Raw genomic sequence first — 71,331 nt, forward strand, 5'->3', positions numbered from 1 at the left:
GACCCGAAAACAATCTGTACCCTAACTAGTACCAAACCCAATTAGAACCTGAAAGCGGTTATAACCCAACACTACCTATTATTGACCCGAGTCATGGAAGGTTTAATAAAATTTTATATACCTTTTGTTCAGCTTATATATTGGTAGAATTCTGTAAACCCTCAATCCGATTCAACTTATATACCTTTTGTTCTCTAGCTAATACTCGTATATAGGTTTAATAAAATCTTGATAATGCTTGATCAAATTGTGGAAGACATAATTATATAAATTCAAATTGACAGCATCGATTATTTTCGAATTGAACATGAATCAAACCCGACTCAACACTAACCCGAACCCAAATGTATCATCTATTAACCTTCTTAAACCCGACTCAACACAACCCAAACCTGAAATTGAACTCGATTTGAATTTGACTCGAATCGAAATCGACCTATACCCAAAAGGGTGAACGACTTGGAATAACCTGAACTGAAATTGACCTAACCCGAACCTGATCTGAGGCTAGATTGACCCGACTTAACCTGATCCTTATTTAACCCGAAACCTGATTTGACCTGACCCGAACTCGACTTGAATACCCGAATTGATAGCTCTAGTAAAAAATCAATTTTTAAAACATTTAATGGTGTTAAAGTAAAAGTTTGTTTGTTTGTTTTTTTTATTTATTTATTTATTATTTTTTTTAATTTTGTAGTGATAAGAATCATTTTTGTGTGTTTTTTTATGGTGTTAAAATTTAAAATTTCTATTTTTATTCAATAAAATAATTTCATTTCAAAAAAAATTTTAATTGGTAAAAATAAGTTTTAATCCGTATAAATTACTCAGGAAATATTAAATTAAACTAAAAAATGCCGGGATGAAATACAGTTGATGAAGAAGATCGTTGCCATCAGCAACTTCCACAGTTCCACCGATGCCGGCGACCACCACCGCCACCACCACCACCACCTTACACCCACTTCCTTAATCTCTCTCTTCTCTTACGCCATGAGAGCAATACTCTTCAAATATCTTCGAAAAAACCCAATTTATTCACACCAATTACCTGAATCACCAATCCAATTTGGCCCATTTAATCACTTCATTCAAAGAAGATGGAAAAAACCCGCGAATACTGCTCAAACCCGGTTACAAAATCGAACCCGGGACCTTCAACTTGATTTACTAACATCCCAAATCAGGAAACTCAATATTGCACTCTACCTGTTCGACTTAATGTCTCAGAGAAGACGCCATTATGTTTCTGTTCAAATTATGTCTCGTTGGAGTAATGTAGTTGGTCTTAATGTTAGTATGGGTGATTTTCTTGGAAATTACCCGCATGTTTTCGATGTTTTTACGCACCCTGTTAGGAAGAATGTGTGTTGTAGTGTTACAAGAAAGATGATGGCTTTGATTGAGGAAGAGAGGGTTGTGATGGAGGAGTGTGAATTGGATAATGTTAAGCGGGTTAAGAAGATTTTGATGATGTCGAAAGAGGGTATGATTCATTTACATGCCTTACGATTGGTGAGGCGAGAGTTGGGGTTGCCAATGGATTTTAGGGAGTCGATACTAGGAAAGTATACCGATGATTTTAAGTTGGTTGATCTTGAGGTTGTGGCTTTAGTTGAGAGGGATGAAAGTTTGGGAATTGGGGATGTCGAAAAGTGGAGGGAAAAGGAGTACAAGGAGAAATGGTTGAGTGAATTTGAGACTAAGTATGCATTCCCTATAAATTTTCCTACAGGTTATGTTATAGAGAAAGGTTTTAAAGACAAGCTAAAGAATTGGCAAAGATTGTCCTATGTGAAACCTTATGAAAAAGAGGTTAAACGGAGTCGTACTAAAGCTGGGATTGAGCGTTTTGAGAAAAGAGTTGTGGGAGTTTTACATGAGCTTCTGAGCTTGACTGTTGAGAAAAAGATGGATGTTGAAAGATTTGTACATTTCCGGAAGGATTTGGGGATTGAGGTTAATTTTCGCGAACTTTTGTTAAAGCACCCTGGGATATTTTATATCTCTACTAAAGGTGACACTCAGACAGTTTATCTTAGAGAGGCATATAGCAAAGGTGAATTGATTGAATCTAATCCGTTCTATAATGTCCGAAGAAAAATGCTGGACCTCATGTTGCTTGGTAGGCGCAATACTAATGAGTTAAAGGCTGAAAAAGTAACTTATGAGGAGAAAAGATGTGCAGAAACTGATAAGATTGTGGAAGGAACAAAAGATGGAGACTGGGTTATTCCGCTGTTAGAGAGAACTGATGATTGAAGTTGCTTTGAATTCTGGTGAGGATACGTGTGCATTTAGTGCATTTATATCATCTTATTGCCTAAGGTTACAACTTGAGATTAATTTATTCAAGAGTCATATTGTCAAGTTTCTGAGCAAAATCTTCATACTATCCTTTTGTGCGGAACTATTGAAAAGTTTAATTTAAAGCACAGATTGTTATGTAGTTGAATATTACACATAATTCAATGAAAATGTTGCTAGAACTCAAGTGAAGAGTCATTATTTCTAAAGAATGAAGATCCCATTGATGTTTGTTGGTAAGCTCGAGTGTGATCTTTACATTTCAGCTGTAGGTTTGAAGTTCTGATTTTTGCTGGTCGTCCTTTCATCATATTACTATTCATATCAGAATGGTTTTGGAGTTATCTGGAGCAATAAAGCAGACGAGCTTTATTTAAGTCTATTGGTCAGTATATATCTATGGCTTGTGCAGAAAGAATATGTCAACTAAGTAGAACTATCTGAATGGTGGGTATATTGCAGGAGCTCAAGCAGAGTTTGATCTTATCTTCAATAATGCATGTTAAAAGAAATACTACTATGGTAGTACTAATCTAAAATAATGTATGACTCTTAAAGTTTTAATACCTCTTGGTGAGGAATTTCTGTTATAATGCAGTAAGTAGAGCTTCTTTGTGTTACTGTAGGCCCTATATGGGAGGCTGTAGTCCAGATAAGGCAACTATTGATGTTATCCTTTGCTTGGAAATCATTTTTGATCTTAATGTAAGAGAAACACATTGTTGCTTGTGGTTTCTAGATGACAAACACTTCTTTGATGACCTGAATTTTTTTGTTATGTGCATGCAGGAAGATGCAAAGGTTCATGGATGGATTTCTAACTTTGGTATTGGTACAATCCCTGAAGATTTTAGCAGCCTGCTTGGCTAGGTAACCTAACTGGCACAACAACATTCATATTTAGAATGTAATTAATTTCCGTATTGTCTGTTTCCATGTTCTCTGATGCTGCCTGCTTTAATACTTTGTATTAGTTTAATGGGTGCTCAAGTACCAATAGTTAGCATGTAACTTTGTGGAATCTTCAAATGATCATATATCTTATTACAAATATTTATCGATGAAAATTTGGCTTCAAGTTTGGGAATATGATGACAAGTATGAATATAAATGCTCCATGGTAGATATTTGATAAGAACAAACATGCAAGATAATGCTACAAAGTCTAGGATCATGATAGCAAAAGTATCCCGGGATTTAAAAAGATTTTATTTCTCATGATGACACATTTGGTAGTCCATGATGGTAAATAGTTTGTGTAGTTTTGCAAGGAAAGTCTCATGCCAAAGTTCATGTTAAGGTAACTCCATTTCAAATTAGTTTTGGAGATTTATTATGAATATTATGTATTTTTAGGTGGAGTTGCATGTTGATGTTGGTATGGAATCTTCCTCATAAAATTTTATACAAATCCATTAGCTAATTTACTATTTGTCACTGCCCACGAAATCTGTTGAAAAAAGTTCCTATTATTCCTAAATCATGCCCAAAGTAAAATCAAGGCGGTGCCTAGAATATCTATAACAAATCAAGGCGGTGCCTAGAATATCTATAACACTTTGATTAAGAGAATATTTTACTACTGTTGGCTGCAAGTTTTTATTTCCGTGTGTAATAGAGGAGTTAATTTCAAATAGATTTTCATCTTCAATCAGTTATTGTTAAGTGATGAATTTTATATTTATGTCAAAATATTCAAGAACATTATCCAGCTGGTGTGAAAACTCTTCAACCTTGTAACTCAGTTTATATCAAATTTAATTCTGATTAATTGATTATAGCAATGTTTGGAAGGTATTACAGCCTGAAGGTGAGTGGAAGTGGTATGCTATGAAGTCTATCCCAAATTATTAAAATAAATTTTCCGATATATTGATTAGCCTGTTGAGATCTCTTAAGAGTGGAGAATAGCTAGAGATTCTTTTACTTACTTTAAAAACCTACCAAATACTTGCTGATCTAACTGTCAATTTACGACAAGGTTGGTAGGAATAACTTAAACCAAGGCAATCCTATATAAGGATCATGCATTTAATTGGTGTTGATATAGTGCATAAGAGATTTGGGACGGAAATACCTCTTGTGCGAGGTTGTGTTTTAGTTTCTCACGTTTCATTAATTATTCTACTCTTTATTAATGACATTTGTTGCATTTTAGAGTAGTTGTGATTAAACTTCCTTTATGCTCTAGAGCACTCCACTTATGGAATTAAGGTTTTGTTTGATTGATTGGTTGATATGCTCTAGAGCACCCCACTCCTTCAAGCTATGAATATGCTAGTTTTAAGACTTTTTTTGGAATAATCTGTGTACTTATCAATTTATCAAGGGGGGTGAGCTACTCACTTGTTTGTTTAAATGATAGGTGATTGTTTTCTATATTTTTATTTGTCTAGTTATGTAAAAGGATTTTTTGACTTTTACCACTAAAAAAAAAATCAAGAAATTGTTTTATACCACCAAATTTTTTAAAATTTTTATTTTACCACCAAATAAAAAATTAACAATTGTTTTTTACCACCTGTCGTAAAAATCTAACGGAATTTTTTGAATTCATCGATTTTCGTGCGCAAAACATGTTCTTCATAGGTTTAGGGGAGCATGTTGGCCCTACTGATCCAATTTCAGAATTGATAAAAAATGATCAAAAATGCCTCGTTTGGTGTGTTTAAGAGTATCTTGAATTGCGTGATACACGCAAAACGAGACATTTTCGATCATTTTTTGTCAATTTTGACCTCAAATTAGTACCGTAGGCCTTAATGCCCCTCCTAAACTAAACCTTTAAAAAACATGTTTTATGCACGAAAATCGAAGAATTTTGTTTAACACTGTTAGATTTAACGGTTTTCTTAACGGTAGGTGGTCAAAAGCAATTTTTAGAATTTTATTTGGCGGTAAAATAAAACTTTTAAAAATTTTGGTGGTAAAAAACAATTTCTTGATTTTTTTTGGTGGTAAAAGTAAAAAAATCCTTATGTAAATCTATCATATCTGGTTTTGGCACTATGGTTCTTATTCTGTGGAAATATAGGATCAGGTTGATGAAGTAGCCTTTGGTGTTTCTTCCATAGACTTCAATTTTCTTTGTGATAGTCATTTTAGCCACCCTACTTCTACCACAACTCACCACCCTGCGAATTTTTCTTTCTTTTCCCTTTTTTGGCTTTGGGATGGGAGTAGCCGAAAAGAAAATTAGATACAAAATAAAAGATGTACAGATTTTTCTAACAGAAATATGAAGATAAAAGAGTATTTCATATCCCAATTTGTAGTTGAAGTATATCTCTGATGTCTACATTTATTTAGTGTCTTAAGTATACAACATATATGCTTGATCCCGAAGTCGGGAAACATCCAATTCTTGAATATTTGTTAAAATTAATAAATTAATTACAATAGCATTGAGGTAGTTTTATTCAGAAAGGCAATGCCTTTTGACTTTGGTAAGTTGAGAAATGAGTCCAACACATTAGAAAGAGGAGCAGGAGGACAATAATCAAGAGCAACTTCGAAACGACTTTGTATATTGCTGCATACGTGTTTCTTGGGGAAGTTTCAAACTGGGTCATGCGCTGAGTTAAGCTCCGAACCACCTGAAAGTCATAAATGACACTGCATTATGTTGAGTACTTAAATTGAAAAAACAGTGTTTCAAGTCATTGATTTCTATGCCCCCGTTTACCTCTGTATCCGAGTCGTCGGTCGCCTGGTGCAGGGAAAGAGAGATTGTGTTAGTCAATGGTAATTGTATGGGAACATAGAATGAGAAGAATTAGGAATTTAGGACACACATTCCTGCTATCCTGTTTTACTCTGAAAATAATCTTATTTGGCAAGCCAAACACCTTAAGTCTGGTTTTATCTGATTATTGGGAGGTTCTATGACTATGTCCACAAGTTTCAAATTTGGAATGATTTCAAGTTAGATTTATGGTAGCTTTTGTTAAGATGGGAAACAAAGGAAAAAGCAACATAATTATAGTAAAGACACGAGGTTTGTAAAAACTGATATTCCTTGTGTAATTTAAAGAGAGATTTACTTTATTTCTAAAATTAGGCTTTCCATTATTATGATGTAGGAATAATAAAGTTTATTGCATGAAGGAAAGACTATGTATGGAGAGAATAACAGCATGCCTTTTGGGTGGCTGCGGCCTTACTATTGGCTTTGGTGCTGGCTTTGGAACTTCATAACTTGGAATAGGCACAGTTTTCACCTGCAACAGGTATTTATTAGTGAAATAACCTTAATGAAGTGTATCTTGTATTCTTGTATGGAGCTGATATATGACCTAATTTTCATGTAAATGAAACGTACCAGATTCCTGTATTCAAGATGGTAGAACATTTGGATGTATCTTTGCTTTGCTTGCTTCTCTTGACTGTTCAGCATTTTCCAGAAGGTATACATGCATCCCATGTTTAGCAGTTTGTTCGCGTATATCTTCCATGTGTAGCTGCACAAGAGGACAAGAAAAAGAAACAACAATAAATACCCTGTCTCAAAGGATTATGGTGACCCAGCGATACACAAGTATGATTCTCTTTACTTATAGCCCTGTTGTTTAGATCAAATTTTCTTTAAGATATTTATAATGCTATTACCATTCATATATTCTTTGTAAACTGGCTGCTGAGACCTTATTCCAGTATTCATCATCATTGATGCATTTCTGGAAAAAGTCAGCAATTTTGTTGCTTGCCACATCTCCATTGTGGGGATCAATATGAAAGCCAGAGACACCATCAACAATAATCTCTGCTGGCCCCCCTTGATTTGTAGCAAAAGTGGGCAATCCACAGTTCATTGCTTCAATGACTGTGAGACCGAAGGCTTCATATAAAGCAGGTTGCACAAAAGCACCTCGTGTATCAGCAATGAAACGATACAGCTCCCCGTTTCTGTACTTATCAGTCTGGGCAGCAATCCATCTAAATTGGCCATTCAATTTGTAATTCTCTATCAATGAGTGCATCTTCTTAATTTCAGCCATTTCTTCTCTATCTTTGGATTTTGAGGGATCAAAGAAACCTGCCACAACAACAAGGTTGACCAGACTCCTGAGTCGGTCATTCCTTGCATACCACTCAACCAGTCCAGTAATATTTTTCACTGTATCCAGCCTTGCCATGGAGAAAATGATGGGTTTCTTCTTGTCTTCTAGAAATCCCCTGTTAGAAAAAATATACTTAGTTGCTGATAATTGGAAGAACGTTATCGTACTAGTATGATACTTAGATGCAGGTTTTGAATCCTTTTGTACTTACATATGTTCATCATTATCCTTATTATTGTACAGTAATTCTTGAATCGCTGGATGGAAGTGTGTGAATCGTCTCTGTGCTTCTGTGGAGGGAAAGTATACAGATTGGTCTGCTCCAGGTGCAGCAATATTGAATTTGGGGTCAAAGACATTGATGCCCGAAGCCACCCTGTATAGTCCTGGGAGAGTGTATGCTGCATGGCTTTCATACTGGCCAGGTCTTTCTTTGCTGCAAAATATCAACTCCATATAGTATTTCTTGGTCAGACATTTTTTCAAATTTATTGTCCTAGGGCTAACAGCCAGAAATTGTGATTAAATCTTATAAACATAGCTTTTACTAGGATTTAAGTTAGACTACTATCTATGTATAGATCTGATAAACTTGCTTTATGCTCCGGAAAATGCTGATAAATTCATATTTTGGGAATTTCAGATCTGAAAGTAAAAAGTATCACGTCTCAGTGTCTGACCTTCCTGCAATTTCTTGAAATGTGCTCGTGATGATGAAATCTGCTGAATTCATTGCTATTATATCTGCTGTGAATTGACATGAAAAGTGGTACTTGGAATCCTTTTTCCTCCAGCCAACATCTGAATCTTCATACTTCGTCTTTTCTAAGGCGTGTGCTATGGTGGCCTATTTTCAAGATAAATGATGAATAACAAAACAGAGATATATGATTCTTACTATGTATTATTTGATGCTATTTTACCAGTGTTACTCCAAGCTTGTTTGCCATGAGAGACGCAACCAGGTTTCCATCAGTGTAATTTCCAATTATAAGGTCAGGCTTTCCTTCCATAAGCTCAAGGATTTTGGTTGTGGCATCCTGGGGGTCATATGAAAAAGTAGTACTTAACAATCAGAGTGATTTACAATGATCTCAAAACCTGGTAAGTCAATATACTTCGTATAATTTAATGGCTACATGCCTGTGTAAACTTCTCAAGGTATGGATATATGTCAAAACGAGAAACCCATTGGCGGAGGATTCCATTCTCTGTCCTAAATGGGACCCGAAGAATGTTAGAGTACTTGGTGCCCTCAATTGATTCGAGTTCCTGATTGCACTTGGTTCCTTGAGAATCTGGTATTAGCCTGGTGACCTGTATTACATATCACCAATCAGCTGTACTTTCAGTTTTCATAATTTTTAATGAAATAATGATTTCATTTGAGATTCTACTCACCACTAGAATTTGAGGCTTCACAGTAAGCCCCTGATTCTTGATCCTGATGAGTAATTCCTCTTCTAATGCTCTGACTTGATCCAAAATATAAACCACCTGCAAAAGCATTAACAATAATCTTATACATGTACTTTGTGCTTCTTTTGCAGGCTGTTTTAGCTACCAGACACATACCTGGCCCCCAGTATCCGGCAAGCCAAGAACATTTGCTTGACCAAAGTAACCATGTACTGAGAATATCACAACATTGAAAGTTGTTGGAAGCCTTCCAAAGAAATTCTCCACGTTCACTGGGTCTGGCGCCTGGAGCACCTCGGAGAGAAAACGCATAGTCTCTTTGACTCTTGCTGCAGTATCACCCCATCCTTTCTCAAAACCCCACTCCTTCAATCTGTTAAAAATGTTGGTATTAAGTCATTTCTATTTAATTTTTGAAAAAAGAAATAATTCCTTTCTGATGTGTTAGTCATAATGGTGTACCTCAACTCGAAGGTCTGAAATGGTGTATCAGGAGGGAATGATGAAAGAAACACCTCAGCCACAACCAGTGCGGCCTGGAGCTTTGCTGGTGTGTTCAGTGTCTCATTGATCATTAGTTTCTGCCCAAGGTAAAATTCAATACATGAGCAATAGTGTGAAAATAATCGCATGCAGTTAAGTTAGTTTGTGTTCTTACATCATCGTGGTGCTTCATAGACAGCAGGTGTTCCACAAGAGGCTTTGCAGCCTCCTTCTCTCCCCAGAGCTTTGAACTCAAGAACTTTGATATAAAATTCATTCCTTTTCCTATGGAAGAAGACAAAGCAAGGCGTGGGGTAGAATAGTCGAGTGCCCCAAAGTCCACCTCTAGTGCATTATCATCCTTGGCCCTGTAATGTTCACACAAAACATTCTGTTGTAAGCACCATTTTTGGAGATATGGAATTATGTTAATAAATCAATATAACAAACTACCATTTCTCATCATATATGGTCTCTTTGAATTTCAGATACTCAGTTGCATTGATGCCTTCGACTGTAAGATCGTTGGCATTTACTTTAACGTATTCCCAATAGCCAGGATTTGGTCTAACTGCAAAGGCAACATGGGGAGGAACAACAGCCGCCTCCTGTGGATTTTCATACAGAGAAGCTTTTAGATATCAGAAAGTTACCTTTCACCCTCTTAAAAGGGATAGAAAAATGAAGGGAAGAAAAAGATGCATTTGGTTATCTTATCATGTGTTTTTTCTAGTATAATATACCTGAGTCGAGCACAAAATGTAGCCTAGTGTGCCTTCTAAGACTTGAGTTCTGTCAGCAGGGTCATCAATGGATTTCTCAAGCTCGTCCAAAAGGTGATGAAGCTTCATCAACCGTTTCCCCTGCTGTAAATACCGAGAAAAACACTTTTTCATTAGGTATCTTCTCTCCCTCAATGCTTCTGGCATGTTATCAGCTATTGAGTCGGATTTCATCAATGCCGGTGAAGCAGCCATGACGTCTAACTTCTGTAAACTTTATTACTCGATTTTTTTCGAGTGTCTTAGGGGAGGGGGGAAATGATTTTTCTTATCTTTGGCTATGATTTATGAAGTTGATGCCCGATGCCCGGGTATATATAGTTTTAGAAGGTGGTCTAAGACGAGTACACGGCTGGACGAGAAACACAAGTCCTAACAAATACGTCAAAGGTATTGGATAGGGCAAGAACATTATTCCTTAGTAAGAATCTCCTGAAAAGAATGCATTGGAGAAGGGAGATACCTTGTTTATGCTATGTTTAGAATAACATTTTTTGCTTTACTTTTTCTACTTTCTTTTCTTCTTTTAGTCGTATTCTTTGCCTGTCCAAGCTATGCAAGTAATTTAATACTTTTGTAAGCAATTTATGAAGTTTTGACGAGTACTAAAGTACTATGATTTGAATGGGAGAATGTCAAGCGTATGAAGTTATTATTGTCATTTTGACAAAAGAGTTGTTTTTGGTGTTTAGAGAGCCACAAGGGCGGAGGTGAGAATCGATCCCAGATCTCTTAGAATCGGGAGGGAAGCTCTAGGCCTCTAACCACTTGAGTTATCCCTCACTCTCTCTTTTTGACAAAAGATGGGAGATGTTATGCATTTTTATTGGGTTATTCCATTAATTGCTACAAAAATATTTGTAGCCAATATAATATATTGGAAAATTTGTCAACTGTCACTTTTTAACCTTTTTTTAAAAACAATAATTTTCTTTTGTTTTTGTGTCTGGGAAACTACCTATTTATAATTTGTTTTATGTGAAATAGCACCTTATATGAGGCCAAGCTTTCACTGAGGTAGTATTAAATCTATACAATGTACGAAAATAATCACCAAATAAGACACCTGACACAATTCTTTGAAAATTTATTCCTCACAAATGCATTTTTTTATTAAAAAAAAATACGTGTAGTAATTAAAAATTTGAAAATGGTTTAACATAAAAAAAAAGAGAGTAAAAATCAAGAACTTTAAGGATATAAATATATAATTTTTTTTTTTAAAAAAGTAAAATAAGTCGTCGTTAATAAATTTTACCTTTATTAATTTATGTATTTGCACGGGCCAAAACTAGTTATACTTATATTTTCTAGTTTTAATATTTCATGGTGAAGAAAAATTTCACAATTTATTTATTAAGTCAATTATATGAATGGTTGATAGAACAATAGTATAGTCTTATCAAAAGACGATAGAAGCTACAATAACATTGTATAACTATCCTTTACCTGTTCCTGATATATTATAGGCCCGGGATAAAATTATGTATAAGGACCCCATATGTTAAACAAAAATCTCTAAAATATTAGGTTAAGCTGAATCAATCTACTACCTCCTTAAGTATTAGTTGCTACTTTGAAATCATACCTCAACAAAGAATGTAAAAATTAGCAAAAGCAAAAGAAAAATAAAGTATGTTCATGTTTAAAGTAATACATGTTCTTATTAATTAATGTATGTTTTTAGTAGCTCTAACTAGTAGTTGCACAAGGGAGCAACTAAGAATTTGTGGGATCTATACTAACGTAACGTTAGAGGTGTTGTATTTGGTTCCTTCTAGGGTTTTTTGGTCCCATCTAGCTTAGGAATTCTCCCTTGGGAGGTCGGGTTTGGTTTTCTTAGCCTTCATTGTTAGATTCTTTTTTAAAGGTTTTCGTTCAGTTTTCTTCCTTTTCTCTCCTTCTCCTTCAACACTTTTTTTTTTCTTGGTCTCAATTGTGAATCTTTGTAGGAACTTCAACTTGTGTTCTTACTAGTAATAATTCCCAAAAACTTTTTAATTGCTTTCAGATTTATATATAGAAGATAACATCTTGAGATGGTGGTTAAAGTTTATTTTCTTTGTTAGTTTGTTCGTATAGCAAGAAATGAAATTCTAGGGTTATATTTTCTCCATAAGTGTCTAGATAACCACTTGAGTATTTTCACCAAAACGAATATGTATCGTACTCCATCGGTTGTAACAATTTCGTTAGCCTATATTAGTGGAAAGTTTGAGTCAAAATCCCTTGGGTTCGAGAATTTTTGCTTCCTATTAAACCTAGGAAGTTTATCTCCGTAAGAATTCTATTTCTTGCACAATTTCACCACTTGCATTAAGTTCTTTACAATTCCGCAAAATAAGTGACTCGCAAGTTCCATACTGGAATTCACCCCCCTCTTATAGTATTTCATCTAAATAACACTATTACAGGTCGCTAGTCAACCTTATTATCTTTCTCTCTAGAAAAATCACCTGCTCTTTATCTTATCATACATAATAACATACTATCGTATAAATATGCAATGTTTTTAGTTTGAATAAATTACAAGTGAGCTTATTTAGATATACAATAGGGCAATTCCATACTAGAGGAAAAAGAAACAAGCAGAACTGTAAAATTAATGTGAGGCAAAAGCTTGACCCTATTCCTTCATTATCAAGAGTATATATAGCGTATAAAATATGCTCATACTAGGAAGCTATCTTAGCTATCTTATGCTAACAATATGCTAACAAATCAAATCTTTACATATTTATCATATTTCCCATAATTCTATCTTAACACCCCCCTCAAGTTGGAGCACGATGTGGATCAAAGATGCCCAACTTGGACAAGAGAAAATCAAACTGTCGTTTACCAAGTGCTTTGGTAAAGATATCGGCCAACTGAGAAGAGGTAGAAACATAAGAGGGTGCGATAAGACCTACCGAAATAGCATCCCTCACAAAATGACAATCAACCTCAATATGTTTGGTGCGCTCATGAAACACCAGATTGTTAGCAATGTGTAATGCAGATTGACTATCACAGAATAATGGAATAGCCTTGGGATGTTGAATGCCAAGACTAAGCAATAAGCCCTTCAACCATTTTAACTCACACGTAGCAGCATACATAGCACGATACTCTGCATCCGAGGAAGATGTGGCAACAGTAGGCTGCTTCTTTGTTTTCTATGAAATAGGAGACTGACCCAAGAAAACCAACCATCCAGTCAAGGATCGACGAGTGAGTGGACAAGCTGCCCAATCTGAGTCACACCACCCTTGTAAAGTCAAGTCACTATCAGCTCGAAGCAGAATCCCTTGCCCCGGGGTTCCCTTCAAATATCTAACAACCCTTAGAGCAGCTTCCCAATGCTCCACTCGAGGTTGTTGCATAAACTGAGATAAAATATGCACCGAATATGCAAGATCAGGACGAGGCATGGCAGATACACTAATCGACCAACAGACGTCGATACTGTTCTGGGTCTGAAAATACTGCTCCCTGTGCACGACCCAAACGATGATTCTGCTCCATAGGAAATCCCGACGGTTTTGCACCAGTCAATCCGACCTCTGAAATGATATCAAGGGTATATTTTCGCTGGCATAGAAACAATCCGGTTGCATTTTGAGCAACCTCAATACCAAGAAAATATTTCAAAGCACTTAGATCTTTCATCTTAAAACAATCAGACAAGTAAGCTTTAAATGCAAGCAACGCAGCGGAATTATTGCCCGAAATAATGAGGTCATCAACATACACCAAAACATTAATCTGAACTGACCCCCTAGAAAAGGTAAACAGAGAATAATCAGAGTAGGATTGTAGAAAACCATACCCTTTCAATGTCGCGGTTAATTTCGCAAACCAACATCGCGGGGCCTGTTTCAAACTGTACAACGACTTTCGTAATCGACACACCAAGTTCGGATTCGAATTCTCAAACCCAGGAGGCAATTTCATATATACTTCCTCATCAAGATCGCCATGAAGAAATGCATTGTGAACGTCCATCTGGTGAAGTTCCCAATTCTTTGATGCTGCAATGGCTAAGAAAGCTTGAACAGTAGTCATTTTAGCAACAGGGGCAAAAGTTTCATTATAGTCGATGCCCGGCTTTTGATGATTGCCAAACACCACTAATCTTGATTTGAGACGTTCAACGTCCCCATTTGAGAGATATTTTGTTTTATAAACCCACTGACTACCAAGAGCAAGTTTTTCGGGTGGCAATTCTTCTAAAGTCCACGTCCCATTATCCTCTAAAGCTCGTATTTCTTCTTGCATTGACTTCCTCCACCCCTCATGTTTCATTGCTTCTCTAAACGATTTCGGATCTTGACCCGAAATAATTGCTGCTAGAAAATGACGATAATTTGCAGAAAATTTGTCGCAATTAATATAATGTGCTATAGGATAGGGAGTACTTGAGGATCGTTGTGGAGACGAGGTAGACATTGATGGAGATGCACTTTTTGCAACGATTGTATGAGTGACATAATCCCGTAACTTAACCGACGGAATTTTCTCGCGAAAACCACGACCCAACTGCTGATCAGATTGCTCAATATTATGCTCGGTTTGCTGCTCTGTTTCACGCTGCTGGAAATCAGTCCCCTCCGCACCCCCCTTGCGGTCTGTGGTTGTGTGCCGCGGGGTGGCTGCGGAGTAGCCTGCTTGAAGCTGTTCACTGACCAACTCCGCAGCCCCCCTGCGATCAGTTGCTGGCTGCCGCGGGGTGCCTGCGGAACTCCCTGTCTGGCTGTGAGTGGGCTGCCCTTGGGCGGTCTGCCTCTGCTGGGCGGTGGGGTTTGCTTCCGTGGGTTGGGTAGGCTGGGAAGTTGCAAAACTTCGAGCATCCACGTCCTTTTCCACCTGTTCTTCTACATGAGAACCCACTGCCAATTCTTCTTCATGAGTACAGTCATAAACTTGATCAAAATCCGGATCAATCATAACATCATCCCTCATGGGAATGGTATTTCTTGGCTCAATATTCACTTCACTGGAGTCAATAAACGGAAATACGTTCTCAAAGAACTTCACATCTCTAGATACGAAGAACTCCTTCTTATCAAGATCATACAAGGACCACCCCTTCTTGCCAAACGGATACCCCACAAACACACATTTTCTACTTCGACTTTCGAATTTATCACCCTTGGTTTTCTGATTATGAGCAAAACACAAACAACCGAAAGTACGAATAGCACTATATGAAGATGTACAAAGATAGGAGGCAACAACAGCCAAAACATCAAGATGAAGTGAAACCACCACCTAATAGTCAACCATTACCATAGATAAGATGCGGAGCATTGCCACAGGAAGGCGGTTGACTTGGCGGATGCGGCATAATTGAAGGAGATGGGGTGTTGAACGTCCTCGGAGGTGCATGAGGTCTGGTTCGAGTGGGTGCTATGAGCTCGATTGGTGGAAAGAGCATGTCTATTGGTTGAGGTTCCATTGTTGACAACATACTAGCTACTAATACAACCACCAAAAGTACACCAACCCCAATTTTGACCTCCATTGTTAAACTCCTAGGAGAAACTTAAGTGTTTCTTATGGTATATATAAAGAATCAAGCTAATTAAAGTTTGTCTATTATTCAAACTAAGGAACATAGACTTAAACTTAGAAAAGTGTTTTTCTTAAAAAATATATTCACTCATATAAAATGATGATAATTGTTACATATGAAAATTCTATGGTAGTCGTCTTTAGAATGACTACCAGTATACTTAATTTTCATTGGCCGGTTTATTATTTTTGATTGTTGTTCAAACTTATAAAAATGATTTTGCTCTTAAAAATTCATTTTATTTTTTAGATATTAATTTCTTGAATTTTTTTTTTAATTTTCATAATAGTTCAACGAAAAAGTGAATTTTAAAAAAAAAAACTGTAATACGTTTGAACAACAAAAGAAATAATTCAAAAATCAGTCATGACAATTTAGTATTGTGATAGTTATTTTTAAAACGATGACTAACTTAGAAACATTTATCTTTTTAGTTTTTACATAGCTGTCATATTTAGTTTAATCCTCAAACCATTAGCATTTGACTAAGAGCAAGATTAGCCATAGGTCTTAAGACTATACATGACATCAGCAAATCACTTTTAAATTGTCTTAAGACAAGACTTCACAAAATTTATGCATTTATGAAGCAAAGTCTTATCAAAGTCTTAAATGGAGTCTTGAAAATTCAAGACCCAACTTAAGACTCAGTTCATACTTTATACACTGTATTTTGTCCATATACGTATACCAAAGCACACTTTTTTTCCAAAAAATATTATCGTTAACAATAATTTGATCTTATTTTATTGAAACATGTAAAGTGTAAATCTAATTGCAATTGACTGTTGTATTTATTTTTATTGATAAAATTGGTTGTATATTTTTTGTATTTTAATCTAATGTATTCTAATACTTGCTATTATTTTTATCAACAAATAAATTATAAAAAAATGTAAATTTTTTGGCTATGGTATTATGTATATATATCGATCACAATATTCACGTAATTTCATTATTATTTATAATTTTATCTATTAGTGGTTTGATATTATTTTTCAAATATGTGCCTATGTAAGATACGTAATTTACGACACCATTGAAAATTATACAAAATAAAAATAGAATGTATATTTGAGTAATCTTAAATAAGTCTGAGGAATGAAGATCTAAATTTAGTTGAATCTTATAGAGTCTTAACATAATTATAAAATATTAAAAATTATTAAAATCTGATGGCATGGGAAAAAAATCTTAAGACAAGACGGGGCTAATCTTGCTCTAATACAAACGAAGTACTTCGTATTGTTTTAAGTTCATGTCATTTTCTTTTACCCCCTCTTGGCCTCTTCATCAACTACTCGCCGTTCGGAACTTGTTTATGTCCTTGTCCCTGACTACCTCATCGTGTTGAATAGAACAACATTAGTTTCATTCTGACCTGTGCATTGTTGTGAGTCTTGTGACATATACCTTTGAATATATCACTGCAAAGATATTGTTGTTCACTGGATAAATGATCAAGATTTGGTCAAATACCTCAAGAGTATCTTAAAAATCAAGCATGCATTATTCAAATGTAAAGAGCTTTGAATTTATTTTCATGTTCTAAATTATTGGCTTATTGACATACATAAATGTATTAGGCTATTACTGCCTATTAGCTACGTACGAACTAGGACCATATACGAGTATACGACATTTTGGAGTTATTGGACGTTAGACAGTGCAAAATAAAAAAATAAAAAATAAAAAAACTCTCGTCATTTGATAACACAAAGAGTGAAATAGACGTTTTTGTAAACTGTTAAGTGTTAAACATCCTTTGAATCGAGTATTAGCTATGGAATATGGTTTGGAGTTGGAAACTTACCCTGGGTCCCTCACCTGGTGGATGTAGAACCCTAAAAATGTTTTCCTCGCCAAAACACGATTATGAATAAAACCTTTCATCATCATTTGGCCCAAGTTGTGTATTGTATCAAAGGATTACTTGAGTCTTGCTTAGAAATCCAATCTATATTCATTTTCTATCATTTCATAAGTCATTTTAGTCATTTCAATAGCCCAAGCACTTTAACTATCCCAAGAAATCTAACTTCCATTTTCGTAATTGTATGGGGAGATATGGAAAACGGGCTGACATATTGATAAGTACGGGTATGGATCCACAACAGCAATAAAATATGACGGTATCTTTACAAAAAGCAGACATGTCGGCTTGTCGGTGTTTGGCACGTGGCAGCAGCAGCTTGACACTTGGCGAGAAGAACTCTGCATGCCATGCAATAAAATATCAAGTTTAACCTCATAATCAAGGTTAGCATTTATTTCTCTCTCTCTCTCTCTCTCTCTCTCTCTCTCTCTCTCTCTCTCTCTCTCTCTCTCTCTCTCTTCATAACTTCTTATCTTCTTCTTAAACACTTTCTAACTTTACCATCAGAGTGGTTTTCTTCGGATCACCCCGGGGTTAGCTAATCTCTGCTATCTGTGTTGGTTCTCATCTGACCGATAGGAGCATCACTGATCTTGGGCTCAGGCTCTCGGGTTATCGGATCTTGACAGAAACAAGTTAAATCCGACTTAACTGTCTTATTGACAATGATATTGATAAGTTAAGTTAAGTCGGATTTCGATAAGTTAAATCCGACATAATTGTGAAAGTTAAGACCAACATAATTACTGCTAACAATTGGTAGGTTGAATATCGATAAGTTAGATATTGGTATTCTAATCGAGTGATGGTTAAAATATGAAACCGGTATGGTTGTGAATAGCAATATATACATAGAAAGGCAAGGATTAAAGTTTTTTGAAAAATAAAAATGCGGAAATTGTTAGCTAAAACAGGTATATACATGGTAGAAAGTAAAGACAAAGATGACAATCGACAGGCATCACCACAAAAAAGGGTATATGCCGATAAACAGCATTGTCAAAAAAATAGTCTAACAAAAACAAACAATTACAAATTTGAAATCATAGCTGATAAGGCCCTATAATGCAAGATCCGCAAGATGATATCAGTGATGACTGCCCGCCCCTTCAAGCTTGAAAATTTTCAGGTTGAGGAGAGTTTAGAATGCTGGGGTGTGGAAGGCCGTCATCCTCCGTTGGCTCAAAATTGAGAAGATCCTCCTCGGCAAATTTTTGTTGTTCAAAGCCGGAAGGAATCTTGTGAGCCCCGTTGTTAAAGGCCTTCTCAACCTTGGCCCAGTCATCTCTTTTCCAGCCAGCAACCTGGGCAACATATCTATGACACTACAAGAATCAGCTCAAATACCGATGGAACGGTTCCGACGGACTTGAAAATCCGTCGGAAAAATCGATATTTCCGACATATTTATTTTCCGTCGGATATTTTCGACGAAAAAAAATATTTCGTCTCAAATTTCCGACGGAAAATAATTCCGTCGGGATAATTGGACTTTCCGACGGAATTTTCCGTCGAAAAAAGCCTTTTCCGACGGAAAAATCCGTCGGAACATATAGCTATAAAAAAGAAAAAAAAAATCCTAACCCTAATCCCCCCCTTTCTCTTCCGCCCCTTTTCTTTTTCCCTCTCTTCTCTTTCCTCTCTCTCTCCTCCTTCTCCTTTCCTTTCTTCTACTGTTCCGCCACCCTTCTCTACTCCACCTCTCTTTTCTTTTCTTCTTCTTCTTCTCTACTCCATTCCTCTTCATTTTATTCCCCTTGTTCTTCTATCACCACCACCACCATCTCTGCCAACCAACATCACCGCCATCCCCGACACCAACAACAACACCACAACAACAACAACAACAACACCACAACAACAACGGCGACCACAACCGTACCACCGTGCAACAACACCGACATCGCCCAACATCAATTGTAGATCTAGTTTTAATTTAGGTTAGATTGTAGATCTAGTTAATTTTAATGTTTATTTTGTAATTTTATTAGATAATTGTGTAATTATATACTTCCTCTAATTTTTTGTTGTTTATTTATCGTTTCTTTTCAATTCTCTTTATGAAATTCTTGTTAAATATGTAGATCTAGTGGTTTTGATTTATTTGTGTGGTATTTGTCAATTTTTTTGTCTTAATTTTCGTATTTTTGTGTTGATTTTTGATTATTTGGGTTAGTTTTTGGTTTTTTTTTTTACTAACTTTTCTGTTTTTGGGGGGATTTATTGGTGTGGTGGTGGTGGTTTGAAGGTGGGAAGGGGCTGGTGTGAGTGTGGTGGTGTTGGTGGTGGTGTTTGAAGGTGGAATAAGGGCTGGTGTGGGTGTCGGTGGTGGTGTTTGGAGGAGGGATAGGGGTTGGTGTTGGTGTCGGTGGTGTGGGGGCTGGTGTGGGTGTCGGTGGTGGTGTTTGAAGGTGGGATAGGGGCTGGTGTGCAATGGGGTCTGGTGGTGTGGGGTGGTTACTGGTGATGTGGACTGGTGGTGGGGGTGGTGGGAGGCTTTTTTTTTGTTTTTTTAAAATTATTTTCCGACGGAATTTCCGTCGCAACTTACCGGCGGAATACTGTCCGTCGGAAACTTGCGACGGACTCTATCGGGCCTGGAAATCGCTTCCGACGAACTGAATTCCGTCGGAATAGTGTTTCCGACGGAAATTTCGTCGGAAAAGGCCCTATTTCCGACGAAGGGTATTGCGACAACCAGTTACGACGGAAATTCCGTCGGAAACGGGTTTTCCGACGGAAAACAGGGTGTTTCCGACGGATTTTTTCCGTCGTTATTTTCCTGTTTTCTAGTAGTGTGAGCAGCAGTCCACCCCCCATCATACCGGTCTTGAAGCCGTGTGCAGAATTTTTTGGAGATCAGGTAGCGGCATACTACTCTTTGCCGAATACCATGTTTGTCGACCTCCATCTTCTGGATCTTCTCCTCAAGGTTATGTATGGTAATTTTGGCATCAATAAGCTCTTTATCGAAGGAAGGAAGGCGCTCCACAACTTTCTCCTTCTCAGCAAGCTGATCTTTTAACAGTTGGACCTCCTTCTCAAAACCCTCAAGTTTGGCAACTTTATCCTTGAGAGCTGCCATCTCAAGGTCATCTTTTTCTTTGGCCTCCTTGATCTTAGAAATGGCCTTATCAGCATTATCCAAGGCCGTTTGCAGGGCTCCCTGAGTAGAGGATGCTTGGTGATGATGCTCCTGGTAATAACGATACATCTCTACAAGCTCGGTGCCAGACTAATGGCCTACATAAAGTATATGTAACCTAAAATAACAGATGATAAATTGCTTAAGTAATGAAATAATGATAAATAAAGGTGATAACAATTGAAAAGTAACAAATAAGAAAATGGGATAAAAAGTATAAAGAAACAAAGACAATATCTTCATTCAGTCATGCATGTGCTGAGCAACAAGAGGACCGACAACACCAGCAGGCCTGCCATAGGAGGTGCCAGATTGCGCAGAAGCCGGTAACCGAGATTCCCTCCTCGCATAAGGTCGTCGGTGAAAAGAGATTCATTCCGGCACACGTCAAGTTCAGGATGCCATCGATCCCCCGAATGGCCTTCGGGACAGAGAACCTCTTAACGACCTCATCAGGAAGCCTCCCATCTGGACGTTCAATCCATTGATTAGACCGATATACGATGCCGAGAGCGCTAACATCAAAACCACTGTCAGCAGTGGTTCTACCCTGAGTTTCTGGCTGACTAGCCATGTTAGGTCGAGGTCTTGAATTGTCACTCCTTCAGGAAGAAGAGTTGACACAGTAGAATTGACAACCGTCTTCTCCTGGACATCAGTTTCTTTTGGAGAAGTACGCTTGTCCTGGTTCTCGGTCCCCTGAGTTTTCTTTGAAGCCCGGTTGTCATTGTCTTGGGCTGCTATTTCTAACGGCACCACCACGCTGGTTTCCAAGAGTTGTGAGCTTTCTCTTCCTAGTGTTCTCGTCAGCCATTCCTTCAGCTCTTTTCTTGGGGTTGATAGGGGAAGCGTGGCTGCAGTAGTTTGCAAGGGTGTCGTAGGTAGGTTTAGGAGCCTTAGGACATCGCCTTATAACTCTCGTTTCGTCAGCTGACAACCCAAGCTGTTTATTGTCTAGCTTGTCAACACCTGACATGAAAGGAAGAAAAATATAAATTACTAACTGTAAACATTTTATGCATAACATATTAAGTATATATAACTGTCTCCATAAATGAAATAAAAATGATGAGTTAATACTTTAACTATCAGTCCAGCATAGACCGACATGAGATAAGGGAGCGTTGCCGAGAATGTATCCTACATTTGGCACCCACACCTTAGAAGTTAGGCGGAGCCTACCATTTCCGTAATCAAACTCCACAATGTCAAAATGGTTGACAGCCCTAAGTTCATGTTTCCCGAGATCCCTCTCGGCAATAGTATCAAATTTGGGGTGAGGGCGAAAAAATGTTCTCCTGAGTGGAAAGTCATCAGGAATGTACAGTATATTTATGGGGGGTAGTATAAAAAAAGACCACCACCCTTCAGATTGACCATCCCTCTTTGGAGATAACAGCCGTCGAAAAGCATTAAGGGTTAGAGGGTAATTTCTGTACAACATAACCCATACAAGAGCAATAACGGAACGAATGGTGGGAGGGGTTAACTGCACCAAACATACATTCCAAGCCTTTAATTATTTTGCAACAAAAGGATGGAGAGGAAAATGCAGCCCGAAATCAAAGTGCTTAGCGTAAATAGCAACATGACCAGTAGGGTAGTCTAACATTGAAGACCTAGAAGCAGGAAGGACAAGTTCATACTCATCGAGAAGCTTATAAAATCATTTAGCACGACGGCAGTAATCTTTTTCCAAAGCGGTCTTCCTAAACTTATCCCATATTTTAGCCTTCGCAACTTTGCTACTGGCTACAAGAATGAGAGGTTGTCGGTATTCAGCTGTATCTGTCTCAGAGTTGTACCCCTCATCTAAACTTTCTTCTTGAATGACCACTGTCGTAAGGTCGATAATATCATCCCTACTCTCGGCATTCACGCTATCATCTTGAGCTTCATCATCACCAAGGACAGAGTTCACGACAAATTCATGAATGGGAGAGGTCTGTTCTTTCTCGTTTTATGGGGCTTCCATACCGTCTGATTCAGAAGAACTCACAACTTCGGCTTGCCCAGGCTTCTTGTTTGACTCAGCAATTTCAATAGCACCTTGAGTTGCGGCCTCAGGTTGATAACTCGTTCTCTTTATTCTCGACATTGGAACAGTGTTTACACCTATATTACCAACGTTAGAGCCGTATGATCAATATAACGTTTTTCAGTAAAGCTGCGTAAATGATAACGGACACTGAAAGGCTCAATATCAAGAATCTCAGTGTTGTCAAGGATGTCGGGGTTATTAGGTCGAAGGGCTCGCTCTCGGTCAGCAATAACTTTATGACGTAGGAAAGCACGTCTTTGCTCCTCAATAGTTAAGGGTTGAAAAGGATCGTCAATGTTATCAGAAAGAGAAGATGAACTACCTTGTGTTCTGCCGATATCTTTTCCCAAAGATGCCTAATAAGAGGACGTCTAACTGTACTAAGACTAGGCAATTCCTCTTCGATGCTATTCTTAGACATTTACAAAGCAAATAACCCAAAAATTGCAAAAAATAGAAAACATGCAAAATTAGAGTTAGGGTTCATAAATACCTTTAAGAAAAACCAAATTAGGAGATTATCGCAAATGGCTTTTCCCACAATATGAAGTAGCGCATGAAAGCAAAAGCAACTGAAATGCGACGAAATAATAACAAACTGAAAAACGAGACGAAGAGATAGAGAAAAATCGATTGAGTTCATAATGAGATAAAAGTAGGCAATAATGAAGAACATTTCGTTTAATTAAGCAAGATGAAGCGATAGTTGAAAAGAAAGGCGGTTAAGAAATCTAACGGACAAGAATTAAAGAGATTTCAAAAAAGCAGGTGATGGATTTGCGACACGTGTCCCAGGTTTAACAAAATTCCCGCCTAAAGTAAATATACATCAATGTCAGCCTAAAGTAATTATACGCAATGACTATACAGCTTCTAACAAATGAATAAGTAGACCTTGTCTGCTGGCACACGAGGTCACTTGAAAACGGAGTTTTTTCGCTCCCAGCTATTTTGTTAAGCAGACCTTGTCTGATGTCGACACACAAGGTCACTTGGGGGGGAAAATGGAGTTTTTTCACTCCCAGTTATTTTTGTAAGTAGACCTTGTCTACTGTCGGCACACAAGGTCACTTAGGGGGGGAAATAGAGTTTTTTTGCTCCCAGTTATTTTGTTAAGTAGACCTTGTTTGCTGTCCGCACACAAGGTCACTTGGGGGGAAAATGGAGTTTTTTTGCTCCTAGTTTTTTTGTCAAGTAGACCTTGTCTGTTGTCGGCATACAATAGGGGTGTTCAAATTCGAGTACCCGGGTTTTCGGATACCCGAAAAATCGGGTACCCGGATTTTCGGGTAATTTGAAAGTCGGCCCATGTCCCGACCAGAAAAAACCGGGTACCCGATTTTCTTGAGTCGGGACATCGGGTACCCATTAAGTTTGAAATCTGCTTGCCTTTTTTTTTGTTTTTTTTAAATAGGTAAGTCTGCTTGAATCTAACCAAAAATAAATTTACATAACTACTACGGAGTATTTTTATACTAACTCTTTTATATACCATCAATAATACATCAGCTTGAAAATAAAATTGTCACAACCTAACCTTATCATTACACTCACAAAATACCAAAAATTCAAGGAAAGAGAGGAGAGAGATGCACGCCAAATTAGAGAAGAGTCAATGAAATTAAGGTATATAATAATTGAAAAATTGGTTGCAATAGACATTATTAGCAGAAATGATATCAATATCAAAGGAAATGCTAGATCTTTCGATGGAAATGAAACGGAGCGAGGAAGAAATTCTGGGAAGTGGGTCGGATTTCGCGGCCATTGCCACCTGGCCCGCAACCACCGCCGAGCCCTCCATCTGGACAGCACTGCGTGGTTTGTAAAGAGGGAGAAAGAGATTAAGAGAGTTTGTAGAGAAGGAAAGAAAGATTGTACAGAGGAGAGATAATGAGGAGATAGAGAAGCAAAAGAATGTAGAGAGGTGTAGGCGTTGTTCGAAGCGGGCCTACGTTAAGCATGTTGTGAATATGCTTGGCACTCATAGGAAGTGGGAATTGACATATACGATTAGGGACAACGAATAGGGACAAGGAAAGTAGGGAGCCGCTAACAATTTTTTAAGGAACTTGTAAACCGTTCACGGATCATTATAAGGCAGCCACGAAAAGGGACAACGATAGGCAACAACGATTGACCTGTGAAGGTTACACCCCATTCATAATCCATGAGATTACTAACTCCATATGGTTCGGAACCACGAAAGGAGGATCGCGGATGATGGTACGAAGTGAGTCATGGAGTCACATTCGCCCGTATTGGCCTCTACTCGATTCTTATTGTGAAAAGTAATTCCTGCGATCTCAAAGGCATGCAAATAAAATATTCAATTTGTTCCAAACTATTATTATGCTAAATTGGTTGAATATTAGTGCAACACATAATTCTAAAATATTAGTGATCACTTCAATTAATAACAAGATTAACGGAACCTAAACTGATTGTCCAAATTATCTTATTAAGCGTTATATTCAATTACATATTCCCTTTAACATGCAATATGGTGATCATAAATAATAATAGAATAAACATTAATATTGGAAGCAACATAACAATAATAACGTTAGTCAAATCAAATTATAACCCTAATCATGATACTAGCAATATTAAATAAAATAAGTAATTAAATTAATTAATTACTCACATTACGCGCGTTCCTTTAAATTGCTACATCATGAATAAATTGTTAGTAACTTCAATGAAAAATAAATCAAATTGAAATAATTAAATTAAATAAAAGTAGAATTGATTAGGTCCAAACCCTCAGTTATTTATACCTTTCACGCCTTGGTTTAAGGATGGAACCTCGGGTTAAATATGGACTCCTTGGAGTGCTTAAGGGAAGTATAATGTTTAAGAATATAGGTTTAAGGCTATAATATGAGAGAAAGAGAAGAAAATGATTTTTGGTGGAAAAGAGAGGAAGAGAGAATAATTTGATGCCCCGAACTGCAGAAAAGGGGGGTCCTATTTATAGGGAAAATGAGCAGAGGGAACACACGGAACCCTAAAAAGATAAAAACCCTAATAAAGGCTATCGCAACACGATAGATTCTACCGCGACACGGCAGATTCTACCGTGTCACAGGGGAAATTGGTGTGACACGGGGAAAATTAGAGTGATGCGGGAAATATTTGACCTATAGGAGTAAAACGCGTGAAGGGTTTACGCGGATAGGACACGAAGCTGTCCCGTGTCATGTGAAAGGCATCGTGACACGGGAATTCCTACCGTGACACGGCCGACACAGTCTCCTGTGACGTGGGGAAGTTTTGTGAGCACCGTGACGTCAGCAACCCACCGTGACACGGCAGAAAATGCCGTGACGCGGCAAAGTCCACCGTGTCGCGACATAAGGCGACGTGTCACGATACCAATGCCAAGTCACGGGGCACTAAAAACATGAAAAACACATCCAAAGTACCGTGTCAAGGGAATTTTTCCCGTGCCACGTCAGATCTTGCCGCGTCGCGGCATTTTAGCTGCTGCGCGGTAATTCCAGTTTTTTACGCGTTTTTAAAATCATCATTACTTTTGATCCGTAACTCGAAATAAGGCATATAATATATCATTGGAAATATTATCAAGTCTACTTTCCAACCCAGTTTGAATCAGGTCAAAATCATTTGTATATTTTACGTTATGATCGTTTTAGTGGAAGGGTGTCGGTTTTGGGCCGAGTTTAGTGTTTTGCTCATATCTTTTTCGTTATAGCTCGGAATTGGGTTTATGATATATGGTTGGAAAGCTTATTGAAAGGCCTCTCCAACCAAATAATAATTGGATCAAAATTATATATCCATAAAATCATTTCAGCTCGTTTTGTGATGTGGATACCGAAAGTGGAAAGTAAGTTATGGTTTAGGGAAATGAGCTAGGAAATGGATTGGTTTATGAAATGTATTGGATAGAAACATGGATTTAAGAACTCTAAATATTACATACTTAACCCAACCAATAACGGCGTTGAAAGGTGTTCATCATCGGGTTTGGTTTTGGGGAGAAATTTTTAGGTGTCTACAAGAGGGAAAGAGACTGACGGCTAAAGAGGAAAACTAAAACCCAAAGTGAAAGTGAGTAAGTGGGCTGGCTTGGAAACTTAGGGGTATTCTTTTTTTTTATAAATTCTGTCGGGAATCCGGGTACCCGAGATTAGCTAAACGTGTCCCATGTCCCGGCCCACAAAACTACTATTTTAGTGGGACGGGTACCCGACCTGAAAAAAAACTGAAAAAAGTCAATTTCTCGTTGGGTTTTTTGCGGTTCATTGGGTAATCGGGACGGGACACTCGTGTCGGGTTTTTTTTAACACCCCTAGCATACAAGGTCATTTGGGGGGAAAACGGAGTTTTTTCGCTTCCAGTTATTTTGTTAAGTAGACCTTGTCTGCTGTCGCCACACAAGGTCACTTGGCAGGGAAAATGGAGTTTTTTCACTCCCAGTTATTTTGTCACTTAATTTTATGACAACCAAAAAGTAAACGATTAAAGAGATACAACCAACGAAATTTATAGAAAAATGCCACAAAGAAATTTCCAAGAAGTCATCCTAAATGTTAAAGATCACAATTACAGAAAAATGCTAGACAGAGTGCAAGAAACGGAATATAAAAGTGTATTACGTATCATCTAAAGTGAGAACATTGATTTTCAATCTAACGTCCTCACTTGGGGGGCTAGTTGTATGGGGAGATATGGAAAACGGGCCGACATACTGATAAGTACGGGTATGGATCCACAACAGCTATAAAATATGCCGGTATCTTTACATAAAGCAGACATGTCGGCTTGTCGGTGTTTGGCACGTGGTAGCAGCAGCTTGACACTCGGCGAGAAGAACTCTGCATGCCATGTAGCCACCTGTCATTAAGAAATGTTATAAATATCAAGTTTAACCTCATAATCAAGGTTAGCATTTATTACTCTCTCTCTCTCTCTCTCTCTCTCTATTTCTCTCTCTCTCTCTTCATAACTTCTTATCTTCTTCTTAAACACTTTCTAACTTTACCATCGGAGTGGTTTTTCCCGAATCACATCGGGGTTAGCTAATCTATGCTTTATGTGTAGGTTCTCATCTGGCCGATAGGAGCATCCCGAATCTTGGGCTCGTGCTCTCGGGTTATCGGATCCTGATAGAAACAGTAACTTTGATCCATAACCGAGAAAATTTGTCTTTTGTGCTTCATAACTTTAACCAAATCCTAAATGGTAAGATAGCTCTTGAACTAAAAACTAAAAGTGGGTAGAACTTAGGATTTTTTTTAAAATAACCACCCCTCAAATCACGCTATTTTGAAATAACGACCCCTTTTTTCGAACACCCATTAAAAAAAATAAAGTTAGAATTCACCACCCATTGCCAGAGTCCGACAAATATTCCGTCAAGTGAACCTAGTGACCCACCAAAAAGCTATTATTTTTCATTTTATATACTCAAGGCTTGATTCTTTTTTCCTCACTTCATTTTTTCCATTGGGTGAAATTCAGTGTCACATACAACAATTAAACAATTGAGTCAATAATTGAACAAATAATTTATAACAATTACTCGAACAACAACACATAGAATGTTGCTCATTAATTAGGGCTTCCTTTGTTTATTTTGTTGATTTGCAGAAGAATTTAAGAGAATTTAGAAATTTTTCAGTGATTTTTTATTTTTTTTTTATAACCGTTGTTGGTGAAAATGAATTAAGGAAAAAAAGAATCGAGGCTTTGAATATATAAAATTAAAAAAAATAGTCGTTACGTAGGCCTAATTGACGAAAAAATTGGTCAGGCTCAAGCAATGGGTGGTGAATTCTAACTTTATTTTTTTATGGAGTGGTTATCTTAAATATTCAAAAAAGGGGTGGTTATTTCAAAATACGGTGACCACCATGCAAGTTCAACCTAGTACCCCATATAAACAAAATACAACTTAAAAGGCTCTTTTTCACAAGTTTTCACTTAAAAGGTCCTTTTTCAAATAGTCGACCACTTAAAAGGTCCTTTTTTCACAATTTTCTCAATAAAGATATTACCACAACAAATAGTACACATCCGCTACATCCAGGCCACCAGCATACCCTTCACGGTAAAACCGATGTGCAAATGAGACCAGACTTGCCATCAACTTCACAAGCACTAGCTGACACCAATCATATTAAGACGCGTTTAAAGCGCAGTACAGGGCGGGGACAAGATCAGATGCAAGCCTTGGAGACTGAGTTGGACATAACACCATCTCCAGAGCAACCAACATAAATAAGGTCTTAAACTCTTCTTCCTCATGTTCTTCCCAACGTCCCTCTAACCTAACAATTATATTTGAATTCACGGGTATACCATTTAATGTATGAACCCTACCAACATGGGTTGATTTGGTCAACCACGATTTTCCAAACTGTTCCAGAATTCGATTATCCTTTTCCTTCATGTCTTTGGTTAAGGTTTTCCAAGTTGGAATTTCCCTACCACCATTAGGAATACTCAGAATCCAATGTACTTGATTAGGAGACAACTTCATACACATTCCATCAGGGGCAATTAATACCTTACCGAACGGATCAATACGTGTCATTAGTTAGTAAGCCAATTGTCTAGGTAGGTACATTTCTACAAGATTTAACAAAATTTCGAACCCCATTCCCCTTACCCAACGTTGTCGTTGCTCATCAAATGTTTGACATATCTTTCCAAAGCTCTCAATCTGACAGTTCATATTTGGGGCCTGTATGAAATTCAATAGTCTCGAGTTGCATTACATCACCATACTCCATATAACTAAAATAAGTTCAAATACTACCCTCCTTTCCAGGCTTATTGAGTTCCATTAGAACTTCCCCTCTTTCTTTAACACCTCCACCAACTGTTAGCCTGTCATCCTGTTATTGGGGATATGAGAAACTACTCTAACAAAAAAATTTCCTATTAAAAGATTTAACCTTTAACAAACAAACCAGGTTACATACCTTGAATATTTCACAGCACAAAGGATGTCGGCTCTTCATCACAATTTATTCAACAACAATACCTATACCACAAGAAATTCAAAAAACCCAGTAAATTCAAAAACCTATACCACAGGTAAATTCATCAAATCCAGTAAAACAAGATATTCACATAACAGGTCCTTCACAAATCAATGCAATGTTCAACAAACCTTATTTCATTTAACACAAACCTAATTCAATAAAATTCAGCATAGTAGCACAAACCTAATTCAATAAAATTCAGAATAATAGCACCAGAGTAATATCACAAAATTTAAGCATCAACATCAACAACAAAAGAAAACAATATCAGAACATTAGTCACATAAAGCTTCAACATTAATCCCAAAACAAAAGGATATTGTTATTGCTAATACCGGAATCTTAAACATCAACAATCAATGAAATTAATAAACCAACATAGCTCAACTTCTACAGAATTGCTTTATCAACTATCAACATCACAACAAAAATGACATGAAATCAATGAACTCGAGACACAACAACAAAAACGGGAAATCAAGAAAATTTCAGAAAAGTCTTTGAATTACTTACACAAGGACTCCCCCAACCAATATGAAACAGTAGTAAATATTTCAAGCATCCTAAACTTGAACCCCACTGTGATCATACACTTAAGCATGTTGGTTTCCAAAGGGAAGGAAGCTAGAGCAAAAGAGTCGCCAACAAGTTTTGGGAACTTGTAAACCGTTCTCAGATCGAAGGTTACACCCTTTTACGATCCTAGAGATCGCTAACTCCATAGTGGTCTAGAACCATAATTGGATATTCTAGTATAAAGGTACGAATCTAACCTAAAACATATTGAACCCACCCTAAAATAGGCCTCTACTTTATTCTTCTCATATTCATGTGCGCTTTCTGACTAACATGCAATCATTAGGTAAATCCTAAACCTGTTTAATCTATTTTGGTTGATTATTAATGCACAAATGAATCTATTATTGACGATCACTTGAATTAAAATCATATTAGCCTAAATCAAATTATAAATTATCTTATTAGGCGTGATTTCAAGTACAAATTCCCTTTAAACCTGCAAAAGAGGGTGTGATCAAGCAATAACAATTGTAATAACAAGCAACATGAATAATAATATTGACACAACAAATCATCATCATTAATATTATCTCAATAAAGCATAATTATATTATTAGCAAGATCCCAGACATGATACTGACAAGATTAATAACAAATCCTAGTATGTCATTAAGCAATAAAGATAAAAGCTTTAGCCCTAACATGATACTAACATGATAGAAGAAATAAGAGGCAACCTAAAAATGATACTAAACGGCAACAAAGACATCCTAAGTGATACTAGGAATTAAAACAATCTAAACATGCTCTCTATATCCAAAGAGTAATTAAGAAATAATCTAATTACTTACTTTGATGCTTCATACCTCGTTCCATTAAAAGAATACACACGTTAGTAAATTTTAATAAAAAATATTAAATCAAACTATTTAATTGAAATAGGGATTTGAGACCAAACCCTCAGAAATTATCAACATTTCACGTCTAGGGCGAAGGCAACTTCGAACTTGGCTAGGTGTGTCTAAGACTCGTGAATGCAGTATTGTGTTTTGAAAAAGGTAAGGCTAGAACGCATGAGAGAGAAAGAATAAGCTTCGCTTAAGAGAGAGAAGAGACAGATGAGAGTTGTTGGTGATTTAAAAACGGGGAATAACGCCCCTATTTATAGAGAAAATTGTCCGAAAACGATAGAAAAGAGTCTGAAATTGACTCGGAGTAAAATTGCTCCCATCGCGATGCGACAGAGCTAACGCAATGGCTCTAGCCTATCGCGTCAGTGCAATCGCGCGTTCTCGATAAAAATACTGTACGGAGTCCTTTTCCCAATATAATTAGGTAATTAAACTCCGCAATTATCATAACTAAAATCAGATTTATCTTAGAACACTTGTTTTATTCCAAATTGAATTCATTATCTTTACTAAATAAAATAAAATTATAATTATTAATCCTAATTTCTTTAGAACTTAAAAGAACCTTCTAGATTATTATAGAAGATTAAAGTCAATCCTAATGATTTTAGGAATAACAATTAATGGGTCCTCCACATGATCATTGGGCCGTATATAAAATTCATTTTGGGCCTAGTATAGTATTTTGGCCATAACTTAGCTTCCTCATTATTCATCGGAATTGGGCTTATAATATATCGTTGGAAAGCACTTTTTGACCCCATCCAACTACACCATTATTGGATCCTTATCATGGGCCAAACTAAACTGAACTGAACATTTTTCATAAACAGGGTGCGAAAAGAATTATTTTGGAAAATAGAAAGAAGTATGTTTATTAAAAACAGTGCATCACGAGACTCTTTCACATTTCAACTCGTTTGATAATCAATGATGTGAAAGATATTCATCACTGGGTTTGGTTTTTGGGGAAACACAATCAGGTGTATACAGAAACGAAAATCACTATCTGGATAAACACAACTAGCTGCTGCAACGCAAACCACCTCCCACTCCACTTCCAAGAACGCATTACCAGCAGCAAGGTCCGCGGCGAATCCACTCTTTAATTCGACTTCAAATACTCCCATCCTATTAACAAATTCAGCGAACCATTTGATTTGACGTTTTCATGAATCCCCCAAACTCTTTCCCAGCGAAACCTCCCGTATACTCGAGGTTTTTAGGCGATTTCTAAATCGAATTCTATTTCGATTTTGATAGACAAAACCCTAATAGTTGCTCGAAAATGAATCGTTAACAGGTTGTTCTCTAGCTAACTCTGCCGTCCCTTAGAAAATACAATATGGACAATAGTATTCCCAACTTTTCAATGGGGATATACGATTGTGTCCCTTGAGTTCCATTTGTTGTTACTCATGATGAGTAACTTGTATTTCCCAATTATAGGAGTATAGGGGATATATTTTATCGTTAGTAGCAAAGTGATATAAAAATAATAATTAAAAAAAAGTGTAATTAGGGTTAGTAGAATAGAGAAATAATAAAGTAATAGTGGGTCCTATAAAAAAGCGTTGCAATTAATATGAAATGGATAAACAAAAAAGTGTTATTGTTATTATTAGTATTTTACGCGACGGAATGAGTAACTAACAAATCGTGAAAACTAAAAAATAATAATAATAATTCATCCATAAAAAGGTCTCTCTCCTCTCTCCCTTTCCCTTCTCCTCTCTCTAAAATCCTAACCACAATTGTTGAATTTTGAAGGTGCTTTTCATTGATTCGTACCGTGGAAAGCACAATCTTTGTTTTAGTAATTCACTTTATTTTGCTTGTGTTATGTTTATAATAACTCTTTCTCTTTTTAGAAGGAATGTTTCTCCCTATAAAGGACAATTCTTCTTTTTAGGATGATTTTTCTCCTTCAAAATAAAGCAAGGTTTTTCTTATCTCTTTAGAGGATGATTTGCTATTTATTTGATGGATTGTTGTAGAGCTTTTCATGGGTAAAAATATGTGTGAAATCGAAATAGATGTTCATATTTCGATTACTATCAGACGAATCAAAGGAAAATTTTCTTCACGACTATAACAATAAGTAGACCACCTCATCGAAAAATGATGTAAATCACAATAAATGCACAATTTACAACAACAATCGTAGTTTTGTTGAAATTATCATGTATTTGTTAGATGAGAAGGTATTGTGTTAGTCCATACTGACGAAACCGGGCGGACAAAATGCGGATTTTTGACATCCTGAATTGGCGGGATGATATCCTCTATTGGCTGGATGATATCCTTTATTGGTTAGATGATATCCTATACTAACTGGATGATGTCCTTAATTGGCTATATGATGTTCTTTATTGGCTGGATGATATTTAGACTAGCTGGATGATATCCTCTATTGATTGGATGATATCCTCTAATAATTGGATGATATCCTTTATTAGCTGATGATATCCTCTATTAGCTTGATGATATCTTCTGTTGACTATATGATATCATTTATTGGCTGAATGATTTTCTACTAGCTAGATGATATCCTCTATTGGCTGGATGATATCATATAGCTAATAGAGGATATCGGCCATAATATCATATAACTAATAGAGGATATCATCCAGCCAATAAAAGATATCATATACACAAACATAAATGATATCATATAGCAAATAGAGGATATCATCTAATTATAATATCATATACCCAATAGAGGATGTTTTCATCCAGTAAAGGATATGTATAACTTGTTTGAGGATATGTATACTTTGTTTGATAATATGTATAATAATGCATGGTGGAATTTCCATTGAAGATCTCGTACTAAGGTCATGGATATAGCATAACTTGCTCATTTATGAACCAAAATACATGCATATGTTATCAAAATGCTCACAATTCAACATACAATCATATGGGACAATCAATTTCAACAATTATACATCATATAAGAAAGCCCTAATTCGATTTTTTGGGTATTTTTCGAAAAATCTGAGAATAAAACTTTCTCTCTCTTCCACCATGAATGACCCCACTTCTCTCCTTCGCCATTGATGTCGTCATCATCATCGTCACCTACAGGGGGAGAAGGAGATCCACCATTGTTGTCATCATCGTTATCGTTGTCTTTATCGTCATCGTCATCTCCTCCGCCGCACGAACTATTTAATAGTTTGTGTTGTTAGATACTACCTCCGTTTCTTTTAGTTGACACGTATTCCTTTTTAGGAAGTTTCTTTTTAGTTGACACGTTTCCTTTTTGGGTAAATTTTTTACCTTGCATTTACAAGTTACCCCACTTGCTTTTTCATTCTCTATCACTCTCTCGACTCTCCTTAATATATGTGCCTAAATCAAACGCGTCAACTAAATAGAAACGGAGGAAGTATAAATCTATTTACTTATGACTTTTTATTTATGAATCAATCTTTATTAAGAAAAAAATATATATAATTCATCCAAATCTAGGTTCAAGATATGTCGTTTATATTGGACAAGGAATCAATATCACAGATTTGCTGATTTGCTTGCTTTATGTAATTTCCACGCGGTTTCTCAAAAGTAAGGTTCCATAAGCCATATAATTGCACATACTAGCTTTCTTGGTCAATGGTCAATTGGAATTTGTAATCTATCGAAATTTCCTCGTGACTTCTACATTACTTTCTTTGAAGCTTAACCTAATCATCCCTCTATATAAAACCCACAAAATGAAACTCTATCTCAACTCTCAAACAACATTGCTCTATTCAAAACACTAGTAGTCTAGTAGAGTACTACGTTAAATTTGTACATAGTTACAAGTTTATACGAAAGAAAGAAGAAAAAAAATCCTAACTCGGTTAAGATTGGTGAGAGATTGTTAGAAATATCTACTAATGTCCCTCTTACTATAACTCGTTATAGCAAGAGGGACATTAGCACAATTTTTAACAATCTCTTTTCCAATCTTGACTAAGTTAGAATGTTAGCACGCTCTACTCCTAGCAAATTTGGAACTCACTTGCTGCAATAATAGGTATTCCTTTGAAAATTAATCAAAGTATGAAGGGGTACAAATTTTTTAATTTGTACGGAAGACCATTTGAAAGATGCAATACATAAGTTTAGTTCTTAGTAATTACTTTCATTTGTACCTTTACTTTTGTTAAGAAAGATTTATCTTTAAGGTATGAAGAAGGTTTGATATCAATCTAAAACTTCACACAGCCTAACTCGGCCCGAATTGATGGATTAGGCTCTAGGAAAAAAGGTAATGGATCTTCACCCCCACGGTGCCCTTTACCATGGACTAAGCACTTGGTTCCACTATTGTTGATTAAATCTGATTTATTTTAATGTTATAAGCTGTATATAGCTAAAAAAATTCATCAATTTTTATCTGGAAAACCTGCCAAAATTTTATCATGAGGCTAGGTTTCGAGTGGTGAATGATTAATGTTCTAATTACACTATAATCATGTTAATTTTGTAATTTATACTAGTAATGCCACTACTATGTAGACTGGTATAGTATCTATGATCTTTTGTTGCTAGTTATGAAACACTTGGCTAAACATGTTAAAGAGTTAAGCTTCTAATATTGGAGGTATTTTTTCCAAATATGAACCTGTATTTATATTGTTGTAAAGCTGTGGAAGTGTGAGCAACCTCAAATAATAATGTAAGGTGGTGAAATTTCTCTCATCCCTTCAGTCCTAGGCCCCTTTTACAAGGCTTTTGTATATTTTTTTTTTTAACCCAAACCGAAGAAAATATTATTAGCCTTCAGTCCTAGGCCCCTTTTACAAGGCTTTTGTATATTAGTCGTCGGGAAATTATCAGAGAATGAGACAAACCTCCTATTATAATACTTCGTATAAAAGAAATTATCAGTCTCTAATAACTTGAATCAATGAATCTAATAGTACTGTATAAAATTGAATTTAAATGGTACTCCCTCCGTTTCTAAATTACATTCCTGTTTGGAAATTTACACGGGAATTAAGGAGGAAAGAATAAGACAAATAACAATAATTAAATAATGCAATGGGAAGGATAAAGATAGTTAGTTATTATTCATGACATGTCATCAATCCTTTGAAAAAAAAAAGGACCAATCAGATGCTCCTAATTGAAATTTTTTAACCAATCATATTCATTGTAATTTGGCACAAGGATTATGAGTGAGATTAGGTAATGATAAATGAAAAAACATTAGATATGAAACAGAAAAAGATAGTTGATTTACTAAAAAAACTTACCAAAAATAGAAAGAAAAAATATAATTTTAGAATACCAAAAATAGAAAGAAGAAATGTAATTTAGGGACGGAGGGAGTATCATCTTAAGATTTCTATTGATACCCAATAAAACTTAAAGTCATAATAGACTCCAAGGTATTAGAGCTTGTGAATCCTCATAAAGAAAAACTAAATTTTAGGGTGAGGATATACGACAGTTGCTTGCACATAAAAGGTCCTAGCCTACCAATCTAGTGTGATTTTTTTACAAAAAACATACATAAATTATATCTCAATAGGGTGTATTATGACTTAAAAGGCTAAAGAAAAAACAACTACACTGTACAATTCTTAATAAATCATAAGTGTGAAAACCCATATAAATGGAGAGAGTAATGAATGTAAAAGATGACCTAATGTTTTTATTTAATTGACCAGAAATGCTTGATTGTATTGGAGACATGGGTCCTTCCATTGCTGCATTGATACGTCGACCTAAGAGCATACCCATTGGATGACCTAAAATATTTGGTCATCGATTATTATATAATTTCTTTCTCTTTCCACTCATTCATGACCAAGTCACATGACCAACCATGACCAAAGACTCCCAATGGTTGCCCAAAATAATTTTGGTCATGATTTTCTCTCTCCTACTTTTTCCATACCCCACATGCAAGTTTGCTTTTTCTTCAACCAATAATACACTGCCACTTGTCATTAACATTTTCATGACCAAATTTTGAGCTTGGTCATCTTCAAGACCAGGTCATGACTCTCTTTCATCCAATTTTTTCTTTATTTCATTTTTTTAATATTAAAACTTTTCTTTCTCTCCTTATGACCAATGACCTGGTCATCCATTGGCCTCACTCTAAGTTAGTCAAAATTTAGACTTAATAAGTTAGATAAAGTGCACCCATAATTTCAGTTAATATCTTGACTTGAATGTTCTATGCAATGTATTTAACAATTTTACACACCATACAAGTGGATACAACTTATAAACTATAAACTATGCATGGGTTTTCATAGTGATAGCAAAACGCCAACATATCAATTGTCAATGGTGTGAATTAAATCAGCAAAATTAGTAGTTGTTACTAGGTTAGCTATTTTGTGAGCGATAATCAACTTCTAATTGTTAGATGCTAACTATAAATCGTTTTAAAGTTCTAATAACTAAGAATTATATCTTAAAAAAAAATACTCGTATTAACTGATCAAAGTTGTGTGCTTGCAAGTGTGAAAAATCAGTGTTACAATTAATATTGTGTGATTTAATAAAATTTAAAAGTAATTAAGTTGGGCATATGTCCGCTAACTTAAGTAGTAGCGATCATCAGAAAACAAATAGCCAATATAAGCTAAGGCAGAGGCCACACCTCAAAGCTGAAGTCAATAAGAGCATTGCGGCCTAGTCTATATTGAAACTCTGCTCCAAGTCCTGCCTGTCTTTCCAAGAGTGTCAGCTATTTGTATTACGCTGGCAATGAGTCTTTCCCAGAAGCCGCGAAGACATGCTCAAACAAGCTCGACTTCAGCTGCAGTTCAGTGTCTGATCAGTAGCTGCATGGTACTGGCATCTTTTACTCTTCAGTAGTCCTATCTGCTATGGCATGATACATCATGCATGAAACAGGCTCATTCATTACTTGGATCGCTTTACTTCTGTGTTACATGTTCAATTTTCTTTACTTCATTGTTGCATGTTCAGGGTTGAGGATCTCAATAGTTCGAGAGCAAAAGGAGATGCAAGAATCAAGTGTTTTCTTGTATCTAAGCCTCCATTGAACTGCCAGTGCCCATCTATCCATAGACTTTTTGACGCTTGAGGACATACCAGACACAACTTCAGTTCCACAGTACAAGTCCATTGACTCAGAAAAACTGCAGAATTCCATGGAAGCTGCGGAAGACAAATCATCTGGCTTCTCAAAACACTGAAGCTGTTGAGCTTTATCGATTGCACCAAGTAATGATAGGTCATCTTCTACTGTTGAGGGGAGACTTCCCAGGATCGCACGGCACTTTGATATCAGCCATTTCATCACGGCAATGTCATTTTCTGGAGAGAGCTGTGACCCAGAAAGTGCAAGGTAACCAATAGATTTCCGCTTGTTTGGAGAAGTTGCCCACAATCTCAATGCAGATAACAGGGCAAATGAAGGCTTCCCATCGTGTTGAATGTACAGAGAATCTGCAGGCCATGAATGGCAGGCAAACATATCATGTTCCAAAGGGATGAAAACCTTGTCATTAGGATTTCCATTCAGAATAAATCCATAATGTTCAAGAAGTTCCAAGTTTGTGTACGTCCCATAGCTTAATAAAACCTGGATATACGAGACAAAGATTGGTAAAATCACAACAAAAGTGTAATCTTAACTTCATGACAAATATCTGAGCAGAAGCAATCGTAGATGCAAGTATGTAATCCATGGTACCCAATTTCATCATCTTATAATCAAGCTGAATATAAGCAATGAGCTCCTCAAAATATACAAACTTCATTTTCACTTCCAAGCACTTGAATACCTCCAATAATAATTTTATTATTTATTACTAAACTAAACAAAACGTCTTTTCTTCATTGTTACATAAGCCAACATAGTTAATAAAAAACATACAGAAACATGAACTTCAATGTATAATTTGTACCAAAAGGTGATCTATTCCGAAAGGATCAAGACTGACAAAAATTATTTACCTGCTCACCAATCTTGTAGTTTTTCTTGGCATATAAACAGTATGAAGCTATATCTTCCTCATAGCCACCATCAATTAACCTGCCAGAGCAGGCATCTATATTTTCAGTCTCTAACAGTGGGTCCTCTGTGTCATCTACATCCTGCGGAGTTCTCACTTGTAACAAAGAATCATCGAGCCAGCTCTCAGAAACTTCGGTTGAAACCAACTCCTCTCCAGGTGCAGCATAATTGAAAAGGTCGCCCACAGGACACAAGCACCCAGCACTATCCCATGGAACGTGCAATGTGCGTGATGATATCTACCCAAGAAAAGAAGGTAATATGCAGTTAAAATACTATGCAACACACTGTGTCATGAGAGTTTATAAAGCTAGTTCTATCATTCGGTTTTCAGCAAGACCCAAACAATTGAAACAAAGTAATTAAATCACTAACTAATACTCCCTCCGTCCTTAATGATAGTCCCTTATGGGCAATTTTCACGGGAATTAATAAACATAAATAAGTAGTAAAAGTACATTGGAGAGGTAAATTTACATTGGGTATGCAAAAAAGTAGAGGGAGAAAGTAATAAAAGTATATGGAAAAGCAAAATTTACATGGGAAAGTTAAATTTGCACAAATATTGTAGCAAATTGGAGAGAATTTTGGTTAAAAAAAATGAATATTAATGGTTGTTGGAAAAAGCAAATGGGGTGAACATTTTGGGACTAAAATTTGGACAAAAGGGACCATCAATAAGGGACGGAGGGAGTAAGAATCTGCAATTGGAAGACCTAGGAAGACCAAAATTTAACTAGTATTAATGTCTACTGAGACTCGGGCTAGTGGAAAGGCTATTATGAAAGCCAAGCAAAAGTAGAAGATGGATAACTGTGAAATTGATAACCTGAATACAGAACAATTAAGAATTTATGGCTGCGCTTTCAGTGCATCAAAGATACAGTCATTGCCTCATTGGCTCCCAAGAGGATAAATCACTGAGAGCAAACATCAATTAATCATATGACCAAAGCTAAAAGATTAACTGAGAAAGAGATGCAAGACAAATATACCCAAAACCCCACTCCAAAGCTACGTCGTTTTTCCGTATCAACCTAGTTAAAACAGAAAGCCGACACTACTGAAATGAATAAACCTTTAACCAGAGTATTCTTATTTAATTAAGCCATAATTTTCTTTACAGATTGGACTCCAAGAACAACAGTTGACTTCTTACTTCTGAATTAGCCAGCCTTCAGAACAGACATATCCAGTTAAATGATCAAAGACTCATCACAACAGGCTAAGCAAAGTCAATAAGCAGCACAAGGCCATTAATCAATCAATCAATCAATCAATCAAAGCCTTAATCCCAAAAGTGGGGTCGGCTAACATGAACCAAATTTGATTATTCCGTGTAGTCATCAACATAAATCTTTCTCCTCCATCCCTTACGATCCAAAACTTCATCCTCACGTAAATCCATGCACTTCATATCCTTCCTCACTCCTTCCAACCAAGTCATCTTTGGTCTCCCTCTTCCTCGTTTAATCCCTCCATGGTCCCACTCTTCCACTCTTCGCACCGGTGCACCCTCGGGTCTCCGTCTTACATGTCCAAACCAACGCAGACGATTTTCCCTTAATTTATCTACAATGCCCGCCACACCTACTTTCTTGCGAATAACCTCATTTCTGATTCTATCTCTTAAAGTGTTTCCACACATCCACCTTAACATGCGCATTTCCGTAACCTCCATCTTTTTAATATGCTCTTTCTTAGAAGCCCAACATTCTGTACCATAGAGCAACACTGGTCTTATGGCAGTCCTGTAGAATTTTCCCTTCAACTTTAAGGGAATGCTGCGGTCGCATAGCACTCCCGTGGCCGCTCTCCATTTAAGCCACCCTGACTTAATCCTGTGGGTCACGTCTTGATCAATGTCACCATTCTTCTGGATGATCGACCCTAGGTACTTAAAACATTCACTCATGGTCAAATCCTTTCCATCCAAACTCACCACTTCATTGCTTGTCCCCCTCTGAGTGCCAAAACGACATACCAAATATTCAGTCTTACTCCGACTTAGCTTAAACCCTCTAGATTCCAACCTTTGCCTCCATTGCTCCAACTTGACATTAACCCCATCCTTAGTCTCATCCACCAAAACGATATCATCTGCGAACAGCATACACCATGGAACCTCATCTTGAATTGGTCTAGTTAATTCGTCTAGAACCGTTGCAAAAAGAAAAGGGCTTAATGCAGACCCTTGATGCAATCCGATTGTAATAGGGAAATCTTTTGTCAACCCTCCGCATGTCCTCACATTTGTTGACACATCCCGATACATATCCTTAACTAGGTCTACATACCTTCGTGGGATACCTTTCTTCAACATTGCCCACCAAAGTATCTCTCTTGGCACCTTGTCATATGCCTTCTCTAAATCAATAAAGACCATATGAAGATCTTTCTTCTTTACCCTATAAAACTCCATCATTTGTCTTATCAAATGGATTGCCTCCATAGTAGATCTCCCAGGCATAAAACCAAATTGGTTATCTGAAATGCTTGTGCATGCCCTCAACCTTTGTTCAATCACCCTTTCCCACAACTTCATAGTATGGCTCATAAGCTTAATAAGCACAAGGCCATTAGCATATCAAAAATATATACAGATGATTTTACACCTGCACTTGGAAGGAAACATTACAAATTCCATGCTTGGTTATCTTACTGTTGCAAAAGCCCAGAGCCAAGCCTTCAAGCTCACAAGCTGAGGCTTCAACTTTAGTTGTTCTAGCAATGCAACAGCTTCACTCCAATCTGACTCAGCCTTTGAAATAACCTTCTTTGCTAACCAAATAGCATCATCTACCTGCCAATGTGATTTTTCCATTCAGCAAATAATCTTAAGAAAAACGCTCAAGAAGATAATGAATATAACTTACAGAGAATAAAATTTTCAAACATTTGACAAATTATTACATCAAGATAAGGCACGACATTGAAAATATATATGGATTTTTGTTAGAAAGTACATATTAAATGCCAATTTTAGAAATAACTACCTTTTGAAACCTTTTTTTGTTACAACAAATTTACCTAAAAACCCAAAATGTTAGGTAACACTACCCACAAGTGGTTTATGTCAAAAGATTCCATTTGTTGGACTCTTTTTTCCTATAATTTTAATATTCAAAAAGACAATTATTCGTACAATACCTTTATTCGAAAAGTTAAGCCCTATTTTATAAATCGTTATCCTCAATTTAACATACTCAAATCACCCAAAATTTATAAACCCTGATTTTATCCTAAATTAATAAACTATAATTCGATCCCCTAATCCCCAAATTAACAAACCGTAAATCAATCCCCTAATTATCAAGTTTATAAAGCCTAATTCTCAAAATTGATAAACTCAAATTCCACTAATTGATAAAACCTAATTCCCTTAAATTATAAATTAGAATTCACCAAACTACATTGTAATTTGCAACCTAAGCCCCTAAATTGATTTAAGTCTGATTTGATTCAAGAATCCTAAAGCCCAAAAATTAAAAATCCTAATTCCCCAAAGGCCCTAATCAACTCAAAATCCCCAATTATAAAATCCCAAATTCCCTAAAGTAATATTTATAGCCTTAGTTAAATTTTTCTTTGAATTACCAAGAACAAGAACTAACAGTTGTAAAAACGAGAATGAAACAAAAAAAAAAATAAGTTAGACAAAATAAGATATGTGAGGCCTACAGACGGAATTTTTAGATGGATACTCAAACTTATTGGGTTTTTTTAAGTAGTTTTATGGTTTTTAAAAAAAAAGGTTTTAAGAGTAGTTACTCCAAAAGTGGTTGTAAACATGTAATAGGTAGTTTCTGACAAAAAAGTAAACGCATAAAGCAAACTAGAAATGGTGATTATACAAAACAGAAATAAAATGAATAGTGTAAATTACTAATGTCAGAACCAACTTGCAATGCTTTTGTCTCGAACGGACCAAAACTTGCTAGAATGTCATAGCTTCTGGGAAGCAGCATTACATAAGGATACCAAGCAGACCTCCTTCCTTTGTTAACTTCGGCTAATAGACACACGGTAAGAACCTACAAACATCAAGACTAAATACTTTAATGATGATAAATGAAAGGAACACACAAGCAAAAAACTTAGTAATTTTATGAATCTTTCTGTCTGGTTCAGATCACATTTTTGATACTGATTATCTGCATACATATTCTGCTTTATAACCCTACCTAAACAAAGACTCAGTTCTGGGGAACACTGTTTAAAGATTGGGGCTCATACCAGCACTTTTTGCAGGTATTAGATATCTGTCTATGCACATAGAGTTCTAGCCAGAAACTGAGATTCTCTATAAACAATAAACCACATAGAATCCTATGACAATTTGTAACACTCTGATGAGTTAAAACTTGTACTAAAGTTAATTCAAGCAATAAAGATTCAATTTTTGAGGAGAATAGGCAGCTTTTGATTACTGGAAAATTGAGTGAGTTTACACAAGGGTGGCTTTAGGCCACTACTCTCTGATTTAGCACCTTTAGGGCACCACTCTCTAGCTCTAGGGATTACAATGTTCTTGCTTAACTAGCAAATCCTACCCTCCCTTTCTTATATATACATAATCTGCCAAAAGAAGGAATAAACAAAAGTTGTTGCTCCAGCTGTCAAGAGCTAAGGGCTCCCTCACTGATTTGGTGGTGACTGCCCTGCTGTCACATTCTCTGGCAGACCCTCATTCATTGGCTGACCTCTCCTTCTCCTTCGCACATAAGTCACCCAGCCACGGTCCTTATGGATCAGTGTATTCGTTACACAATTTGAGACAACGAACCAAAACTTAGGTTATGCAAGATAAAAACATCTTATATTTGATAAATATTATCATATTAGAGGGGTTTGGGTGGCCAATTTTCAGTTTCTCTAACACTAAATAATTCTTCACTAAGTTATTACCACTCCACAACTTACGATTCTCATTGGGAAATTAGGATTTGAGCCTATCATTTATTTGTAAAATTGCAGAGTGAGGATTAGAGCCTACAGTTTGTATTCATTATTTTATACAGTAAAAAAAAAGGTGAAACAAACCGGAGATAGAGAGGGAAAAGAGTGTTTTCATGTCTTATATGCACCTAAAATTTAGCAGAAGGTTCTTGACACTTTGACAGCAGGTGGTGAAAAACAAACACTTTGACAGCAGGTGGTGAAAAACAATTTTTTGTTTTTTGTGGTGGTAAAATAAAAAAAATAAAAATAAATAAATAAATAAAAGAGTAGGTGGTAAAAGCCAATATCGGCAGCCCCGGCCCTGAGGGTAGGCGGGGAGTGCCGTGGCCTAGGGCCCATGGCCAGTGGGGGGCCCAAAAAAATATATTACTCCAGTTTTCTTAAAATTATAAAAAAAATAATAAATAAATAAAAAAAAAAAGAGGAAAACTCTAATGCATGACAACACTCTTTAATTCTTTGCCATTAATTCTTTATACGCTTCGCTTCACTATAAAATTGTTGCAATTCCCGTTTTCCAATTCCTTGAGCATTAAATACAAGTAAAAAACTTCATTTCCCACCAAGTAAATTAATGGGTTCTTGCCTTTCACTCTTATCAATTCCCCAAATATTTTGATGTTGTAAATGAAATTATGAAAATGTTATAAGCACGTAAAGTATCCTTAAAACTATTACTCATTAGTTTCAATTATATTCGTAAGTCTCGTATGTAGTACAGTACGGAGTACATTTTAATTATCCTACTATGAATGAAAATAACAAAATCATTGATTTAATCATCTCATCGAGTTTTTTTGCGTGTATTTGTGTCCACTAATTGTGTTTATTCTCTTTCACATTCAGGTAAAGTTTCTCTCTCCTTTCTTTGTTTTTATCCATGGATAAATATTGGGATTACTGTTTAATTTACATGCTCTAGTTTTAACTTTTAAATTAACAAACTTTATGATCAAGTATTCAACTTTATTTTAAATCTTTGTAATTGAAGAATATTTGGGTGGTTGATACTCTTAAAATATACTACGTAGTATAGCAGTAGATCATACTATAAAGTTACAATGAAACATTGTTCTTATTTACTCTATAGTACACGTACATGGAGTATGCAGTATATTGTATATTTTGTACTCCGTACTAGATACAAAGTATATGTTATATTATTTTAGAATGATTTTTTTTTTCTAAGGGCCCTTGATTATGATTTTGCCTAGGGCCCATAAAATGTCAGGAACGGTCCTGAATATCGGGTTTTTTAGGTAGTAAAAACTAAAAAGCTAACTTTCCTTAAAAAAAAAAAAACTACCATGGTTCTTACACAACTGTCAGCAGCTAGAGAAGTTCACATTAGCAATCAACATACACAGAAATATAGAATATTGAGAAATCTCATCATGGATCATAGAAATAGGAATGCCAGGATATAAATTTATTATGACCAAGTGGAGAGAAAGCATGATGGATCACAGAAGAACACATACTCTCTTCAACGCCTTACAAGAAATTGCCAATAATAGCACTAGCATGCCAAAACAACAGAATATGTTGTGGTCAGACGGTGAAAGTATAATAACCTTCAACACAAGAAAACACAAACCATGTCCAGAAAAGAATTGTTAGTGTAAATGGCTCTGAAGAGTTTTAATAAATCCAGAAACTGCAAATGAACATCTAACTCCCCCTAGCCAAATTTTTGCTTGTCCCTAAAAAAAATCAGTGATAAGGACTCTAATTCACTCAAGTCAAAAATCAGTTTGGAAGTTTAACTCAAGAAGTCAAGATCAAATCCAAACAAATACATAACAATATTGACCCATCAACTCCTTCTAACCACTAATAACCAGCAATCAAGCATAGAGTCATAGACAAGTAATCAACTAAAAAATAACTCGCATAGGTGACTCTCAAATCTTATTTTGGCAAGTTTGTACTCATACCTTCTCCACACAACCAAATTGCAATAATAATAATAAATTAATAATCCTTCTCAGCTCACGTATATCAAGGGTATCCATGTCGCTCAACTTATGATGAAGTCAACTTGAAATGCAACACATACTCTCTAACCTAGCCGGAAGATCCACTTAACCACAATGCATGCACAAAGTTTGGCATATTATTCTCTTTACCTTTAATCAAAATACACCTCCCTAGGAGTGCAAAGGGTTTGAACATATATGCAAACTAAAGGTCTTTTCACCCAATTATTAATAGTACATGCTCAATGAAATAAGCATGTACTAATCTAATATATCAACTCTATTTGATACATTCTATTTATCAAAAAAAATCTGAAAGTGCAAACAAATACTTAATGAGCTAGGTCCTTCAAATTTCCATGAAATTTAACACTCACATCAACTAAACTTGTTGACCTCGATTAGTTTTGGTGATGACAACCAAACTTAAATTAATAAAGGTTTAGGAAGCAAACAGACTAAGCATCAATCTCAAAAACTTCTTCAAGGCATAGTAGAACAATGTCTGGGTAACTTTCTGCCTATGGGCTTCAGTCACCATCCATTTGAACCCAGGTAACAGAGCCTACACATGTTTAGTGTTCATATGATCAGGTTTTACCCTTCACAGTATGCATCATGTTAACCAAAGACAGCATCTTCGTTTTAAAACCATGAGTGGCCGCTCTTCCAAAAGAACCAAACCCTTCCAATAGAAGATGGAGCCCCAAAAGGAGTGCCACTGCCAAGAGAACCAAATGTCAGTGTGTTCCCAAGAAGAGCTTGAGATACTACATTTTGTCATACACTCTTATGTTCTTCCTTCTCAGTTTCTTCCATCTTAGTTTCATGAAGTGACAACTCTCCCTCGTCCTCACTGACATCAACAAACAAAGGAGGCTTAATTACTTTGGGAGTGAGCACAGCCACCCTCATGCTCCTCCTCAGGCTTAACCACTTTGGGTTTCCCAACCACTCTCTTCGTCTGTTCTTCTCTAACACCCTGTTTTTCATTGATTTTCTTGTTCTCACTCTTGTCCTCTTCACTCTCTACTTCAGAATTCTCTTTCTCTTCAACAAATTTTCCAACTTCATTCAAGATAAAGCTAGTCTTCCCATCATTCACCATAAGACAAAGATTGGACATGGTTATTGTTTGCAAGATGTGCTTGGCTTTCATGCCAAGAGAATCAAACGCACTCAAATCAACATTAAAACTTTTAAACAAGTTTGTTAACATGGTTCCATAACCAATTATACATTTGTAGAATGTATCAAATAGAGTTGATGAATTGGAATTGTACATTGTTATTTACTTTAAGAATTTACTATTAAGAATTGGATAAAAACACTCTAGTTTGCATATATGTTCAACCCCTTTACACTCCTAGCCTAAGGAGGTGTATTCCAAACTTCCTCTTTGATTTCTAAATTGTAATTCAGGTGAAGGGTTGAGTGATCCTCTGTAACGAAGTAGTTGCCCTATGGTAGTGAAGTCGAGTCATAAAATCCCAAGTGGTCATGGATTTTCTTCTTATTAGGCACAAGAAGTTTCCACGCAAAAATCTCACTGCATCTTTATTTCCTTCCTTTACTTTCTACATTTTAATTTCCCAATTTTTTGTAACACTAGTTCCTACAAAATCCCACCCCCTCCATATGTATATACTACTTGCGTTAATTATTATGTGCTAATTATTATGTGCAACAAAGGAATATTTTATGTCTCACAAATAATACCCCTTGTTGGACATAATAATTAACGGAGGTAGTAGATTAAGGGTTTGTTCTCTTTACGTTATAGAAATAAGTTTTAGTTCAGATAAGTTCAGGTCCAATAACGTCGAGAGAACACACACTAACCAAACAAAGAAGCGGAAAAGCAAACCTGAGTAGAGGAAAGAGACGGATAGCATTTGATAGCATGAGCAAGTCCATGATCTTTCTCAAGTACACTCTCACTTGTCATCAATGCTGATTTAGGTGCTCTAAAAATCAATTCCCCTTTCTTAAGATTTCGAACAGCCGCCAAACCTCTCCTGCAATTCAAAATTCAAACAATTAAACAAAAAACTCAAACACCCATCTCCAAAATTGTGGAAAAAACAAGGGTATGAAGAAGAAGAAGAAGAAGTACCCTCCAGCTTGAGGGAAATCAGCAATGGTGAGAGAATGACCCAAACACGAAGAAGAAGAAATTGAATGATGGGGTGTGTCTGAAATACCAAGTTGTGCTGCCCATTTTAGAAAGCTTGTCAAATTTGATTGATGTTGTTCTTCCATGGTGCTGTGTTGGTCTATTTGCTCGCAGTGGTGCGGTGATTCGGTGGAGAAGGCGACGGCATGGTCGTTTTAGTTCAATTTAATAAATTTCAATCTAAAAGAATGGGACTTAATTCGTAAGGGGGTTGTTATTTGTCGCTCCCATTTTACCGGGTAACGCTCCCCTTTTTTCTTGAAATTCCAATTTTACCCCTAATATATAAATACGGTTTTTCCTTCCCAACCAACATTTCTCACAACAATAATATCAACATATTAATAATAATATTAATAATATTAATAATTAAACATATTACTAATAATCATATTAATACAACAAAATTACATTAATTATCAAATACTAAATCACAACAATAATCACAAGACATATGTTGATAAACGTACTTAACAATTTAAAAAAAAAAAAAAAAAAAAAAAAAAAAAAAAAAAATTGGGACATCCGCCTAAAATTTCCGGATGTCCCTAGGTACATCCGCCTAAAATTTCCGGATGTGCCTAGGTACATCCGCCTGAAATTTCCGGATGTACCATGGAACATCCGGATTTTTTAGGCGGATCCCAACTTCCGCTTGAAATTTCCGGATGTTCCATGGTACATCCGGAAATTTTAGGCGGATGTCCTACTTACCGAAAATAAAAAAAAAAAAATACTTACAGAATGATCCGACGCATTCTCCGGCGTACGTATGTTCCACTCGCCGTCCATGACCCAAGACCCGTCGGAAAATTTAACGATTTTTGAAAATAGAAATTTTAGGTGGTCGTGGGGACCGATTTGGTTGCAAGGTCGTGGGGACCGATTTTGGGAACCTCGGGACAACAATGTCGTGAAGTAAGGGTACCGTTTCATGTATGGTGTCCAAATGGGGAACAAGTTCATTTTTATAACCCATATTGCATAAAGGGCATAGTGGTAATTTCAAGAAAAAAAGGGAGCGTTACCTGGTAAAATGGGAGCGACAAATAGCAGTTGAGATTCGTAAACATCGGATATCGAATATCGATTCGAATGTCAATTTTTGTATTTTTTAAGTTTGGATTTTGAATAACAAATACGCTACCTCGGTGTAATAAACATCATGTAGTCCTCCTACCACTCTCTCAAACGGATAGTGGTAAACCAATCCTATAAACAAGAGAAGTGTTTGGTACTTTTTCAATTTGAGGTGGTTTGGGTTGCACATAAAAAATGAAATAATTGAAAATTCCCATGAATTTAGAAATAAGAGCCTTGTTTGGTAGACCATATACAGCATTTCCAATGGCTTGTAGCTTGCCTTGATACATCAAAATTTGTAAGGGGAGTGAAACATAACCATCCAGAAGTGATCCCTAAATGGATTAGCCCAAAAGGTGAAGCGAATGGAACACCCAAAAAAAATATTACAATTTAATCTCTCAAAAAATTTCAAGCTAATTTTTTTTTAAGCTACAAAGTGCTCCAATAGTGAGCAATAGAATATTGTAGCTTGGAAAAATAAATAAATAAATTATTAGTTTCTATCATACACATGTCATAATATAAGAGGATGAAGTATTCTATAGAAAATCAAGCAACGTAGCTTGTTTGAGCAACGTAGCTACATCAAGATTGTCACTCCAATGATAAGCTACGTGCTTACAATTTAATTTAATTTATTTGTAAGCATGTTCTTTTTGTATACCATTGGAGATGCTCTAAAAAGTGAGAATGTGGGAAGTGTAAAATCATGGGAATTTCTAATTCTCAGGAATTTAATTACCAAGGTCCCCTTGGTTATTTAAAAGTCCCATGATTTGTAAATACCCATATAACAAGTTTAACAACCAAACAAGTTTCGTAAATTCCTAGGAAATTTGATGTGGGGTTTTAATTCCCATGAAATATAAATGCCTAAAGGAAATAAATTCTTTTGTCAACCATGAGTCTTAAGATTTTTCCTTCCTTTTCATTCTCTCTTTTCTTTGTGTTTTCACTAACAAGAACTTTCAAAAAAAAAAAAAAAAATACTTGTATATATTATTGATTTTAGAAAGCAATGAATCTATGTGTTACAAAGATATTTGATATGTGTTGAAGTAAAGAGAATAAAAGTCATGTTTCTTGGTTGATTTATGGTCTTTTTAGAGTTTGATTACTTTACTCCACAAGTAGGTTGTGGCCTACCATGTTTGTCCACAGTTGAATTGTGGAGTAGACTTTTTTATGTAACCCCCTCATTCAAGTGGTCGTCAAATGTGATTAAATCATCTTCATTATTTTGATTTAATCACTCATTTGATGGTTACATTTGACTGTTCATACTCCTTACATTGTCTATATATAGCTATTAATCTTTTTCGGAACATATACTATTAATATACACATTATACATGTTAAAAATAGTCAAACATATTTCTTCTTCCTTGGACATAATTATAAGTTTTTATGGCTCCATCTCTCACCTAAAAGTGCATTTATGAGAGAATGATGTGTAACTCTAGGGAACGTATCAGCGATACAATTGAACAAACGACTGCGCTAGAATTCGTTTTCAAAATTAGTGACGAAATATCACGCCACACCATCTTCCTTTGATGAAATACGAAGTACACTATTTATTTTATTATGTGTAGCCTTTAAAACACTTATTTTACAACAATAAGTAATAACACTCAAATTATTGGGACATTTGTTTCAATGTAAAATAAAGATATGGTTTAAATTTTTCTTAAATGTAGAGGTGTACTGGGAGCAAAGTCATTCTATATATTGGCCTTATATATGTATGATACATAACTCTCTTAAGGTTAAACGGTGTTTCTAATAGATGAACTTAGATTTGAAATTCATTAATGGCCTAATATAAGCAAGGTTAGATATACAATGGGTATAATAATGTAAATGATAGATATAGGAAAATGATTGAGCTAAGTCAATGTACTGAGTTGAACTAAGTCAATGTACTTTCTAAGTTTAGCATGATAGATTCTTATAGAGGTTTTCTAAGTTCTAACCATATTACATGGCATGTTGGCATAACTCTCATGCATATAGACTCCACACCCTTCAACACTTAACGAACGTAAAATTCAATAAGTAGCAAGCCAAAGTTTGCTTAGAATAATTTGAGTATGATGGGCAAACACCAATCATATTCGAAACTAGATAAGATTTAGTATGTTAATGTTCTTTAAAAATAAAAAAAATAAATAAATAAAAAAGATAAGATTTAGTATATGTTGAAGTCAAGAACATCCAAGAATATAGTAAAAGGACGACTAGCAATCAAACTTTGGCTTGCTACTTAAATGGGCCACAATTAGTCCATCAAGCCTTTTCATGCTCAAGTCCATTAACAACCTTAGTCCATATGGCTAATGTCAGCCCACTTGCCTTTGGGTCTACACTATTTACTACCCCATATAAATATAAATAGCGAAATGTACACCTTAACTAAGTATTCACAAATAGCCTCAAGCACTAAGGTCCTGTTTTTTTAGAGTGAAGGATAGCTCAAGTGGTTAGAGCATATTTGGCTTTTTATGTATCCTCATCTCAATTCTCAATTTAACCAAACTCGACTTTAGCCTATAAGCAAAAGGTCAATATCTTGACAACATTTTTTTAACCGAAACAATAGTCATAATCAAAACTTGATACTCGACTCGAAAAACAACAAATAACATGAGGGAAGGGGGGCAAGACTAGGCATAAACCAATACACGTATGTGGACATATTTCTATAAGTGCATAATTAGAGAAATTTCATGGTTTCATAATGCACTTTGCACCTCATCACTAAAGGGGTCCCATATATTGGTCACCTTTTTTCCTCTTTTTCTTCCCATTCTATTGTTGTTATTGTGATTGTATGGCCCCAAACCCACCACCAAAGCCATAGGGAGTAGATGGGGGGCAATCACCACTTTTTCTCCTACATTCTATTTCTCCTTCATTCATTCCTTGCCACGTCACGTGCACAATGTGATTTATTTGAACATCTTCTCCAATATTCTAGTCATCCATGTACTTTCTCACCCAACCAATTTTCAATTTTCAAATGTTAGTTAATTAATTTTGATGATGATAACGTTATCTTGTCTTGATTGGATTATCTTTCCACGTGTCACTCAATAAGCTATTGATTTGGATTCCACGTATTTGTTACCCAACTATCTCGTGTTTTTGTACCATCACTAGATCTTCCAATCAAGAATATGCCATTTAGTTTTAGTACTTTTATAAATTATTTTTGGTATGTTTTTATTTTTATTTTTATTTTTAATATCACTTTTATTTATACCTTCCGGTTTATCTTTATGCCGACTTTTTGGTTGGATTTTGTTTTTAATTAAGAAAGCTAATACCGATTTAGCAAGGTCAAATATATATTAATTTAATATTATTGGATTCATATGATTTGACCCTAAAATGATCTAGCTTTGAACCGAATTGAGTATAAGGATCTATAGTTAACATTGATTACTCGTTCTGAATTGACCTAAATTTAAAATAATTTTGATAAGAGTATGTTAAACGAAAGCGTCATTTTCTCTTTAGTGTTGTCACACAGCTGCCTACAACACCGTCTGTTGTAACTTGTAACACAACACCGTTTGCCATGTGAGAAAAACCCCCATAATGTTAAATTCAAAAGCAAACTAATTAATCTTGTTTCTCCACAAAAAAAAAATAAATAAAAATAAATAAATAAATAAAACTTGTTAATATAATCAACTAGATTAGTTGGAGTCTTTAGAAGAATACTTTAAATGTGGGATCAAATTTCATTTATATTAGTTGTCTTTGTGTCTTTATGGCCAAAAAGAAAATAAAAATTGCTCGCTTTCAATAATTCAAATAAAATAAAATTATAATAAAAACTAATTAAGCTCACCGTTGGTCTATATAGAGTAGGCTCTCATGTCCAATACAATATTAAATGATCCTTTGCCTAATCACTAATTAGTATACTCATCAACTAATAACTGTATCCCCTTTATAAAAGTGTCATATTAGTCAACAACAATTCAAAAGCCGGTGGAAAGAGTTTAAAGATGATTTATTTTAATAATTTTATGAACAAGAATCATATGGATGTAATAGAACTATCAGCTATGGAAGCCAAATTTACAATTGGATATTGCTTGTATAATTTTAGTGGAAGTTGTGGAACCTTAATGATTAAAAAAAACGAATAATTACACCACTAATTTTCTATTATATGAGTATTATATTATTGTAATCATAGTAAGATTGTGAGAGGAGTAGTAACTAGTGTAGGTATCACTTCAACATGACCATTTGGACATTTTTCACTCAAGATTTGGCTGGACTGTAAAGAGTATAGTAAAAAAAAGGTGATGAAATTGCATTAGGTGGAATATTTATGACCATTTTGTTGTTTCAAAAAAAAAAAAAAAAAAAAAAAAAAAAAAAAAAAAAAAAAAAAAAAAAAAAAAAAAAGAGACCATTTTGAATATATTTTCTGTAATTATAATTGATAATTAAATTTTTTTTTCAAAAGAAATAAAAAACTACAAGAATGAAAATTGAGTTGAATTTTATGAATGAAGGGCATAACCTATATCACAAAATTTAGACATCTTTTTTATTTGACGAAACACAATTTTTAGACATCTTGTATAAAAATTTGGTGTTAATTTAACAACTCTTCAAGATTAAAACCTCAAAATTTAAAATCTACACTAACTATTTGAAAAATATTTTTTTGATTAGAAAAAAAAAATACACCATTGTGCAGTGCCTGAGCTATGCAAAAATTCTTCATGTATCCTTTGTTTTTATAAATACGAGTAGGTCAAAGAGACGAAGGGAGTATATATTATTGGAGAAACTCTAATTTTTGCACAAACTTCAGAATTTATTTTATGATCAATTTTGATGTATTTACTTAATAAAAGACTTTAAATAAAATCTATTTGAATGTAGTGACTATAAAATAATTTAGAATTTGGTATAGTGACTCAATTGAATAATTTAGAATTTGATATAGTTAGGCTTGGTTCTTTAGAGCTGTTGTGCTCTACTCTGCTTTGCTGAAATCTGATGTGCTCTGCTGTGCTCTGTTTCAATCTGCTCTGCTCTGCTCCGCCTTCCTCTACTCTGCTTAAAAATAATACTTAATATTTAATTATTATAATAATAATAATAATTAATATTTAATAATAATAATAATAATAAATAATAATGATTAATATTTAATAATAATAATAAATAAATAATATTTAATAATAATATTATTATTAAAAATTAATATTTAATAATAATAATATTAATAAAAATTAATATTTAATAATAATAATATTAATAAAAATTAATATTTAATAATAATATTATTATTAAAAATTAATATTTAATAAAAATTAATATTTAATAATAATATTATTAAAAATTAATATTTTTAAATACAATTCAATGATAATAATATTTAATAATACTAATACAATTAATAATAGTCAATGTAATAATAATTATTAATATTTTTAAATACAATTCAATGATTATAATAATAATGCGACAATATTAAAAGTAGTAGTAGTAGTAGTAGTAGTAGTAGTAGTAGTAGTAGTAGTAGTAGTGATGATGATGATGATGATAATAATAATAATAATAATAACAACAACAACAACAACAACAATAATAATAAAATTAACAATAATAATAATAATAATAAAATCTGCTCTGCTCTGCTGAAATCTGCTTTGCTTTGCCCATAAGCTAAAAAGAACAGGGCCTTACTCAATTAAAGACTTTAGATTTAATGTAATGACTCAATAAAGGATTTTTAATCAACGGTATTTATGAAAACATTATAAATCACATGGGTATCATATCAAGTGAATTTTCAATGTCAATAATAATAATAATAATAATAATAATAGTAATAATAATAATAATAATAATAATAATAATAATAATAATAAATAAATAAATAAAATTTATTCTCGACTAAAGGAGTGGGGGATCATATTGCATCTCGGCTTCCCACTAATTTTTTGTAGGTTGTATGACTTTATTTGCTTTTGAGATAATAATAATATTAATATAATTTTTATTTTTTCTTTTATTTATTTATTTATCTTTTAGTCCAATCATATGTCAACATGTGTCATGTAACTTGGTATAACAAGTTAATTGACCGGTTGGGACCATTTTAAGCGGATTGACATTAAAGGTCGGATTATTAAAAAATAATCGAAAGGTGGGTTACTTTGGGCGGATGAGCCAAAGGTCGGATTATTGCGGGCAATTTTTCCTAATAATAATAACAATAAAAATAATAAAATTATAATAATTATAATAATAATAAAATAATAATAATAATAATAATAAATAGAATTTATTCTCTTAATAATTTAGGTTTGATGCAGTATGTTGACATTTTCATTATTCACATGTCTTCTTTTAAACACAAATTATAATACTGTAGTAGAGAAAGTATGATGTGAGACCAGACTCACCGTGAAGTCCAGTCGTTAACATCAAATACAATATCAACACTTCTAAGGGGGTGTTTGGTTCAAGCATATTAGGTATAAGGTATGGGTTTGGAATGACCAAAACTCATACTTTATGTTTGTTTCTTGAAATTTCATTTTTCAAACCCATACCTCAAACCCCCAAGGTATGGGTTTTTGAAACCCAAGGGAGGAGGTGGGTATGGCTCATACCCATACCTTTAGGTTTAAAATTAAAAAAAAATCTATCATTCCTAGATAAAAACCAAACACATGAAGTCAAGTATCAAGTTCCAACCCCATACCACCCAGATTTCATTCCCCATTCTAAACCCATACTATTGTTTGAACCAAACGCCCCCTAAATCTTTTATCAACACTTTGATAGTTGATATCAACAATTCAATGCATGATATTATCACTTCTATATATGATATCAACATTTCAATATATATCTTAATATCTACTGGTAATACTCTATCATGTTCCATAATAATTGACACACTAAGCGCCTGTTCACATTTACTTAATTTCAATTCAGTTCATTTCAGTTCAGCTCTAATCAATTTAGTTTAGTTCAGTTTAGCTCCAATCAGTTCAGTTCAATTTAGGTCCTAATTTCCCTCACTCATAAAATATTCATTTTAGCTCATTTCAGTACAGCTCCAATCAATTCAGTTTACTTCAGTTCAATTCAGCTCAGTTCAGTAAATGTGAACATGCCCTAAGATCTTTTTCACTACTCATTTGTTATGTATTAACTTGATTAGTTTCCTTTTTGGACCATTGTTAAAAAAAAAAAAAAAAAAAAAAAAAAAAAAAAAAAAAAAAAAAAAAACCTTGACTACTACTCTTATGTATAATTTTGAATAATCTACAAAAGACAGTGTCGTACTCCCTCCGTCCCCTATTGATGGTCACTTTTGCTAAAAAATCACGAGAATTAAGGAGAAATAAAGAAAGTACATTGAAAAAGTAAATTTACATTGAGTATGCAAAAAAGTAGGGATGTTTCTACGGTGTCATTTTTCAAAAAATGACACCATAACATGATGATGCGTCATGTTATGATTGGTCTATTTTTGATTTATTTTTAAAAGCCTAGATATACTATACATGTATGTATTATTGTAAATACATGTATTTTTTGTAAAGAATACGTAATTATAGCTTTTTAAAATCTATTTTTTTCATCTTATTAAAATCATTTTCCAAAATTAAATTATAATTAAAATCTAGAAATTAAAAAATTCATCATTGTTCATCATCAATCTTCATTCATGATAGTAATTAACCACTCCCATAATCTTGTATAATCTATTCACAACGAAGATCAAAATTCTGACCAAAATTCCGTCCAAATTCGTTTACAAATTTTGTTTTAGGGTTCAATTGATAATTTTGATTAATGTAAAAATCACATTGTTTGATAGTTTTGACGATGAAAAAAGCATCAGGAATGTCTATTATGATGTTGATGTAAACTGCATATCTTTCATTTTTTTAAACAATGAATGGAAAACGAGGGTTTGCTCTTCGATTAGAGTTCGAGTTTTTTTTTCGCATTGTTTGATCTAGAATTTTGTTTTTCGATTTTTGTAATCTGTTTGTGGTTAGGTAATCACTTATATTTAGTTATTTCATTACCTTAAAAATTAAGTTTTACTTTTGTAGTTGGAATCTACTTGTACGCTAATGGTATTACAAAAAAATAATTTATGGAATATTTTTATCATATAATTTTAGCAAAAAATGTTTTTGTGATCATTATCTTATTATATTTTGGAAAAAAATATTTTTTTGAATTATTATCATATCATTTTAGCAAAATATATTTATGGGATAATTATCTTATTATATTTTGGAAAAAATATTTTTGAAATCTTGGGCATATAAATTAGTGGCTATAATATTGAGATATTCCTAATTAGCTTTCATTCACCTTGTTTTTTTTTTTTTGTTATTAGCTATATATTAGATAATGATAACTTTCTTAAATTACATGTATGACCGTATATACATCTACATCCATAATTTTAGGACCCATTTTTTTTTTATCATTGTTAAGAAACACATTTTTTTTGCCATTTTTATATATATCATATATTTATATTTTGTTTACAAAGTTATACAAATATAGCTTTGTTATATGATTTGCCCGTTTATTTAGCAATTTATAGAGAAATATTCTCTCTCAAATCGTTAATGACATTTAAGAGAATATTATTTTAAAAAAAATATCAAAAAACCTTCACATATAAGAGTTTACCAAAAAAAATTAAAAATTAGCTTTTTTTTTTTTTTTTTTTTTTTTTTTGGTTATTAGCTTTATATGGTTGTTTATCACAAATCCTATGTAATGACCAAAGATAGTTTAAGTCATTACCTAACCCACAAACAACTTTGAGAAAACTTAATTACATTTATAAGATCAAACAGGAGTTACGGTAGGTAATAAAATTCGACCCACTTCATCTTCTACAAATTTGATACTCCTTGTTCTTTGACAAAATTGCACAATTTGAGTCTACATAAAGCATATTTTTGAACCATTTAAACCGAAATTTGTCCTTTGCAAATACAACTAACATTGAATTTGGGAATAGGGGGGGCTAATCTATGACATGATTCATGAACAATGATGAACGATATGATCGAACAATGATGAACGATGACGATTGAGCAATGATGAACCATGATGATGAACGCAGACCAACAAAAATCGAACAATGATGAACGATGAACAATGATAATCGAACAATGATGACGATGATGAACAATTCTTATCACGATGATTTCTAATTATAATTATAAAATTGAAAATTAATTATATTATAAAATACATTTTCATAATTTATAATTATGTATTTTTAAAAAAATGCATGTATTAAAAATAATACAAAAAAATACAATTTTAATATATTGTGGACATTAAAAATAATTCAAAATGAAAATAAAAATACAAAATATAGGCCAATTATATTTTGCCACATCATCAAATTGTGGTGTCATTTTTAAAGAATGACATTGTAGAATTTTTAAAAAAGTAGAGAGAGAAAGTAATTAAAGTACATGGGAAAGTTAAATTTACATGGGAAAGATAAATTTGCACAAATATTTTTGCAAATGTTAGAGAATTTTGGTAAAAAAATAATATTAATGTTACTTGAAAAAAGCAAATGTGACTAACATTTTGAGTCGCCAAAAATGGCAAAAGTGACCATCAATAGAGGACGGAGGGAGTATAACATTAACATATTATAAACTTTTTTAAGTTTTATTACTGAGTAGTATTTATTTATATATAGATGATCAAACTCATGCATTAATTAGTAGATGTGTCAACTTTGACTAAGTTAATTATTAAAAAATAGAAATCGAGAGAATGTCAACAATTCAATACCTCCGTCATTTTTTTTTTTTGGAAACCTTAATACCTCTGTTAATTATTATGTGTATCTCACAAATAATGAAATAATACCCCAAATTGAACATAGTCGTAATAATTAACGAAAATAGTACTTCGTATGTTTTTTTGGTGTTTATGTGATAGTGTGATACTATGCTAAAAACACAAGGACTAGTTACCCGCAATTTTTAAGATGCACCATGGTGTGCCTAGAAATAGGTGCACCACGCCTATACTTTTGAACCTTTAATAAAAAAATCTGAACAATTGTAAATTTTGAACATGTAGTAAAAACATCTAAACATCGCAATTTTTGAACATTTAACTAAAAATTCCGAACAATCGAATGCATCATGCCTATACTTTTAAACATTTAGTAAAAAATCTAAACATTCGCAAATTTTGAACATTTAATAAAAATATCTGAACATCGCAAAATTTAAACATTTAGTAAAAAAACTGAACAATCGCAATGCAGCACGCCTATACTTTTGAACATTTAGTAAAAAAATATGAACAATAATAAATTTTGAACATTTAATAAAAAAATCTGAACAATCGCAAATTTTGAATAACTACGAGTCAGACAAATTTTGAAAGAAGTTTTTCTAACTCGTAATAATTCAATAGTTTTGTAATATAAACTGAATATTTACTGTATACAAAAAGAACATTTCCTTATAAAATATGAACATAAAAATTACATATTTATGTTCAGTGTTTGTGACATGTTCATATTTCTTTTACTAATTGAAAACTTTTTACATGTGCTTAACTCGTGCTCGCTAAAGTTTCGAGCAAATAAAACCTGTTCGACTCGTGCTCGTTAAAGTTTCGAGTCGAATCGAGTAGCTCACGATCTGCTCGTTAAAATTTCGGTCCTTCTATTATTATATGTCTTTATTTATTTTTTTTCAATTTATATTGTTTTCCTTATTATCCATAGATATTATTAAAGATTTACTCTTTTTTTTTATAATATAAATTAAGACTTATTAAGTGTCCAATTTGTTTAAACATAGTAACTTTCTTTGTAAATTCTATATTAATAATATATTATCGAGTTACCCACGAGCTTATCAAGTCGAGTTAGAGCTTGCTCAACTCGTGCTCGTTAACATCTCAAGTCGATTCGAATTTGAATCGAGCTAACTCGAGTCGAGTTTTAACCGAGGATTAACTGAGTCGAGTACGAGTTGCTCGCGAACTGTTCAACTCAATTAGCACCCCTAGGTGCACATAATACTAATTGCTAGTTACCTCCACTTATTACTACGCACCAAAAACAGTAGGCCATTATAAAATTTACTCCAGTATTTTACCAAACAAAACAAAAGTGTACTGTAATATTGTCATAACACTAATGGGCAAGTGTGCGACCAATTAAGCTATGCAGTTATGCACCCAACATTTGTTCGATAAACACAAGTGCTACTTGTTCTTACACCATCCAAGCCCCAATCCGAATTTTCTCACCCGGTTTAACCGATTTCATTTGGACCGTATATTATAAAATTTTACAATAAGTACCAACAAAAAACAAAAATGAAAAAAAACCAACAACAACAAAAAAAAAAAAAAAAAAAAAAAAAAAAAAAAAAAAAAAATAAATAAATAAAGATGCTGCTTCAACTGGCATCATCAAGCTGTGGTGGAGAGAGAAGAGAGGTGGAGCACATCATAAACTTTCTCCTCTATTTTCCCTACTTGTGTAACAATAAACCCATCAAATAAATCTTCACATTGTTCATTATATATCCCAATTTTACACTTTTCCCAGAAATTTAATTTCATCAAGAATATCAAAATCAAAGTTAGTGGGATTGTTTTTGATTAGTGGGTTGAATTCAGGAAGAATAATCGAAAATACCCAGGAATTTATGTGGGTGAATTTGCTACAATTTGTCGATATTTTTTAATCCCCATTGAAAATATTAAGGTTGGTTTTGCTCATTTTTATTCTTCTTAATTACTGCATTTTATTTTGATTAATTATAATTGATTTTGTTGGGTTTTGGGAGTTGAGTGTGTTGGTTGTGTCATATGTGTTTTTAGCTCTTTTGGAATAATGAAAATTTGTGCAGTGGGTCAAGCATACCTAAGATGGAAATTAGCTTTGTAATCTTTGTATTAAAAAATTGCATTAGCAATAAATTAATCAAAATTATTCAACCCGTTTACCTTATTAAGCAATATGGTCCATGCATGTTAATTTATTCATGAAATTTTATCTAATGATTCATGTTTGTCCTTCATAAAGTATAAATATTTTATGTTAATCTTATTTTGTTTAAGATTTTGACATTTTGTAGTGATGGGTATCCTAAGCTATGTTACTACTGAAGTGGGTTTTCTGTTGTAATTTAAAATGTGTTAAGTGTGATTTTAATGGTGTGTTTTTGCCTACTTTTGCATTATTATTTGCAGAAAGTTGAAAAGGGTTTGGCTTTTGAAGAATTGATAAATTCATAGTATTGATAAGATTGTGCATGTAAAAAGGAGGAGAATATACTAAGTTGTTATTGGTTTTGATTTGATAAGAAGAACAACACAATGCCTCTTACTTTACTATGGGTAGTGTCTCCAACCACAGAGGTGTACAGTGGGTTTGGAGTAGCAGAATCATTAGTTAGTCGTTCGATTTCGAATGGGAGATCAAAGAGGATGTGTAAGAAGCAAGAGAGTTGGAATTCTTGGACATATAATGTTGCAAAACATCAAAAGAGGAGTGGATTCCCTGTGCTTTCGAGCATGGTTGCGAATCCAACCGGAGAAATGGCGGTTTTGTCATCTGAACAAAGGGTGTATGATGTGGTGTTGAAGCAGGCGGCGTTGGTGAATAGGGAGTTAAGGTCGCGCGATGATCTTGATGTTGATGTGAAGCCTGATATTGTTGTCCCTGGGACTTTAACCTTGCTTAATGAGGCTTATGATCGGTGTGGTGAAGTTTGTGCCGAATATGCCAAGACATTTTACTTGGGTAGGTTTTTGCTCCTCCTTTGTAGGACTAAGATTGCTTAGAGGTGTTTAAAGGAAAAAGACACAATTAGTTATGTATGATTGTTTTCGGGTATGATTCTGACTTTGTTAGCACTGTTGTTATTTTTACAGGAACTCAGCTTATGACCCCTGCGAGGCGAAAGGCTATCTGGGCAATATATGGTAAGCAAGTGGTTTTGATATGTACAACTACTGATTTATTAAACCCTGTCTGTAATTGTCTAATTGACCTGATTTCAAACTCTGTATGCCTGTTTTTGCTAACTAATTGCTTTAATTACGTGGAAACAATATAATATGTCGAATCTTTTGTATGTTTTGTGCCGAAGCACATGATAGGCTTATAGCCAGGAAGGTTGACCGTAGTTGAATTGGATCAAACCATTAAAATTTAATAATTAAAATTGATGTGTTGTTTATTTACCAAAGATAGTGAAGGTATTCAGATTCATTTGGTGCAGAAAATGTTTCTTTAACTTGGGTTTTTGACAAAATGGAAGCCATGTGATTGTTTCCCTCTAGAAGAAGGAAAAAAAAAATAAGAAATGAGAGAACAGCCAATCTTATATACTTATTAATATTATACTTGTTTGTGCAGTGTGGTGTAGGAGGACCGATGAGCTTGTCGATGGGCCAAATGCTTCACACATAACACCTACCGCTTTGGATAGGTGGGAGACAAGGTTGGAAGACCTTTTCAGAGGTCGTCCCTTTGATATGCTTGATGCTGCCTTATCTGACACTGTCACCAAGTTTCCTATTGATATCCAGGTTTGCCATTAAATTATTATGCATGCAATTTATGAGTTATTATTTTCATGATTTGAGAAAGAATGCTTGAGCGCGTTACTTCTATGTACTTGTAATACGTCTGAAAGATTGGGGAAAGGTAGAATTGGGCTGTGGTTTTATCAGCCTATGCCATTCAGTAGTAGAAGCCTGTTCAATTGTTTACATTTTTAATTTGCGATTCACAAAAGTACTAATTCTAGTATTAGTTTTGGGAAAAGACTCAATCAGGAGACTTGTTTTTGAGTCTCATAATATGTTGTACTCCGTGTATTTTCCAGTTATCCTGATTGTGTGTATTTGATTGGCAGCCATTCAAAGACATGATTGAAGGAATGAGGATGGATCTTAGAAAGTCTAGATACAAGAGCTTTGACGAGTTATACTTGTATTGCTATTATGTTGCCGGAACTGTTGGATTGATGAGTGTTCCTGTCATGGGTATAGCACCTGAATCAAAGGCGTCAACCGAAAGTGTCTACAACGCTGCATTAGCTTTAGGGATTGCAAATCAGCTCACTAACATTCTTCGAGATGTTGGAGAAGAGTAAGTGCAACTCAAATTGATGTTCTGCTTACCTGTCATCTTCTTCTTGTTAACTTTTTAATGATAGAACTTGATGTCTACTGTGGATTTAATTGCTGCATTTAGTATGTGTCTTTCACAAATAGGTATGTGCCGTTTGTCACTGTTGAACAATTTTTTTTTTTTTTTGGCTGTTGATGAAATGTACTCGTACACTTTTCAATGATGTAATCATGTAATTGACTAGTTTAAAAATGTGTGTTACTTGGGATTGGGTCTGGTGTCTGGTTTTTATCAAAGCATCAGACTTAATTTGATAAAAAATTTCCATGTTGGTCCCATATGAAAGTGTACATAAACATTTCAAAGTGTCAAGGATACAACTTAGAATTATTGAAAACATAAAGTAGAAACTAGGAATCATAGAACTCTGATAATATCATCCATGAAAATTATACTTCGTATCTTTAAGCTCTACTGAAAATCAACGAAAATACTTCTTGAGATGCCTTCTTATCTATTGTTAGTATATTTATATATAAAAATCAACTTTCATGCAACTACAGCACCTTACTTTGATTTTCCTTGGTTCAGTGCAAGGAGAGGGCGGGTTTATTTGCCACAAGATGAATTGGCGCAGGCTGGTCTTTCAGATGAAGATATATTTGCAGGAAAGGTAACAGAAAAATGGAGGACTTTCATGAAGAAACAGATCAAGCGAGCCAGGATGTTCTTTGATGAAGCGGAGAATGGAGTTTCAGAGCTTAGTGCAGCTAGCAGATGGCCGGTAAGCTATCAAGAACCTCGTACGTTTTAAATATAATATTATAATTGGCCTGAATAATCTTAAGGTACACCAGTTTCCTAAATAAATCCACCTAATGATCTTATGATTATTCAGGAATAACTCCTAGTTTTGGTGGGCTTTTTCAATATAGTATGGAGTGTTATTGTGATGTCTTTTTGGTTCTGTTGCATACAAAAGAGATTGCACTCCAAATTATTTTGAGTAGTTACCCCCAAAATGCATGATTATACATATCACTTTTATTTTGTATACTTCAAATACATGCACCGTGATTAGGAAGGGGAAAAACAGGACAAGTAGCTGATCTTAAAATAATTTCAGGTTTGGGCATCATTGCTTCTGTATCGTCAAATACTGGATGAGATTGAAGCTAACGATTACAACAACTTCACAAAGAGGGCTTATGTTAGCAAAGCCAAGAAGCTTCTATCGTTGCCAGTAGCTTATGCAAAATCCATCGTTCCACCTCGATCAACGACCAACCTTGCAAAGGCATAGAGTTCAAGCAAACAAGTAATGACCAGAGTAGTGGATTACATTGTAAAGCTTGAGATATGTATATACACTGAAAATACCTATATTCATAAATGCTACGAAAATTCTTTAGAACTGGTACCAGTAAACTTGACATATTTTTGTTTGAAACCATCGTCAAGCTTGTACTTAATCTTGTGTTAGGATTAAATGGGCGCCGACAAAAAATTTGTAGGTTGTTCGTGATGCGAAGAGTGTTTCTCAACAATTGTAACAAAGATGAGAAATATTTCCCATTTTGACAAGATGATATATGAATTAAAGAATGTGAAAGGAAATTCATTTCATTGTTTCTATGCCCAAATTTTGCTAACCATTAATGTAAGCTAATTTGTTAGTTGGTCAGATATATTGGCCTATCTCAACTAAAGTAAGACAACAAACTCAATATAATGTGCGTTTGGACTAAGCTATGCACTAACAATATTTTTTTTGGTGTTTAAAGAACCACAAAGGTAAGTGATGAGAATCGATTTTAAGATCACCTAGAATTGGGAGGAAAGCTTTAAGCAGTTGAGCTATCCCTCACTCTCTATACACTAACAAGTGTGGTGGTGAGAAGAATGTAATAAATGTACGGGAAGCTTTGAGCAGTTGAGCTATCCCTCACTCTCTATGCAGTAACAAGTGTGGTGGTGAGAAGAATGTAATCAATGTACTATATTCAATGTGTTTGGTTGCCCAAATGACTTCCCCATTGAGCCCATCAAGTCCTGTCCCATCGGCGAAGTCCAACACAGGTCCAAAGGTCCATTGGCTCAACCAAGGTTAATGAGTCCAAAGGCCAAAGTATTGGGCTTCTCCAACCAGCTCGGGTACACAGTCCAAGAGGCCCAAAGGTCAAGTGGCCACAACTGTAAAATGACATCAAGAATGTTACACTGACACCTTCATCATTGGTGGAGCAACTATACTGTTGGATGTTAGTTAGAGTGCTATATCTCTCATAGGTTGCACTTGTCCTTATGGGGTAACCACCCCAACCAAGGCAACCACATCTCCTTAGTAAGCATTGAAAAAGAATTGGATGGATCTCATACAATGGAAGTAAAAGTAGACGGAACATGGAAAAAATAATCCAAGAACACAACTCTTTAAATTTCGCTAACATAAATTAGACTGACAATCTGATTGTTGAATCAAACTATCAGAACTTAAACTCCAAGGCATCCTCAACCTTCTTTCATCACGCGCTCATCACACGACAAATTAGCTTTATCAACGTCTGATCAGATTGTCTCATGACCATCCAATTCTTATCAACCCATTAAAGGCCCCTAGTTACTAAAGAATCTAATCAAGGATATGTTATTCGTATTATCATTTCAATTCTTATATATTTCGTATTAAGTTTGTTAGAAAACGGGATATTGACATTGCCCATAACCAAGCGATAAACTCCTAAATCTATGCACACCTTCCATTATACAAGCAAATTTTGTATACAATAAAGTAGGTTGTCTATACATTTTATCTCCCAAGGGTTTAACTTACTACTCATACTATTTCTTCTTTTGCGCTTTGTTTACGATTGGTCACACCATATACTCGTTTGTAATAAAAAAAATGTAACCTCTATAACATTGAGCGAATAACCTCGTATTACTAACCGTGAACCTCTATAATACTGATTGAGTAGCCCCTGTAATACTAACCGAGTAACCTCTATAACAAAACTTTATTGGATCAAGTTTAGAAAAATTGTGGAGAGAAAAGAGGGATATAGTTAGTTGTGACGAGTGTAACCACCTTCTGCCTTTTGGGTTTATTCATGGCGCTTGCGACACCTAACAATCTGCCACTTCTTCCAAATATGGAAAATTCTGTCAAAACTCTAATTCTACCCAATTGAGATCCCTTTTTTCCCCAATTTTTTATAACCCCTCTTCTCCAAACAATCAACTTTTTGACAAGGTTTGAATTTAATCATCAATTTTATTTTTATCCCATTTTCATTTTATTATTTTGGTATAATAAATGTTGATTTAATTTAATTTAATTTAATTACAGATATTAGTGGGAAATGAGTTCTTCTGGGGCAGGTCGCAAGGAAGGGGGTTCTGAGTCTTCCCATAAAAAGAACTCCAAACGGCCTCTATGTAAGCTTCTTTAATTCTTCTCTGTTTTTTATTTTTATTTTTTTTTTTGTTTTTATTTTATTTGTTAATTTTCAAAATAAATTAAATATTGTGATGTTTTGTTGTATACCCTTGTTGTTTCTATTTACAAAGATTTCCTTGAGATATAATTTTTTAATTTTTTGGGTGTAGTTATAAGTTTAATTATAAAAATGTGGGTTGGAATCTTTTTCATTTACATAATTTTGGTATTGTTGATTGTTGCAAAGACTTGGAAAATTAAAATAGGTGACACCCACTTTAAAAAAAAACCTTGTTAGTGGGGTATAATTTCTTGTGTAAATTTGTTCGATAACCCTGCCTATGCTTGTGTGGAGTAGGCTAAGCATAGGATTGTAGACACCAACGATGATGGGGATATGGCAAATTGTGCATATTTACGGTCTTTAGTAAGGGGTAATAAATAGTGATAATTAGAACTAATTAAACTAATTTGTATGTAAATTTGTAAAGAACTTCTTATGTCAACTTTACCTTAAATTATCTCATTTTCATTACCACTTGGGGGAATGTATAGAGTAGTAATGGAAACTTATGAAAAAAGTAAAGGTTTAGGATGATACATTTCTTGCGAAATTACACTTAATTTTTTTTTCCTTTTATCACCATTTAGTACCACCTACCCAATGAGTCGTTAGTGGTAAATATGAGATGTTACAAACTATCAATATGAATGACTTCTTTCTTCGTGATCATGTAAGAGGATAGCAAATAAAACTCTTCGAAAGAGAGAATATCTAAACTGAATGATACCTTATTAATGTATTAACGATTTGTTTGGATAGCAAAGAAGGAAGGAAAGGAAGGGGAGGGGAAAAGGAGGAAGGGAAGGGAAAAGAAAGGGAGGGGGAGCAATGTATAGAAAGGCTCAAGGCGCACCAAGGCGTTTTGGAGTACCTTGCGCCTAAGGCACGCCTCAGTGCGCGCCTCATTGAAATGAGGCGCATCTAATAAGAAATTAAAAAATTCTGAAAAAAAGCTCTTTGTGCGCCTCAGGCTGCGCCTCATTGAAGTCGCCTCCCCCAGACCATAAAAAGTGCATGACATGTAATGCCTTGCTCCTTAGCGTCTAGGCGCGCCTTAGGCTCGCTTTTTAAAACACTGAGGACAATGTGAGCTCCATTTTTCTTCCAAATCTCTCCAATTTTGGAGGGATTAAAGGGATAGAGAAAATGGATCCCTCCCTCTCCTTCCCTTCCTTTCCCCCAATCCTTTACATAAACAAGAGAATTTCTCCCCTTCCCTTTTTCTTCTCTTCTTTTCCTTCCATTTCTTTCTATCCAAACAATGTGTAAAAGTTTTGTTCAAAGGAAGGATTGGATAATTTATAGCCACTTTTGCTCATATTAATGAAACTTCAAATAATCAGTCCTTTCAATTGATTGGAAATGGAGAATTTACGGAGCCCTAACCCAATGGTGCTGATCATTAGAGACAATGCAAGCTTTTTCACCTTGTTATACTTGAAATGCAAATTAAGTGGCAATTATGTAATTAAGTCAACGAAGATGCCCAGTTAGCACTTGTTGAGTTTATTATGAAAATGCCATGCCGATTGAGTAATTTTGTTGACTTAATTGCCTCTTGATTTACAGTTTTTAATTATCATGGTGACAATCTGGACTGTCTTAGAGATTTTTCATGAATGATCTACCTTACATTTTGACAAATTTTCCCACAGGGAAATAATCATTTACATCAGTTGTTGGATTGTTTTCAAAATTGGAAAGTTTTATTATTTATAATTCTACACACACATTCTTGTGTGCATACATTCCTGTTTTATAATGCTTGGCGTGTGAAGTTTATGGTTGTATTTTTAGGTCAATATTATGGTTTAGGGTGAGTATTGGTCTGTGATGCTGCCTAATGTGTTCAGTTTGTTGCAGATTCTAGGTTCACGCAACAAGAGCTTCCAGCATGCAAACCTATTCTAACACCACCATGGGTAAGTAGTCACTGAGTTAGGCTTCTTCTGTTGATTTCCTCACCCATACACCCACACCCATAGTCCTATACCCATGCATAGCGATATAATCTGTGTAACTTCAGTATTTTGCGGTTTAGTGAGCCTTATAAGAGTATCCTGTGCCTTTTTTTTCATGTTTAGTACCAATGTACCATCAACTTTTTGCAAGTCCATTATTGAGACCGGTATATGCTGTTGTTTAGTGTGTTTATTGAAGATTATTCAGTATGACCTAGTTAATTAATGCTAATCATCAAAATCGATTTTGTGGTGATCTGTTTGCCTTAAGATAAAATGATACTTAATTACATGTACCATCAAATGCATCAAAATATTATCATGGATTTAATCTTCAGGTATCACTCAATTCATTATACAAGATTCTAGAACAAGCAACTAGTATTGGACTTTGTAATTTTGTATTCATTAGACAAGTGTGCATTGCTCGGTTTAATCTGTAAAACGCATTCCTTTATTACTGAATTGATATGTTAGATGAAAAAAGAATCAAGCATTAAGCACCAAGCTGAAAATGATTGGATGTGAAGAGCATTGAGAGCATGATAGTCTAAATATTATGTTTAAACCTCATAGGTTGCAGCTCTTAATTCATAATTGTGAACCAGTCATTGTATAATGAATGAACATAGAAAGAAAGAAGATCAATATGACTAATACTTTCACACTTTAGAATAGTTTCTTGTTTTTTCAATTTATTTTACTTTTGATCATATATCAAATTTTGATCACTCATATACTTCCTCCGTTTTCTTTTACTTGCAACACACCTTTTAAGCACGCAGTTTTAGGAGATGATTAGTGAGGGTAAACGAGCGATTTTATCAATATAATTTTTACACGAAAATTAGAATAGGGTTAAGTATCATTTGTAAAAATTATTATGAAAAATTTGTCCGTTTACATTACATGAACCCGACCTCAAAACACGTGCCACAAGGCTGTGTTGCAAGTAAAAGAAAACGGAGGAAGTATGTGGTTAATCTATATATCCTTGTATTATTTCTTCAACTAAATTTTGTGGTTTGGCTCCTGATATTTTCAAAAGTTTGCAATACTATCCTAGATAGTGAATTTCTAAGCTTTACCTGTGGTCTGTATAACCAAATTCGAAGCTTTACCTATGATATGTCTCAATTAAGCTTGCTCATTTAATTTGAATGAAAACTTTAACTGTTTGAACCTCCTATGCATTGATAATGCTGTCAAAGACTCATCTAGCAGTTTAGCTGCAGAAGTAGTTTTAATAATGCAATGGCTATCACTTTTTTTTTTTTTTTTTTTTAATTTACTATATTTCTTTGAATGTTCTTTTATCGTTTCTTTCAGGTTATAGCAATATTTGTTGCTGTTGGAATTATCTTTATTCCTATTGGGCTTGTTTCTTTGTCTGCGTCAGAACACGTATGTTCAAACCATGTAATTAATTAAATGATTAAGCTTATAAATCAACATGATAGATGACATTGGGCTCCTTTTGGTTTAACAGGTTGTGGAGATTGAGCAGCAATATGATGCAGATTGTATTCCTACTGATTATAGAAATGATAAAGTTGGCTATATTCAGAGTATTACCACTAACAAAACATGTATTTTAAGATTGACTGTAAGTCAAATCTCTTGATTTATATGTTGAGCTTAAACTTTGTGCTTTGTGATGTCTGTGCCCTTTGATCTCCACTTTCTGTTTTTACTGTTGGTTTTTAGATGCAGAATAAATCACCATTTTACAGTTAGATTGCAAAATGATTGCTCTTGATGCAAACAATTCGTAAATGTTGATCAATAACCCTTATAACTCCCTTCATTCTGGTGTATTCGAATTAACTTTTGACCAAGATTATGAAAAGTTTATTGACTTTACAAGAGTGGCACACTGAAACATAGTGTGAAAATGTTCATTTAGGATACGTAATTTGTATCTTAACAAAGTTTGTAGGTAAATCATGACCCCAAGGAATCATTCAAATTGATATGCTAAAGTATTCTAAAATTATATGGTTTCGAAGAATTGAATAGCATAGCCAATGGCTTAATTGGTTTTCATTGGTGTGTAGCAACGTGAAGAGTCTTGTGTATGTCTATCATTAACAGCTTTCTCTGAACCGCATTTGCACATTTTCAGGTTCCAAAGCAAATGAAAAGTCCTATTTATGTTTATTATCAACTTGAGAACTTCTATCAAAACCATCGTCGGTAAGTTTGATATGAAATAGAGGAAAGGGTATATTGGTTACTCCTTTAATCTTAGCAGCAGAAATATCATGTTTGTTTATCATTTACATTTTGATACGGAACCGTTCCTTTATTTAGCAAGATGACGTTTCTTGTCTGAGCTTTACAATGTTATCAACAATTGGAATAATTAGA

The 71,331-nt window shown here is 34.7% G+C and overlaps 6 protein-coding genes and 1 long non-coding RNA gene across 12 annotated transcripts in view; 4 read left to right on the top strand and 3 right to left on the bottom strand.

Moving 5' to 3' along the window:
* The first annotated feature begins 526 nt into the window (after window positions 1–526).
* On the top strand, window positions 527–8,432 carry LOC145605963 (protein ROOT PRIMORDIUM DEFECTIVE 1-like). Of its 4 annotated transcripts, XM_081662033.1 has the most exons (8): window positions 527–2,282; window positions 2,937–3,015; window positions 3,100–3,180; window positions 6,393–6,539; window positions 6,635–6,847; window positions 7,614–7,795; window positions 8,014–8,139; window positions 8,297–8,432. In XM_081662033.1, the coding sequence occupies exon 1, from the start codon at window positions 880–882 to the stop codon at window positions 2,263–2,265; it is 1,386 nt and encodes a 461-aa protein (XP_081518159.1). In that variant the 5' UTR covers window positions 527–879; the 3' UTR covers window positions 2,266–2,282; window positions 2,937–3,015; window positions 3,100–3,180; window positions 6,393–6,539; window positions 6,635–6,847; window positions 7,614–7,795; window positions 8,014–8,139; window positions 8,297–8,432. The 4 variants fall into 4 exon arrangements, with proteins under 4 accessions (XP_081518159.1, XP_081518157.1, XP_081518156.1 ...); XM_081662031.1 differs by lacking the exon at window positions 2,937–3,015 and having other exon boundaries at window positions 7,614–7,839; XM_081662030.1 differs by lacking the exon at window positions 2,937–3,015.
* Window positions 5,509–10,300, bottom strand: LOC145605962 (sucrose synthase 7-like). 2 transcript variants are annotated; one of them, XM_081662028.1, is made up of 15 exons: window positions 10,016–10,300; window positions 9,726–9,880; window positions 9,448–9,640; window positions 9,252–9,370; window positions 8,946–9,162; window positions 8,772–8,867; window positions 8,514–8,687; window positions 8,294–8,410; window positions 8,051–8,217; window positions 7,582–7,806; window positions 6,919–7,485; window positions 6,632–6,770; window positions 6,474–6,530; window positions 5,996–6,019; window positions 5,509–5,906 (listed from the first exon to the last, which is right to left on the bottom strand). In XM_081662028.1, exons 1-15 carry the CDS (start codon window positions 10,247–10,249, stop codon window positions 5,730–5,732), a joined length of 2,661 nt encoding a protein of 886 aa, XP_081518154.1. In that variant the 5' UTR covers window positions 10,250–10,300; the 3' UTR covers window positions 5,509–5,729. The 2 variants fall into 2 exon arrangements, with proteins under 2 accessions (XP_081518154.1, XP_081518155.1); XM_081662029.1 differs by having other exon boundaries at window positions 5,763–5,906; window positions 6,451–6,530.
* On the top strand, window positions 9,097–10,679 carry LOC145605964 (uncharacterized). Its single transcript, XR_014105170.1, has 4 exons — window positions 9,097–9,173; window positions 9,264–9,379; window positions 9,468–9,668; window positions 9,761–10,679. It is a non-coding gene; the product is annotated as an uncharacterized LOC145605964 (long non-coding RNA).
* A 2,798-nt stretch (window positions 10,680–13,477) lies between these two features.
* On the bottom strand, window positions 13,478–15,560 carry LOC145603976 (uncharacterized). The gene is made up of 2 exons (XM_081659940.1): window positions 15,423–15,560; window positions 13,478–15,307 (listed from the first exon to the last, which is right to left on the bottom strand). The coding sequence occupies exons 1-2, from the start codon at window positions 15,558–15,560 to the stop codon at window positions 13,478–13,480; spliced, it is 1,968 nt and encodes a 655-aa protein (XP_081516066.1).
* A 22,011-nt stretch (window positions 15,561–37,571) lies between these two features.
* On the bottom strand, window positions 37,572–48,441 carry LOC145605397 (protein SET DOMAIN GROUP 40-like). Its single transcript, XM_081661437.1, has 6 exons — window positions 48,182–48,441; window positions 47,933–48,083; window positions 43,027–43,158; window positions 41,787–41,927; window positions 39,064–39,363; window positions 37,572–38,689 (listed from the first exon to the last, which is right to left on the bottom strand). The coding sequence occupies exons 1-6, from the start codon at window positions 48,325–48,327 to the stop codon at window positions 38,048–38,050; spliced, it is 1,512 nt and encodes a 503-aa protein (XP_081517563.1). The 5' UTR covers window positions 48,328–48,441; the 3' UTR covers window positions 37,572–38,047.
* A 12,369-nt stretch (window positions 48,442–60,810) lies between these two features.
* LOC145603594 (phytoene synthase 2, chloroplastic-like) lies at window positions 60,811–65,123 on the top strand. The gene is made up of 7 exons (XM_081659525.1): window positions 60,811–61,118; window positions 61,607–62,159; window positions 62,291–62,341; window positions 62,778–62,950; window positions 63,280–63,515; window positions 64,089–64,281; window positions 64,624–65,123. The coding sequence occupies exons 2-7, from the start codon at window positions 61,733–61,735 to the stop codon at window positions 64,798–64,800; spliced, it is 1,257 nt and encodes a 418-aa protein (XP_081515651.1). The 5' UTR covers window positions 60,811–61,118; window positions 61,607–61,732; the 3' UTR covers window positions 64,801–65,123.
* Window positions 65,124–66,213: 1,090 nt separating this feature from the next.
* The window catches only part of LOC145604548 (ALA-interacting subunit 5-like), a 7,167-nt gene continuing 2,049 nt past the window's right edge, over window positions 66,214–71,331 (top strand). Inside the window, exons 1-6 of one of the 2 annotated variants that reach the window (XM_081660434.1) lie at window positions 66,214–66,750; window positions 66,847–66,935; window positions 68,864–68,922; window positions 70,291–70,365; window positions 70,451–70,567; window positions 71,087–71,157. In XM_081660434.1, coding sequence (XP_081516560.1) covers window positions 66,860–66,935; window positions 68,864–68,922; window positions 70,291–70,365; window positions 70,451–70,567; window positions 71,087–71,157 — 398 coding nt within the window. In that variant the 5' untranslated portion in view covers window positions 66,214–66,750; window positions 66,847–66,859. The remainder of the gene's footprint in view (window positions 66,751–66,846; window positions 66,936–68,863; window positions 68,923–70,290; window positions 70,366–70,450; window positions 70,568–71,086; window positions 71,158–71,331) is intronic. The other variant, XM_081660435.1, reaches the window with a different exon arrangement.

This window comes from Chenopodium album, chromosome 22, assembly GCF_948465745.1.
Source record: "Chenopodium album chromosome 22, dcCheAlbu1.1, whole genome shotgun sequence".
Lineage (NCBI taxonomy): Eukaryota > Viridiplantae > Streptophyta > Magnoliopsida > Caryophyllales > Amaranthaceae > Chenopodium > Chenopodium album.

What these genes read in the sequence shown, in the direction of transcription:
- LOC145603594 (XM_081659525.1), top strand. Translation starts at nt 61,733, where the DNA reads ATGCCTCTTACTTTACTATGGGTAGTGTCTCCAACCACAGAGGTGTAC. An exon ending in TGCCAAGACATTTTACTTGG is followed by an intron (nt 62,160 to 62,290) that starts GTAGGTTTTTGC and finishes TTATTTTTACAG; the next exon opens with GAACTCAGCTTATGACCCCT. An exon ending in CTTCGAGATGTTGGAGAAGA is followed by an intron (nt 63,516 to 64,088) that starts GTAAGTGCAACT and finishes TCCTTGGTTCAG; the next exon opens with TGCAAGGAGAGGGCGGGTTT.
- LOC145605963 (XM_081662033.1), top strand. Translation starts at nt 880, where the DNA reads ATGAAGAAGATCGTTGCCATCAGCAACTTCCACAGTTCCACCGATGCC.
- LOC145603976 (XM_081659940.1), bottom strand. Translation starts at nt 15,560, where the DNA reads ATGGAGGTCAAAATTGGGGTTGGTGTACTTTTGGTGGTTGTATTAGTA. An exon ending in CCACTCGAACCAGACCTCAT is followed by an intron (nt 15,308 to 15,422) that starts GCACCTCCGAGG and finishes GTTGACTATTAG; the next exon opens with GTGGTGGTTTCACTTCATCT.
- LOC145605962 (XM_081662028.1), bottom strand. Translation starts at nt 10,249, where the DNA reads ATGGCTGCTTCACCGGCATTGATGAAATCCGACTCAATAGCTGATAAC. An exon ending in ACATTTTGTGCTCGACTCAG is followed by an intron (nt 9,881 to 10,015) that starts GTATATTATACT and finishes GAAAATCCACAG; the next exon opens with GAGGCGGCTGTTGTTCCTCC. An exon ending in TGAAGCCTCAAATTCTAGTG is followed by an intron (nt 8,688 to 8,771) that starts GTGAGTAGAATC and finishes TATGTAATACAG; the next exon opens with GTCACCAGGCTAATACCAGA.
- LOC145605397 (XM_081661437.1), bottom strand. Translation starts at nt 48,327, where the DNA reads ATGGAAGAACAACATCAATCAAATTTGACAAGCTTTCTAAAATGGGCA. An exon ending in GATTTCCCTCAAGCTGGAGG is followed by an intron (nt 48,084 to 48,181) that starts GTACTTCTTCTT and finishes TTTGAATTGCAG; the next exon opens with GAGAGGTTTGGCGGCTGTTC. An exon ending in CGTCTCTTTCCTCTACTCAG is followed by an intron (nt 43,159 to 47,932) that starts GTTTGCTTTTCC and finishes TGATGTTTGTAG; the next exon opens with GTTCTTACCGTGTGTCTATT.